Consider the following 72,089-nt stretch of genomic DNA (forward strand, 5'->3'; position numbering starts at 1 on the left):
TGATCAAATAAATTTTCATATTTAAGATTAAAATTTTATATTACAACCTATAATAACATTATCTTACATATAATTATAATTTATATTATTATATATATTATATATAAAAAATTATATATAATATTAAAAAAATTAATTTAAAATATATAATATAGTGAATCGGTCTAGTCTTAAAAAGCAAAGAACCAGAATCGGACTAGTATCGGCCGGTTTTAGAATTAAGGGAACCAGTCCCGGATCAGACCAGTCCAAAACTGGACTAGTTCCACTGGTCCGGGCCAGTTTTTTGGTTTCCCAATTAATTTTTACACCCCTATTTTAAACATTCTTTTCTTTTCGCATGGAGAGCAATTTTTAAAAGCTTTTAGATTATTTTTCTTTACAGATTTGCGACCATTTTGAACAGTATTTTGAAATTTTTACTATGTTTTAAACCATTTAAAACATTTTTCCGTTTACTTTTTCAATCTTTTTAAGAAATAAGAACAATAGATAAAAGTATTGTACCCATCTCTCAAAGTCAGAAGGGTCTAAAGAAGCGTATAAAACTATGAATATAATCCAAATAAAACATACACTAATAGTAGACATTTTTCACTTCAATTTTATAGATAAAAAATAAAAAAATAATAAAAAAAAAGAAATTGTGTACCTATTGAAAAGATTTTGCCCTGAACGAACATCTGAGAACCTTCGGATGTGGTGAGATTGTTAAACTGATTAAGAACACCGTCGTTATTGGAAAGTGAACAAAAAACAGGATTGAAAATTAAATGAGTGAGTATAAAGAGTAAGTGTTTTAAACACTAATTCAAATGGTGTTTAGGAATCCGTTTTTATATACTTTCTTTTCCACTGCTTGACGTTTGGTTCCTCAATTTCATTTTGCACTGCTTGACATTTTGTACTTTTTCCTAATCTTGTTGTCCTTTTTTTCTTCAGTACTATCTCAATTGCAAATGAAAATAAACAGCTTGTTGATTTCTAACGTGTTCTTGATCTTGTTGCCCTTTTGCGGTGCTTTCTCAACTGCAAATAAAAATAAATGGCTTGCTAATCCTGAATGTGTTACGGTAGTTTTTTAGAAAGCATTATTTTTTCGCTATTTACTTGCAGCCCAACTGTGCCACTGCACCCACCCCCTCGTCGATGGAAGCTTCTCTCCCAGACACCAGAGCCTTTCTCTCTCTCCCTTCTCCTCGAGCAGTGCCTCCCTCTCTTAGTAACCTCCTTCTCGGCACTCCATGCCAGTGATGCCGCTTAGACAGCCGACGTCTTCTGCCCACCATGAGGTGATCCTCGACCATCATTGTTGATGCTGGGAAAGGGCAGGGGCGGGAACGAGGGGAGGGGAAGAAAGGAAAAGAAAAAAAAAATAGGGGGGAGACGTAACACACTGGTAGTAGTGTGTCACATCAATTTGTGAGATTCATTTGTGGGATCCCTTTGTGTCTATAGTGTTTTTCATATATCAAAACTCATATTAGGTGGGCTCTATAAAACTTACTTTACCATCTCAACTCAACTCAATATCCAAATAGGGCTTAAAAAGTTTGATTTAAAAAAAAAAATTCATTTGTTTGTGCATTTATTTCAGAAAGCATGTCGGTTATTTTTAAATCAATAGCCGACATGGCAAGTGGCTATTTTTTCGGTATCATTCAAGTGCAAATAGAAGGTGTCATTTAAAATGCGTTATATTGTATTGTGATTTCAATTTTTGCGGTAGGAACAATGTTTTTTATATCATACCGTACCGGCCCCAAATTCTGGGTGTACCGGCCGGTACGAAATTCTACAGCCTGTTTGCTGTTTGAAACTTTGGATGGCAGTTTCAAATTTCAGTAAACACTTAGGAGCTATTTCAGAATTCGGACTTTCACATAACTTAGGGTTTGGAGTCTTTTGACTTTTTTTTTTTTTTTGCCCAAATCAATTTCTCATTTCAGCCTTCAGGGTCATCTAACTCTAGTCTCTCAAGTTCTCAGCTCTTCTCTCAAGCCCTTCGATTTCCAATTCATATCGATTTCAAGCAGCTTCTCTAAAACTATATTCGTCGCACAAAGGTACGCTCTTTTGCCTCCACAATTATTATATTTTAACTGGTTTTAACTTTTCTATTTTCCAATCTTCAGTTCAATTGTCACTTTCATGCTTCTTGTGCATATATGATTATTGTTAAAATTTAAGTTTTTTTCCTTGTTGTTCATGGTTTTCTGATGTGATCGATTGCTAGTTCTTGTATTGATTTATGAAGATTTTTGTTTGAAACAGCTATATTATATGATTTTAAAGTTGAAAATTTTGGGTAAAAGATCCCACGTTATTATAATCGCGGTATTGGTCTTCTTCGATGTGATTAGGCGTTCATTTCTTATTCAAGTTTGTTCTTGACACCTGCTGGGATCCGTAATTTGTGGGGCTTTGGAGCTTGATAATTTTTTCCCTCAACTTTGGAGCTTGATAAAGTTTTTTATTTTCTTAAAATTATTTCGTAAGATAAATATTTTTATCTTTTATTTTCTTTGGTGGAATTAGACTTTTCTTGACCCTTAAATTTACGTGTTTTGATCGAGTTTTCATAAGCCCAATATCTTTATTTCAAGTTTGGTGTATGGAAGAATGCTCTTGTGACCTCGTCAGTTTGCTTCCTTGTACTCCTAATTTTCTATTGAAGCAGTCTTAATCGGTAGGTTCTTTCTCATTCTGACTCTTAAGTTTCTTAGTTTTTTTTACTTTTTTTTTAAAAAATTTTTGCTTACTTATAAGTGTTAATTTTTTATATTTTAATAGTTAAAAATGTCTAATTGTGAATCAACCAGTGGTATGGCTTCAACTCCAACACTTGCTCTTGTAAGATCAGAAGATCCAGCATGGGCCCATGCACGTTCAGTACCAGAGGCAAGAAATAATACTGAATGTTTATATTGTAATAAAATAATTAAAGGTGGCGGGATCATTCGGTTAAAACATCATCTAGCTTGGATTTCAGGAGATGTAGAAGCATGTAAAAATGTCTCTGAAGATGTAAAATGACAAATGAATGAGTTGTTTGATGAAATGAAAAAAAACAAAGAGAAGAAAAGAAAAATAAGGTCAGAGATTGAAGGCGATGTAGATTTAACATCTGATGATATTGATGATAGTAATAGTATGGAGGGACAGTCTCAGCTTTCAAAAGGCAAGAGAAAGTCGAAAAAATTTGGACCTGGAAAGTCAATAGGGGGATTGAGTAGATTTTTTGCTCTAAGAATAACTCATGTGGCCCAACCTTCAATTACGAGTTCTATGTGTTCAAAGGATATGATTATAAAAGTAAAGATGGTTGTAGCATGCTGGTGGTATGATACTAATATGCCTTTCAATGCGGCTCAATCTAAGTTTTATCAACCAGCTATTAGTGCCATGACAGCCATCGGACTAGGATTCAAGGGCTCTTCTTTATATGAGTTGAGAGGAAATTTGTTAAATATGGTTGTGGATGAAGTTCAAGATTATTTGCAACAAATTAAGAAGGTTTGGAATGAGACCGGTTGTTCACTAATGGCAGATGGTTTGACAAACCAGAAGTAACAATCATTAATCAACTTTCTAGTTTATTGTCTGAAAGGTACAATATTCTTAAAGTCTGTTAATACAGTTAGCCTTAGAAAAGATGTTGAAACATTGTTTAATATCTTTGATGAGGTTGTTCAAGAAATTGGAGTTGAGAATTTTGTGTAGTTCATAGCGGACAATGATGTAAGCTATAAAACTGGTCTCCATGTGCAGTTCATTGTATAGACTTAATGTTGGAGAATTTTTCTGATCCAAGATATTTTTTCTTTATTGATGATATTATAAAAAATACAAAAAAGATAACAAATTTCATCTATAACTATGGTTAGGTTTTGGTATTGATGAGAAAAGACTTTACCAAATGTTATGATTTGTGTCGTCCTGTAATTACAAGATTTGCAACAAATTTTTTAAGTATCCAATGTTTGCTCTTATTTAAGAAAGAACTCATACAAATGTTTACTTGTGATAAATGGATTGTATCAAGTCATTCTAAGAGCAACATAGGGAATAAGATAGCTGTGATCGTTTTAGAAGATAAAGAGTTTTGGACTCAATGTCAATTTATTGTTAAAGTTAGTGAGCCTTTGGTTCTTGTTCTATGACTTGTTGACGGTGATGAAAAGCTTGCAATGAGATATTTGTAGGGGTGCTACCCGCATGGTGCGGGGCGGGGGCACCCCCTCCCCGCCCCCCGCCCCGCACCATGCGGGTGATGGGGGTTTTTCCCCCGCACCCCGCCCCCGGGAGGCGGGGGCGAGGTCCCCCGCCCCGGTGCCGGGGTCCCCCGCCCCGGTGCCGGGGGGCGGGGGAAAAACCCCCATCCGCCCCGCCCCCCGCCATTATATTAAAAAAAAAATTTTTTTGGTCTAAAAAAATATTTAAATAATAAATTAAAATTTATAAATATAAAAAAAATTTAAACTCATTAGAGTTAGATTTTTGATTGATTTGGCCTCCTAGGCCAATCTTTATATAGGAGGCCAAGGCAATACAATAGTCATCTTTAAGCAATGTGAGACTTACTACTAAATCTCACATTGCTTAAAGATGACTATTGTATTACCTTGGCCTCCTATATAAAGATTGGCCTAGGAGGCCAAAGCAATCCAATGATTTGAATATAATTTTAAGTCTTTTATAAATTGTGTGTATCTATATACAATATATTTATTTAATATATATAAATAAATAAAAAATTTTAATGTGGGGCGGGGGCGGGGGCGGAGCGCCCTGCTGGGGTCATCCCATGCCCCGCTGCCCTCTCTATGCGGGGATACAAGAGGGCCGCCCATTAGCTGAAGGGGAAGCCGAGGCGCAGGCGGCCCCCTAGATATTTGTATGATACAATAAAAAGAGCCAAAGAGAACATAAAAACAATATGCAATAACAAAGTTAGTGTATTCAGTCCATTCACCAGGATAATTGATTCTAGATGAGATAAGCAGCTTTACAGTCTATTACATGCGGCGGGTTGTTTTCTTAACTCTGAAATTTACTATAGCCCCAACTTTATAAATAAAAATGATGTTGTAAGAGACTTCAACATCTGTGTTATGAAGATGGAACTTGATCCCGATAATCATGATAAGATCATTGCAGAACTTGACTTGTATAAGAATGCAATATGTGAATTTGGACATTCTTTAGCAATCCGTCAGCGTAATAAAATTAATCCAAGTATTATCATTTATCAATATCATTTGTTAAATAGTGTGATTTTGTACTTTAAATTTTATCTTATTTTATTTTTATTTGCATTTAATTAATAATTTATAATTGCATTATTGATATGGTTGTATGGTGGACCCAATTTGGTTGCGAGGTGCCAACGCTTCAAAGGTTTGTTGTTTGAGTATTAAGTTAATGTTATAGTACAACTGGATGTGAAAGAAATTGGAGCACATTTGATTTTATTCATTCGAATAAGAGAAATAGATTAATGCATAAACGTTTGAATAATTTAGTATTTGTTCGTTATAACTTGAAACTGCGAGAAAGGTAAATTTTTTTAATACTAATGTTTTTCACTGTTGAAAAATATATAACATTTTCACTTATGTTTGATTTTATTTTGACAGGAACATAAAAAATGGAAGAGATGCTTTAGATCCAATCAATCTTGAAAACATTGATTTGATGGAAAAATGAGTGGGTGAAGAATCTGAGCTTCTTAATGAAGAAGATTTGGATTGGGCAAGTATTGAAGAGCTATTAGCCTCACTAAATGAGGAAGACGATGATAATGTTGATGTTGAAGTTAATGACAGTAATGACGTTGATGAAAATATTTTGATTAACATGTCAAATCCTGATCCTTATTATCTTTTTGACGAGGATGAGTGATGTTTTATGACGGTGGTGACGTTAATGATTTTATCAAGATAATGTTGGTGTTTATGTTAGTTGTAACTTAAAACTTAAGACTTGTATTGAGAAGTATTGAGTTTATGACGTATTTTGTTGTTATTTTAGAATACAGTTAATGCTTGTATATATATAATTTATCTAGGTATAAACTATTTCAAAATGGTACACAAAAGGTACAATGATATCAGTACCGAAATATTATTCCGAAACGGTACATGAAGCAGTACCAGTACCGAAATATTTCGTTCCAGTACTTTAACCGGTACGGCCTCTAGTACGATATTCAAAACTTTGGATATGAATGCCATGCAAGCAATTTAGAACTCCGCTTTTATAATATAGATAATTTTTTCAAACTTCATTATAATTTTTTTAAATTTTAAATAAAAAATAAAAAATAATGAGTAATACTACATACAATCGTAGAGTATACAAGCATCATGCAGTCGTTTTAAAAAAGAGTGGGGTCTACTATTAGAAAATTAAGTTTTTTCATATAGATCCCGTATTTATTCCTTTTTTTCCAAAATCATTATGCGGTGCTTACATACTCACAACTGCAACTATCATTTCTCTATTTATAAACCGTCTTACTATTATTTATAAAATTCTCATATCATCTTATTACCAAAGATCCCCTCATTATTTCTTCTTAATCATGAATTTTAGTTTTATATGAAAGTAATACACTAATTAAGAATTTTGGCGGGACGAGATCTTCCATTTATTTATTGATTTATTTTTCAAAACCCTAGAACCATCGGGCAATGGAAATTATGGGTCTAGCCGTCTAGGAGATTTGGGAACCAAGGTGCAATCGAAATCTCTGACCCAGAACCAGAATGCTCAACGGAAGAGAGAGCTTGATCCGATTGGTGGGCAAAAGGCGTCACTTCCTTCGCAATCGTCAATCTCTCCTCTCCGATCCCTTCGCTACCCACAATGACTCGATAGAGGATACAGAGGCTGAAAAATTGGTGGATTCCAAAGAAGCGACGGAGTTCGGGAGTGAGAGTGGTTCTTCCGAAAAATTGGTAACGTGCCCTGTTTGTGGGCACAAAGTCAGTGGGGACCACAATGACATCAACTCTCATCTGGGTATGCCATGCATTTCTCTTTTGAGCCTTTTAATTTCCCTGCTTGCACAGTAAGGTTGGGAATACAAATACGGAGTATACAAGGGGGAAAAAAAAAGACTTCTCCATTTATAAATCGGAGAAGAAGATTTCTAAGGAGGTTGATTGATGTTATGTTCACTTTGAGGAGAACGTAAGCCCTCGCCGCTTAATATTGTTACCTATAGCAGCTCTTGAAAAGTTAATAGGTCGTTGCTTATGCAGAGTTGGATATAGGGCTTATTTTGTTTAACATTTGAGTGCATTGGATTGGCACTTTTCCAGTGTAGTCAATACTATGAATAAAATTTATTGATTACCTATCAAAAAAAAAAAAGTGTAGTCAATATCTGTGGCATTGTTGAAGTGGGTGAATACTATATCCTCCTCCATCCAATTTTATGCTCGTCTGTTGGATGGAAAATGTGGTGGAACTTTAAATCACCACTCACTAGAAACCAACATCGAGACTATCCTTAATGCTCCACGTCGTTTGAGACACTTGGGTTAATGGGATTTATGAACTCTAATAATAGTAAGCTGCACTTGCATAGATATTTCTTATAATCACTTTTGGGTGGTGTGGAATAGCGGAAGTTTAAGGGATGAAGCAATCAAGTGGCAATATTGAGGCAACCTATTTTGCTTTTTTTGATAAGTTTAATAATTTTATCTGATTACTTGATCTAGTTTGTCTAATATTATTTCCTTTTCTAGACCATGCATTTTGGTATGAGGAGCTCCTTCCATGTATATTTCTAGTGCACTTTGGTGGATCCCCCGCTCGTGTTCATTTTGTTGATAATGTTTACTTCACAGAAAAGATAAAAAGAATCCGTTTCTTTGAGTTTAAATTAGCTAATGTTGATTTATCTTTAATTGTTGAATGCCCTTATTGGATGCTTAGTGGTTTTGATTAATGGCTTTCAGATGCCTGTTTGTCTCGGGGAACAAAGCGAAAGTTGACTCAGCAAACCCTTCTTCAGTCAAACTTCTGGTCACAACCTAAGATTAGCTCCTCTGAGTTGGAACCATCAGGAAAAAATGTTTCTGGTAGAGGTTCTGATAAAAGTCTTGTACATAATGCTGTTCCTGGATTGCCTGACTTTGGTGCTGCTGAAGAAAATGTAATTAGTATGTGTCAATCGTCGCGAAAGTTAGAGTCTGACATGCAAACTCACATAGATGACTCATCTGAAAACCCAGTCAATGAGTACTGGATCAACTACAGTACTGACACCACCCAACAATTATCCCCAAAGAATGAGGTGCCTAAAGGTGACATGGATGTAACCATGGATGAAATATGTGGGGTTACTCTTGAAACTTATATAGTTGGCCGTAGGTTCAGTGATGAGAAGAAGTTACTCCTTGGGGCAAGCATTTCTCTTTTGCGAGACCCTAATAATGATAAGGATCCCAATGCTATCAAGGTCAGTTCTTTTTCCTGTGCTTTCGCCTTAAGTTTTAATTTCTGAACTATTAATTTGGAAGGCATTGCCTGGTCCTTTTGACTCAGGTTGTTTCTGCAGATTCTGGATGTAGTAAAAGCCTAGGTTTTATCCCACGTGAATTAGCTCAATGTTTGTCACCTTTAATTGAGAAGTGCTGCCTAAACTTTGAGGTAATATATTTGTTAAACAGGAAAGAATCTTGTTACCTGAATCTATATGCATATTTATTCGATTTATTCGAGTGTTTGTAGGTGCGTTCTATGTACATTTGTTCCCTTTTCGCATCAAACTAAAGGCCACAGGTTATGTGCCTACTCAAGAGTAGTACGATATTGTTTTAAACGTTAATTGTGTTCATATCAGATTTTGGAGAATAGTGAAACTACTTATTTTAGTTCTCATCATGGTACACTGGGATCTTTCAGGGACATGTGTGTTCTATTCCAAAGCATCCTTTTGATTGTGTTCCCATTCAGATTGCGTGTCGCAAGAGCGTATTCCATGGTGAAAAAGAATCTGAAGTTTTAGAGGATTTTAATTGCTTGTGGAAAGTTGCTAAGCTTGTAGTTGAATCTGCAAAGAATTATCCACTGAGCATGACAAAATATCAGCAGAACTTTTGTGTATTAATACGCGAGGTTTTAAGAAGTAACCCTCACCTATTCTCAGAGGATGAAAAGATTTTCATGGGTATCAAATCTCATTATTTGTGTCTTTGTTTCTTACACCTTTTTTTAGTATTTTCCCCTCGTAACAGGCTATGACTACCATAGATGTGTTTTCTGTTGACAGAATCATTTACTTCACTCTCAAATGATAGTCAGAGGATTTTCATTCGGCTTTATACACGAAAAGGTTTATTATTTTCCAGATGATTGTCCCTCTTTTATTAGTTTTGGTTGTGCATGTCTAGTTGTCTTGGCATTCTCACTGCAATTGTATTCATACATGTACCATAAAAAGAAGTTTCTTAAGAAAAAAGTTGTTTCTCTCATGTATAAGTGTTGTGCATTTCAAGATGCTTGCAAGTTTGTCCTTAACCCTTTTTATAGCAAAAAGCTAAAAAGCTTAAAGTTTGATTGACTGCTGTTCACTTTAATATGATATTACTCATGTAGGTTATCTGATTATATGTAGATTAAATAATTGATGTCAGGAAAAAAATCACAGTGAAGCTTTCATTTCGTCAAACCATATATGATAATCTATCTGATTTCATGAAAAATCAACACATTCAGAAGCAAAATTCTAAATTGCAGTGTAAATTTTAGGGCCATGGTTCCGGATGTCTAATATATCCTATGCAGAAGTATTGGATCCTCAAGAAGCAGTCAAGGGTCTCTCGGGTATTACTAGTGTTATTTCTTGTATCCTTTGGTTTCGGCAAATTTCAAAATTGAGGTCCTTATTGACTTTGCTTGTCATACTGCAGCAGCGGGCTATGTATGTTTGTTTGAAGATGCCGATGAATCGGATTACAATGAAATTAAGGAGATGTTGAATTTGCTTACTGTTTGTGAGCTACGTGATATTTCATGCAAGCTTAAGAAGGTTTGCATTTATTGATATTACCATTGGGAAATTTATTCCTATTCTGACTGACAGTCCTCTCTTTTAGTGCATTTTTAGTATGGTATTAATATGGTAGGAATGTATTGTGTGGTGCGTATATGTCTCATTATGCATTGTATTCTTGAGATATCATTTTGGATAGAATTATTATACGTCAAAAAATTCTGCATATTTCCAATAATCATTTTTCTTCTTAACACACTATAAGTGCTTGTATGGAGGCATGCACTGAAATTTCAAGAGGATTTGGTTGACTCTGAAGGTTTAATTTGTCTTCTGGATTTTTGTCATGTCAGGGAACCAAAAGTTACTTTCAATCCAAACATCTTCACACAAATAATTTCTATCATCAAAGCTTCTTACCTTAGTCTCCGTAAATGAAAACAACCTTCACAAAACTATAAAAAGAAAAAAAAAAAAAACTCACAAGAATTTTCTTCCCTTCAGATTTTCAATTGGCCCTTCCACTTTTTCAAACCCCAATAAAAAATCTCTCAAGAAATTCTCAAATTAACATAATTGTAGTTCTGATTGTTTTTATCTGATGCATAGCTAGTCTCAAGTACTAATAAAGGATGTTAGCGTCAGCTGTAGCCAGCATATTACCATCAGCCAGATTCTATCCCTTTTGACTTTTTTTGTCAGTAAGAACTTTATTAATAAGAAAAGTAGGCATAGCCAAGTATACGGGACATATACAAGAGCAACACGCCTATGCATGATTGTCTAAAGACACAAGGAAATCATGAATGTTCACGCCATTAAAATCTATTACAATTGACCAATGGAATAAGGTATTAATAAAAAACGTTCCAAGTCTTACGCTTGCTTGAATTAGTCTGAGTCTTGTTTTTCACTTTTTTCTTTTAAATTTAATCCCATCATACTCCATATTCTTTGGTTTAATTTTTGTTAGTTACATTTCTAAACTTCTGGGTTTTGACATATTTGGTATAGTAACCATGAAACATACCTTTGTGGTTCTGTAGTACATAAACCAGCTGCATGATTGTTTCACAAGTATATTTCATATATCAAGTAAAACAGGTGGAGCGTTATGGATGGGTCCTTCTAAATTTGGCTGTATCCATAGTTTGTGCTCCAAAATTGATGAATTGGCTTTCGATGACTACACAGTAAGAGAGCTACTGTGTGGACAGATACGGGTCAAACATTTTGTTTTTATTTCATATACTATATAGATGTATGGGTGTGTCTATCTCTATATGCATGTAGATGCTTTTCTACACGAACACATTATGAATATATAGTTGTTCATGAACTCTTATCATCAGTTCTTTAATTTCTAAAACTAGAAAATGGTCAGTCTCATTAATTAGTAGTTGGAGATATCGGCTGGGGACTGCCCTAAGAGCTATGCTGTTGCTGCCATTTGCTGCCTTGAATGGCATTTTAATTGCACAGGTCCTAGCAATTCAAGGTTTTAGCTATTGTGCTTTTCAGTTTCAAATTAATTGAGCAAGACAGAGTATTCCCTTGGTGACTCAGATTTTGAAACCATTATCGTATGATAAAACTTGTGTTCTTTCTGGTTTTAAACTCAACGGGCAAGAGAGTATTCCATTTAAAATAATCTATGGGTTGATTCAGGTTTCAAAGTCATTATCTTATTATAAAACAGTAAAACTACTTGTGTTCTACTGACACAGCTGAAATAAATCTTAGAAACGGACTCTTAACTGTAACTTCTCTTTGGTCTGAAATGTGCTTTAATGCATTTTCAGTTATCTGATGGGTCTAATGTTCAAGTTTTGTGCTTGTTTTGAGGTTTCAGAACTGTAATTCTGGTACAAGAAAGAAAGATCTTATTGAAGCTCTTCTCTCTTTGCATAAAAATGGGTTATGGTATGAATATTATCCATACGACATGTTGAGGTTTTCATTTTGGCATGTGTATATTAACTTGTCTTTTCTCCTTAATGTGCAGCCCAAAATTACCAAGTGTGGTTTTAGAGAAAACTGGTGTGTGTGTACAAATATCTTCACAAGCTGAATCCCTTATCTGGCGCGCTGAGGTGCTTTGATGTATTCTAGTGTGTCACTTATATGTGGCAATGGTTTCGTGAAGTTTTGATTTCATCTAAAATGGCCTTTATGATTTCACTTCTCCTGTAGAGGCTTTTCTTCCTGAATGGCGAGCAAGACCTATCAACATTTCTACTAGTTGATTTAGGAATTGTCAAGTATCCGACTTACAACTGCATAATTTCGGAACAAATCTTCTCAGGTCGAGATGACCTGCTTGCTTATGAAGAGGTGCTACCATTTTTCTGTTTAGAAAATAATTTTGACATTCTACTGTCTTTACCATATGTGATGATCATGGATTACAGGCCATCGAAGTGGCACAACTAATGGATCAAGCTCTTGACGGAAACAATGCTGAAGTACTATTGAGATTAATAAAGATAGCTGACTCTCGTATATCCAGTTCTTCTATGAAAGCAATCAATTCCTCAACCTCTGAATCAGCACCTAAATTTCTTTTGTACTTTTCAGCATTATGGGTCTACTCAAAAGTGGTCTCATTAGGAGTTTCCTTTCTTGAGCGGGAGCACAGGTAGTAATGTGGTTACAAATTATTGCCTCTTTTTGTATGTTTATACTGCAACAAACAATGTTAACCTCTGCAGCTGACTTCTTTAATTAGTATGTATCTAGTTGTATTGGCTTTGAGTTATTGTTGTTAACTTGTGTTTATGATGTTGTTTTTAGTTTTTCGGTTTTTAACCTATAAGATATATGGATAGTGCATACACAAATCAAGAGGAAACACTACTAAATGTCAAAGACCGCAATGTATTAAAACATAGTCAAATTGATTTTCTTCTTCACTGTCAAATAATAAACATTCTGTGCCAAAGCAACTGCTTTTGAGAAGAAGTTTTTTAGAAATTAGCTATGAACTAGTCATTCTTTCCGTGATGCTCAAAATGTCATGATATATTAAGCCCCTTTTGTATTAAAAAAAAATTGATTTTGGATTATTCGCCGCCCTCTCCCTCCTCTATCTCACATATTTGGAAATTATGCTCCCACTACTTGCTAAGCTTGTATGATGGGATTATTAATGGTTGCTAAACTTGCTAATGCATTTAAGGGTATTAATAGTAATGCAAAAATGTTGGTCTCTGCATTCCAGCATCTTGTTGTGTACACATCTCGTTGTCCTTGGATTGTGCCTTAATGCGTTATCATTTTTTTTATAAGTAAAAAAGAAAGAATTTAGTCATTCTAATTAGGAGTTTGAAGGAACACTTTTCTTCTGCTCAGGTATAATGACGCAATTAATTTACTGAAACGGTTGCTAAGCTGTTTTACTTTTGATGGAAGAAGAGGATATTGGACGCTAAGGTTGTCAATTAATTTGGAGCACATTGGTTATCTTAATGAGAGCCTTGCAGTTGCTGAAGATGGCTTACAAGATCCCTGGGTGCGTGCTGGTTCAAGGATGGCACTGCAAAAGCGAATCCTTCGCTTAGGAAAACCACCAAGGCGCTGGAAAACTCCTAGTTTTTCAGCATCCATAAAGAGGAAGATCACGGAGGTGCTTAGTTGATTCTTTTAAGAATGTTTTTTCCCTTGTTTGACTTTCAAGTCAAAAGTCATTGTGTCCATCTAAATGTGAAAATAGTCTGTAACCTAACGGTTGCTGCTTTTCAAATCGTGATTCATATGGGTGGAAAACATGCTAGGTTCATGTTCAAGGCAGACCTTTGAACTGTGAAATTGGCATGAAGAACAGGTTTTATGGAGAAGATGGGGAGCAATGTGGAGTTGAGCAGCTTGCCTTACAGTACTATGCTGGGGAAGGAGGTGGATGGCAAGGTGTTCATACAGAGAGTGGCATTTGGTTGACTATTTTCGGGCTGCTGATGTGGGACATCATATTTTCTGATGCACCAAATGTCTTCCGTACCAGATTTCAGGCATGTTTTCAGTTTATTTTCATTTATTACTTTCATCAACCATGAAGGAATGGGTCTTCTACGATATGGCACTGGAGAAGATAGGAGAGATGCTTATTTCCTGTAAGTTAATGTCAAAGTGTTCCTCTGGTGGAAGTATTGTTGATAGTAGCAAACTATAGCTAATAAGGCATAGGACGGGTTTGCCGTCTATGTAATTCTATCCTCTAGAGAGAGAAGCAATTGTTTTTTAGTTCTTTATAAAAAACTCTTCTATGAAACATCTTTGGTTATTCCTGGGGAAAGTATTTGTTACAAATAAATAGGGAAACTAAATAGGTCTTAGGGGAAACCCAATTCAATCCATAAACGGCACGCTGCTCCTATAAGAGGTCTCCCAGTTTAGATGTCTGAGGGATTTTGTTTTAGCATACAACAACTGTCACAACATTCCTGTATCTGTGGAAAAAAATCCTGTCCTTTAATCACTTTTCACCTTATTTTAGAGTAAGTTGATATGTCTGTTAACCTGAATCACAATCTGCCTATGATCCTTGGTCCGTTTGCCTGCCAGTATGTTTGAGAAAGAAATAATCCATTTTGCAGACTGCACCCTTAGATTTGGAGACTGATAGCTTTTATCTGATGAGAAAGAGCTGTATAGAATCTCAGCTACAAAAAATTCATGATGGCATGGCTGAGGAGATCCTCATTATGTCATGGGAATGCCATGTGGGAACAGCTTGTAGGGGAGTTAATTGGAACAGGCATTCCCTCACTGAGCTTCGGGCAGCTGTTTCATGCATTGGTGGCCCTTGTTTGGCCTCACTCTGCCGACATCTTGCTCAAGACTACCGAAGTTGGTCCAGTGGAATGCCAGATTTGTTACTCTGGCGCTTTAATCAGGAGTACAGAGGTGAAGCAAAGCTTGTTGAAGTGAAAGGCCCTAGGGATCGGCTCTCCGAACAGCAGCGAGCATGGCTACTTTTTCTAATGGACTGTGGGTTTAATACAGAGGTTTGTAAGGTGAGCCCTGTGCAAATGTCTGTATGAGAAGTCATTGATTTTCTGTAAGGGGGGAAGAATAACATGACAAGAATGAATGAGCATGGAAATTCGCAGTCGCCATCAAATAATTACAGTAAGAGATCTCCATGAAGAATTCTCTTCAATCCTTATGTATGTCTTTTGTGACACAACAATGAATTATTCTGCCTCTGTTCAGAAAACAATATTCGAGTGAAACCCTACACTATCGAAATTCAAGAACACCAGTTTCTGTGGTGGGCCAAGCAGAGGGTCCAAGTCTGGCGACAATAAGAAAAAAGAATATAATAATTTCAGTTCAGCTGTAACTCTTAAGGTCAGAGTTCTAGAAAGAAAGCCGGCAGTGGATATTATTAATTTATTGGGCTGGATTTGTTTCTTGGCTTGGTGCTTAAGTGGTAGTAGAAGACCATGTCTTCGTTTGCTTGATGACATGGAACACGTATATGCCTTATTTTACCCGAGGTAAGGCCGTATCTTCTGGTTTTACTCATTTGTTTCTATAGGAGTCGGGTGTTCATTTTTCGATAACAGTGACCCCACTCCCTTTCTTTTTAGATGGTAGAAAGATAGATCATTGATTCCTGGTGGATATCTATTTGTTGACTTTATTGAATCCCAAAAGTGCAATGTCTACTGTTTCATACATATTCTGAGCTGTTATATAATTGTTTTTCTATTGGTTTCTGTGACCCTGAAGACATTTATGTAATACGTTTATGTTGGCTATATGATGAAGCCAAGTCACTCGTGAGTCGTGACCCACATGAATCATTGACTCGGCTGTCAATCTTAATTGTCAAACGAAAAATGTTACCATGACAGGGTCACGGTGTTGATCGTGTTCAGCCCAAAATTTAAAGAAATTTGAAAGGTTTGGTAACAAAACTGCGTGCTGTTTGTAATTAGGTGTTTTTTTTTCTTATATACTTCTTGTGTATTTGGACTATGTTTAATTGTGTGGATTAATTAATTTTCTTACTTGTCAAAAACAAAACTGTGTCCCCTTCCCCAGAAGCTACAGTGGTCTTTAGATACCACGGATGAAATTCAATGGCAGTCTATCCAAATTTCTCCATCAAGGTATCATCTGTCATGGTGTGGTCCATTTTCCTAACTGCCAAAAACTACAACGCCTCCCCCCTCCCCCTCCTTGGGGATTGCATGCGAGGAAACATCCTGTATGGCCCAGATCAAGGGGGTACAAGTTTATTACACTTACATTTAATTGAAATCCCCATTCAAGAACCAAGGATTCATGCCATCAAAAGATTAAAGGACAGCAGGGTTTGCCATGAGGATCACCTTTCCAATTCCCTAGTATAGCCATACTCAAACACTCAAACAACCAGAAACAATATCAATCTCGGCTTACCTTGATCAAAGACTGCCTCATTACTTTAGGAGCTTGCTCATGTTGTTGATGGATAAGATACTTTCAAAGCCTATGAGTTCCAGCAAATCCAAGTTCTACCCAGATTTCTTAGTAGCATTACCTATTTCCATATATAGTTTTGGAAGCATGAAACTTCTCCTATGAAACCATATTATTCCCTCCAAATCCAATTTGAAAGCTTAAAGGGTCTTCACAGTTGTTTTTTGAAGTAATTGTCTAAAAATCCTTGAAAAAAATAGTTGTCCTAAACACATTTGAGACCATAGCTGATCAGTTGTCCTTTTCATATGATCGTGACCATGTTTCTACCTAACAATGTTTTTCTTCCTTCAATATAGTTCTTTGCATCCAATAGATTTCTTTATATTTACTTACCAGATATATAGGAAAATATACAGAAATAAGTTTATATTGATATTTTTATCGCATTAGTCATGAACCTCAGCTCACAATTTTCGGAAGCTTAAAGGTCTGGATCCAACTTCTTTGTATCAGTCACTTCTTTTTTGGTAGGGGAAAACTTTTCATCCATACAGCATCTCCTACTTTCATTTTTCACCATAAAGTACCAAAGATTTCAATTTGCATCATAAACTACCAACATTTCTCAATTTGCACCCTCAGTTTTAAATCTGACCATTGTAATTATATTACATGGCCCATTTTTTGTTTACCTTAATGATCGGTCTAAACAAAGGGCGAACATTGAAAAATATAGGTAGTTTAGGCTGCAAGTTGAAGTGTATTTTTCCTTTTTTTCATACCATCATCACCAATTTTGGTAATGAGGAGAACATGAAACTTTCGAGTTGTGAAATCTAGTGAATGTTTAGGGGCTGTTTGGACAGTACCATTCCTCTCTTTTAATAATATGATATAAAAAATATATCAATTATTTTCATTAAATAACTGTTATTATTCGTTTAACCTTTTTCTTTCTTGGCCAAGATACTCATGCTAGCAGTACCTTCACTCAAGGCAGCCTGAAGTATCTGAGGAAGCTGAATTTTCAAAGGAGTAAATTGTAGACATGAATCGTTTTCTGAACCTTTGTTGTCCTCTCCATCACCATTACCTTGAATTTTTTATTTGACAACACAGCAGAGGGATTGGACCAAGAACTTGCTTTGTTTCCCTCTGCCAGCAATATATTTTCCCCTCAAGGCTTTTTCATAATCTTATCCAAACTCGTAGAGGTATGGGCACTATGATATAGTAATCTTTCTCAAAATTTGCATAATGTTACACTTGTTTTCTCTGGTTTCCATATTTAGCTCTCGTTTGTTTTCGTAGATGAGATGAAGATGAAATGAGATAAGATGAGATGAGTTGAGATGAAAGTTTAAAATTGAATAAAATATTGTTAGAATATATTTTTTTAATATTATTTTTATTTTAAGATTTAAAAAATTTGAATTGTTTATTTTATTTTGTGCGGGAATTTGAAAAAGTTGTAATGATTAGATGAGATGAGTTGAGAAGTTTTGTATAGGCCTCATTTGTTTTTACAGATGAGATGAGTTCAGATTAAAGTTAAAAATTGAATAAAATATTGTTAGAATATATTTTTTTAATATTATTTTTATTTTGAGATTTGAAAAAGTTGTAATAATTAGATAAAATAATATGAGATGAGTTGAGAAGAATTGTGAAAATAAACGAGACCTAAGAACGTTTGTGTTTCTAACAGGAAAAAGAAATCATACACTCAAAATATGGTATCTTATAAACACTATGATTGTAATCTGGAATTGCCAGTTGAGACCGTTATCTGTTATTGGCTTTGTAGCATATAGATAAGATGGTGCATGCGTTTTGCCATGTTGACACTAGTATTCATTGTGCATGACAACCCATGCTATGGATTTCAGGCTTTCTTCCAATTAAGTCCACAAAATACTCGATATAAGATCTTATCTTTCCTTTTTAGTCACTTATTGCATGACGCGCATGGTTGTTCAAAATTAAAGAAAACACTTCTCCTAAACGGATTTGAGATAACATGACAAACCCATTAGGTATCAAACAAATTGGTTTTTGTTTGGAATCTACATGATATGTTATGTATTTTAATAAACTACATAATCTTCCCATTTTTGTTTGATGAGTTAAGAAATTAAGGTGGGCTTAATTTTTCTCATGTATTGTAATTTATTTTCAATTTTCTTTAAAAAAAAAATGGACCAATTTAAAAAAATATATATATATATACACATTTATAGGAAATTTTATCGATAAAAGTGTTTTCATTTTGCAAGCTTTTCAGCAAACCACCCTGACCCAAATTTTTTTAAAATTTTTTTTATTTACTAATATTATGATGATGAGTTATCTATATATTGTTAGGCCAAAAATTTAAATTTGGTGAAGTCTCTAAAATCTAACACAAATTCATTTACTTTATAAATCACAATTCACAGCCCATTTTAACAACTGAAAGTAATTATAAGAACCTTTAAGAAAGCTCAGCCCCTGAGAAGAAACTTTAATATGGAATTTTATTCATGATTTGGCCTAAAACAAAAGTAAATGAATCTTGGGTCCATCCTACCTCAGCTTTTCCAAAGGCGGGTCAGCTCTTTTCGCTCAAGAGCTTCCATGATATACATATACATATATGCATATATCCCTTATATCTTAAAAGTCGCTATAACGTATGAACAATAATGAATAGTACTTTTTGTTTGACACTTTTGTTTCATTTATGCCATGTGTGGTTGGCTGTTGTTACGGTTCTATCTCTCACTCTTGTATTTTACTTTTCGAATGTGCCCTTCTGTGAGGCAGCTGTTGTTTGTTTGGTCCCTGCCGTGTAATGACTGATCCACTTTTCCCATCTCTTACGTTTATGTTTTTACCCCTATATTTTTTCCAAGTTTGCCCTTCTTTTTTAGTTATTTTCCCTTTTTATCCCTACTTTTTTATATTTTGTTCGTGCATTTATGGTTTTATCTTCATATTTTGTTTGTTTACCCTTTTTCTCCCTCGGTTTGTTTTTGTTTTATTCGTAGTTTTACATTTTTGCCCCTCAGTTCCATGAACACTAAATTCACACCAACACATTGTGTTTGAATTTCTTCAATTTCAGTAAAAAACTCATATCCACAAAGATGAAAGCAAAGTAGATCCAAAAAAAAAAATTCAAATTTCTACAAATTTATAGTCGAATTTGTACAAAAAAATTCAAAATATGTTCAAATTTGTAAGAATTCATAATCGAATTCATACCCATATGACATAATCGAAACAAATCTGCTCAAATTTGTAACCATTCATAAAGGAAATTTCTAACAAAGAAGTAGAGAGAGAGGGAGGAAACCAATGTAGATCCAAAGAAAATCCCTTCAAATTTGTATAAATTCACTAAATCAATCATATCTATTTAGACTAAAAGAAATAAAATGTAAAAACAAGATGTAAACAATGGACTAAAATTTCTTAGATCTAAAGTAAAACGTATAGCCGTGTTCTTCATGGTTAAATTCGAAACGAATTTCTACAAAATAAAACCTTGGTTTGCAAAAACAAAAACAAAAATGTGTAGATCTAAAAAAATAGAGTAAAACTACTCATATATAAAGTAACACGTCTAAATCTATTGAAGTTTGTAAAGATTAAAAAAAAAATTACCCATATACATCGACACCCAATGAATGTCGTCTTCCTTGTCTTTGTTTGAGAAAAAATAACATGGAGAGAGAGAGAGAGAGAGAGAGATGAAAGAGATGAGGAAGTGAGGCGAGGCAAAACGACGAGATGTTGATGTTGATGCAGCTGAGAGAATAAGCAGATGGCTGTCTGTAGTGTGGTTGTGAGGGTAGGAGATAGAGAGAAAACGAAAAAGAGAGAGAAGAGGAAGAAGACTCTCGAATATGGATGTTTGGAGAGAGAGAGAGAGTTTTGAGAGAATAATGGGGTGTCGACGTCAAGAAGGAAAGAAATAGACGAGAAAAAAATGAAAAATGCTACTTGCAACCGTCCTGAGAAATCCCCGCGGCATCGCGTCTAATGTGGCAAATGCAACAACATCGTTTCTGTTCCCTCGAAGACAGAAGGGGCTCTGGTGGCCTCCTTTACCATTTCGTCCCCATCCTCACGAAAACTACTCTTTTCATTGTCTTCGTCTTCTACATCCCCACGAAGCCCCATCGTCTTCTCCCTGAAGTCACCGTCTCACAAAGCCACAGCCCAGTCTTTGTCTTCTACACATTGGATTTTGATTCTAATGGGTATTTTTTGCAAATTTTTTGCTTGCATTATATGGCTGACTGAAGTGGGTTTTTCTAAAAATACATGATATACTTACTCTGTTCTATAACAACCATTTTGGGTTTGGGAGCACTCACAACCGGCCATCATCAACGAACAGTGATTTATCTGGAAAGATAAAAAAACAAAAAACAAAAAACAATAGAAATACATTGAAAATGAGTTCAGGAAAAACCTAGGAAATTGGTTTGGCAAAAATCTGGATATGGGTTTGGAAAAAACAAATTAGGAAATGGGTTTGAAAAATATATGTTAATGATGAAATCTAAGAGATGGAATTTTTTTTCGTGGTGGAGAAATGCTTCAACGTACCAAGTTCATTTGTTTTGATAAACAGCTCTCTCAACCATTCTCTTGTTCTATCTTGAACCAAGTCCGCCCAAAGGCCTCACTTTATACTATTGTTAAAATATGGAAGAAATAGGAGGAATAGTCCAATGACCAGCTATCAAAGAAGAAAAAGAAGGCTCATTTTTATCCACTCTCACTTAGGCCTTTCGAAGAAGCTGCTTGAGAATCAACTATGGGGGAATGCCCTCTTGCTCTGGTTTGCTAGCACTCAAAGAAGAAAAACTCAATTTTTTGCCTTCCCACTTTTTTCTTTCTTTATTTTTTAAGTTCATTTTTACTTTTTATTTTTTTCACTTCTACGTAGGCTAGCCGGTTACCCCACGTTTGTACATGGTGGTTGTACCTAGCAGTTTTGGAAAAAAAATTTACTTCTTTAAACGGCATCGTATTGGAGGGGAGGTGGAAGGGGTTGGGCTTTAGATGTGAGAATTTGGACTTCAAGTTTTGTTTTTTTAGACTTTAAATGTGAGAAATAGATAGTGTTAAAAATAATTTTGGACCTAACTATTACCCTATAGTGTGATAATTTTTTTTCTAAATTAATATACCAATTGCCCATAAAATTGTAATAAGAAAATAAAATCTTCAAAAAATAAATTTTATTTCTTTTTTATAGAAGGGGAACATATGAGAAGAGAATAAAGAAAAATATAGGGTTTTCATTCCCTACGGCCAAAACGCTGCCGTTTAGGTAGCTGAGGCTTGGGTTTCTTTTTTGGACTGGGCTGTTACATGGATTGGGCTTCGATTTTTAGGTCCCAAACTTTAGATATGAAAAATATATTATTTCAAAAAATAGCCCATTTACAAATTATATCACAAATGATCTATACTATTTTTTTTCATCTTATTTGATACTATTTGTTTATAAAATTTTTATGAAGATAAATTATTTCCTAATACGTTAGATTATAATTTATATTATAAAATTCATAAATAAATAAAATATAATATCTTCATGTTTTCAATATATATTATGTCATTATCAATATTTATAACCATAAATAAATTCTAAATTATATATTATCGATCATCATACGAGACTTTTACAAGTCAATTATACGTAGATAAATATATAATTAAATAGCAAGATGGTTTTAGGAATTTTTTGGGTGATAGTTTAAATGTTTCTAATATTGGATTGTTTTGGGAATGATGCTAGACAAGATGTCATATTTTTTATGAATCTTTGACTATTAAATGTAATGACTATTAATTTTGGCATATTTTTTTGGATTTGTTAGAATAGATTATTTTCATGCATAGCATTCTAGGATTTTAAATGATAGAATTTACTTTTTATTTTAGAAGATAAAATTATTATTCCTTCTTCTACGTTCCACAGGTAAATATAATTAGTTTGTTACATTTGGATGTCACAATTTCGTTCTTTTGAATGCTAATAATTGTTTTTCAATTAAAGACTATGGCTAAGAAAGAAAAAACATATTTCTGAATGCTACTGAAATAAACCAATTTCAGATTTTTATACTAAATTTTTATGGTACTCTACGTTATCCTATTTTTAACACATTTTATTTACTATTTATAGATGTTATTTTCAAGATTTTTCACACAACTGGGCAAACGTGTCTTGCATGTTGCACCATTAACTACTATATATATATATATATATATATATAGAGAGAGAGAGAGAGAGAGAGAGAGAGAGGAGCATTCTTGACAAATTACAATTACCATTTGTTAGCAATAGAAAATATACATGATGTCGATATGTTTTCTTTTTAAGCACGCAAATATATCATTAAGATAAGGAAAATGAGATACATGAGGGGGTGGAGTTCCCCAACAAATACTCAATTACAACAACCACAAAATTGATTAATAAAAAAACTGGGTTTTGGTACCACATCCATACCCTGCCAAGAGGGTTCTATAGTCAATCCATCTTAATAGTCAAAATTCGAAGAGGGTTCTAATTGTTAAGATTTGATAGTTGAAGGGTGTAAGATGTCAGTTTTGTTTTTTGTGTATAATGCAAAGTATCTATTAGTTGAAGGCTGGAAATTTTTTTTTTTTTTCCAAAAATTAATATAATTAGCAGTATATATATATATATATACAAAATGAAAGGAAATGAATCTAATTTGGAATCCATAAAACCCAAGTCAAGACCAAGCTCGCAATACCCATTCAAGTCCATAATGAGCTTTTTATGAAAGCTTGCATACATATCGAGGAAATTGTGGATAAACAAAACTTGGAGGTTGGATCATATAGATTTCTTCATCTAACCAACATATACTGCTAAAGAAAGAATTGTTCAGATAACAATGATTTTGTTCATATGTACTCTTCATAGAAAAACCTCATTCGCAACCCACCATCACTACAAGAAAAATGAGCTTTTGTGGACATTTAATTGCGGCGAAAATGTTATTTGTGACCAAAACAGACTCATTTTGATTGTAAATAATCATTTTGCTGGAATTAAATAGTCACAAATAAGTAATTTTCTTGTAGTGCATACTCATGTTAGGATGAGAAGATTCTCTTCGATATATGTTCTACGGGCTTTGCTGTATTCACCTTGCAACCCTTCCTCGAATTGAGTTGTTTGTTAAGTAAATTTTTGAGCGGGTGAAAGAAAAATGGAAGCCATATACAGTTAGGTCATTTGTTTGTCGAATGAGTTTGTCTAGCTCTCAAAGTATCAATGGAGTAAAGTGGGAGGAGGAATGGTCGATTCGATATGGTGGCGATGGATGTGCTTTGGAGGTAAGGGGGAAGGCGGAAGAAGGGGTTTTGGTTGTCTTGGGCTTTGTTTAGAGGCAAAATAGGGATCATCAAGATTGTGTTGGGGTGGCCAAAGGAAAGTGGATAGTTTGTGAGACTTTATCTTCATAATAATTAGTCATTACTACCAACTGTTAGATGCCCACAAAGAGAATCAATCTTAATTTTTCTCATCATGTACCTTAGAACAATATTGATTTAGGAATCTATTTTTCTATTCATGTTGATGTAATGTTTCAAGATCAAATATGATACTAAAAGGCAGTAGATGTTACATAATCTTTTTTATGTGATATATATTCACATAATAATATAATCTTAGAGTGTGTAAATTTTATGCACTTTTTTTAAAAAAGTGGGGCTTACCGTGAAAAAGTTAGATTTTTTCATATGGATCTCAATTTTTCCTTAATGTTTTTCAAAAGAAGTGTACATGACTTCTACATTCTAGAACTGTATAAATAATTTCCCTATGCCACAACTCTTTCGTAAAACTCATAATCAATCTTGAGATTGTAACAAATAAATAGGAGTGGGTTTGGTCCGGTGTGGCACCGGTCTTAAGAACCAAAACCGGTCCAAAATCGGTGCTGTATCAGTTTTCATATTTTGAAAACCATTTTAAACCGAACCGGACCGGTATATATATTTTTAATTTTTTATATTATGTTATATATATTATATACTAAATTGCTAATTAATATAACATGAGATTCTAACTTTATTATTCAAGTTTATTAATCTTATAACATAATATTAATATAACACTTGATGAAAGTTAGACACTACTTATACTATACTAGTATAATTGAACATTAATGAATATTAATTGTTAATAATAAATATTAAATTCTAAAAATTAAGTTTAGTATTGAAAAAATTATAATATTAAACTTATATAGTACCACACGTATAAATTGAAAATGGGATCGGACTAGACTGAAACCAGAAAAATCAAAAGTTTCAGTTTCAGTGATAAATCGGTTCGTATCAATTCTTAAATTTTTAAAACCAGTATATACCGATTCGATTCTAAAATTGGACCGAACCAAACCGATTACATCTCTACGGATAAAAGAATAACTTTCTCACTCCACAATTTTCATAAAATATAATGATAATTATAAACAATTAAAAGAATATCTAGGGGTGTAATTGGTCCAGTTCTGTCCGATTTTTAACAAATTTTGGACCAGAGTCGATATACATCGGTTTGAAAATTTAATAATCGATACGGATAAGTTCATCACTGAAATCGAAACTTTTTATTTTTTCAGTTTCGATCCAGTTTGATCCGATTTTTTCGATTTAACGTTTACACGTGTGGCACTATATAAATTTAGTATTATAATTTTTTTAACACTAAATTTAATTGTTAGAATTTAGTGTTAATTATTAACAATTATTAATTCATTAGTTTCTAATTATACTAATATAGTATAAGTAGTGTTTAACTTATTAGTTATAAGATAAATATACATGAATAATAAGATTAAAATTTCACGTTATATTAAGTAGCAATTTAACATATATTATATATAATCTAATCTAAAAAAATTATATATAATATATAAATTATATAAAAAAAACATTTTATATATAATATAAAAAACTAATATATATATATATAAGTATACTGGTTTGGTTCGGTTGAAACCGATTTTCAAAATATGAAAACTAATACCGAACCGATTTAGAACCGGTTTCGATTCTTAAGAACTGATACCGGATTGAATTGGTTATGAACCGGTTGATTCAATAGGTATTTCGGATTTTTTTTACACACTTAAGGATATCCATGGATTGCCATATATAGACTTATTAAAATCCCAAACAATATAAAATAATAAGAAAACTCTTAAGTCAAGCGAGATTGCGTACCAAAGTGCAACCAGGTGCTAACATGGATTAATTAAATGAAACAAACCGTTTTTACTTGTAATTGAATGAGCTGAAGGTTTTGGACATGATTTGAGTTCTGAAGTGAAATGAAAATAGAGACAAAATGCACAGTGTTGACAATCTTCTCTCCGTGCCCTCTATCTGGTTTGCCCCTCTACGTGCGTGCCTTCTCTGCATTATTCCGCCATCTTCTCAAGCGTGCCTTCTCTACTTCTCTTCTATGCTTGGGTTCACATGCTGGCCATCGATTCTCTTCTTTCTTCCACCTAAAAGCTCCTATTTTTCGTTTAACCCCCACTTTTTGGTCAGAGCCCTAATCAAGCTCTGTGTGCCTTCGTTGCACCTCTTCCCCGCGAACACAGCTGCTCTCTCTCTCTCTCTCTCTCTCTCTCTCTGTGTAGCAAATAATTATGCAGATAACTAATTGAAACAACTTTGGTCTTCTATACTGAAAATGAGTTTTGAAAACATGTTTTATTAGGATTAATTATTCTTGGAATCTAAAGGAAAAACCCTGCAGTAACCTTAGATTTTAAACAAAATTATCATTAGGAGTACAAAATAGGAGTTTAGGGACTGATTTGAAAACTAAGTTCTGAAGTTTAATTGGAGAGGGAGAAGAAAAAGGGAACTGGTGGATTTTACCAAATAGTTTGTCATTGAATGTGATGCTTGTGGTGTGGGGGTGGGTGCAGTCTTGATGTAGGACCAGAAGCCAATTGCTTTTTTGAATCAGGCTTTGAAAGGAAAATATTTGTTGCTGTCAACTTGTGAAAAAGAATTATCGGCTTTAGTGATAGCTGTTAAGAAATGGAGGCCATACTTGCATGTTAATGCTTTTATTATTAAAACAGATCATCATAGTTTGAAATATCTAGAACAATAGCCCAGCAGAGGTGGATTTCAAAATTATTGGGATATGAGTTTTTGATTGAGTATAAAAAAGGGGTTGAGAATAAGGTGGATGATGCATTGTCTAGAGTGTAGTCTTCAGATGATTCTAATATGTTTGCTGATATTCCATACTCCAACCTGGTTGGGGGAATTAAACGTGGATTACCTTCCACTTCTTCTTTCTCTTTGAAACATGGTCTTCTTTTTAAAAAATGAAGAATCTATGTGCCATATTTAGGGGTGTAACCGGTCCGGTCTGGTCCGATTTTGGACAAAATCTAGGACCAAACCGGTATGTACCTGTTTTGTATTTTTCAAGACCGATTACGCACCGGTTACCCTCCTAAACCGGTACTTCCGGTTTTACCGGTCCGGTCCGGTTTTCCGGGTTTTTTAAAATGTAAGTTTCACAATTTATCATTATAAATTTGTTTATAAAAAAAAAAACTAATTTAAAAAATATTATTTTATACTTTTATTATAAGTTATATATTAGTATTAGTTATAAACTATATATTTAATATTAGTATTAGTTATAAAATTTTAGTGATTTAGTATTAACATTTTATGTAATAATTTATAAATTATAATAAGAAATTATTTCATATATAATTATATATAAAACTTTCACATAAAAAATTATAATTATACATAATATATAAAACTTATATATATTAATATATATAATATTTTGTATAAAATTTATATATACAATAATATAAATATTTTTTTAATATATTTTTTTATCAACCGGTCCGGTCCGAAAAATCCTAAAACCGGAACCGGACCGGAACCGGCCAGTTTCCGGTTTCAACTTGCACCCCTAGCCATATTGTCCTGATTTGAAACTTAAGATTTTGCATTTTGTTCATGCTAGTCCCACTGCAGGTCACTTGGGCTTTCAGAAGTCACTTCAGAGTGCCAGGGGTGATTTTTACTGGCCATGCTTAAAGAAAGAAGTGAAGCAATATATCAAGGAATGCAATACTTGTCAGAGAAACAAGGAGGAGAATGTACACCCTGCATGATTGTTACAACCTTTGCCTGTGCCTTAGCAAATTGGACTGACTTGTCCATGGACTTTATAGAAGGGTTGCCGATTTCAAGGGAGTATTATTGCATTATGGTAGTTGTAGATAGGCTATCAAAATAGTCCCATTTTTATAGCATTGAAGCATCCATTTACAATTGCAAAGGTAGTTTCTCTATTCTTTGACAATGTATTCAAGTTACATGAAATGCCTCAAACCATAATTACGGATAGGGGCTCCACTTTCACAAGTTCTTTTTGGAATGAGCTCTTTAAGTTGCAAGGGGTTTTCCTCTCTTATTCATCTGCTTATCATCCCCAAAGTGATGGGCAGATTGAAGTCGTTAACAAATGTGTGGAGCATGTTTTGAGTAGTTTTACAAGTGATAAACCAAGGGAGTGGTATGATTGGTTAACATTGGCTGAGTGGTGGTATAATACCACATTTCATGCCTCAACCAAGTTGACTCCATATGAGGCAGTGTATGGCAGACCTCCAATAAAGTTACAACAGTATATTCCAGGTTTGACAGCTAATCAAGCAGTGGATGACTTGTTAAAGTCAAGGGATCAGATTTTGGCTATCCTCAAACAAAATATGGTAGCTGCTAAGGAAAGAATGAAGCTTCAGTTTGACAAAGGCAGAACTGAGAGGGAATTTGTAGTGGGTGATTGGATATATTTAAGGCTTCAGCCTTATAGACAACATTCCTTGATAACTAGGCGTAATCTCAAACTCTCTCCCAAATTTTTTGGGCCATTTTACATTACTCAAAATGTTGGCCAGGTTACTTATAGGCTTGTTTTGCCTCAGCACACTTCAATCCATCATGTATGTCATGTGTCCTATTTAAAGAGGAAGTTGGGGTAGAATATTTCTCCTCTCCCTACATTACCTCCAGTTGATTTGTAGGGAGAGTTGTCACCTGAACCTATAGCCATTTTACAGCGCAAAAGTAAGAGGGTTAATAATAGAGTAGTAGTTGAAGTTCTGGTGCAGTGGCAAAGAGCTAAAATGGAAGATGCTACTTGGGAATTATATTGGCAGTTAAGGGAGAAATTTCCTCACTTTGTGAGCAAGGTGCTCTAAAGGGGAGGAGTATGTCATGATCACGTAGGAGCTGAAATGAAATGGAAAGAACAAAGAAAAATGGAAAGATGAAGGAAGATGCAGCAGTTTTGTTAGTTAAGGTTTGTCTAATACGAGTTGTTTTGGGTTTCTGTTGTATTTATGGGTGGCAATGTGGCAATTGGAATTGAAGGTCGGATTAACCTCCAATAAAATCGGACTCAGAGTCAAATGTAGGTCATATCAACTAGGGGTGCTACCTGCATGATGCAGGAATGGATGCGGGGGACCCTTTCCCGTACCCCACCCCGCTCTCCACTTTCGGTAGGTAAGTCTCACACTACTTAAGTATGACTATTTTATTGTTTTGGCCTTTTATATAGAGGTCGGTTTATAAAGATGGACTTAGGAGGCTAGGATAATTCAATAACTTGAATATAATTTCAAGTTTTTAATAAATTGTATATATAAATAATATATTTATTTATATATATAAATTTAAAAAAAAAATATTTTTTTATAGAGAAATGCTAGGTATCAGTCGGAAGCCGCAGCACACCCTTAAGAAATTTTTTTTTTTTTTCAACTCAACATGATGTGTTGAAGATATAGGCTGATATTTTTCATTTCTCTTTTTTATATATGTGGAATAGAGCTAGGGAGTAGGGGTGAGTTCGGTCCGGTCTGGTCCGGTCTTGGGCCATTTTATGGACTGGACCGGACCTATTCGGTCTAAGAATTGTCTACCCTAGACCGGACCGAGTCACATATAGGACCGGTCCGGTCCGATCCATTTCGGTCCGGTCTGGTCTAGGGTCGGTCCAGTCGGTCTGGACATGTCTAAAATGGGCCATTTAGCCCAATCTAAATCTGATTTTTTTTTGGCCCAATTTCAATTTTTTTCGGCCCACTTCAAATTTTGTACATTTTTTTTAGCTAAAACTACTAAAAAAAGCTTGATCTTGAAAAATACAATGATTAAAAAAAAATATTCTATATAAAAAACTAAAAGAACCCAAATATTATGCTATTAGCCTAGTAGGTATATATAGTTATAACTTACAACTTTTAGTGATATTAATACTATACTATTATACAAATATTATGCTATAATACTATAACTTTTATAATATGCTATTAAATTATTAATACTATTATACTATAACTCTTATATGAGTAAAGTTATTATAACTTATAATAGTTATATAGTTGGTACTTACTACTTAGTATAATATATTATATTATACTAAATAACTATTGACTATATCAATACTAAATTACTAATAGTAATAGTAATATATATTATAATGATATAGTGATACTAATACTATATATTAGATAATAATACATTAATACTATAGACTTATAGTGATTAGTTATTATGAATCATGAATTCATGATTACTTGATTAGTATAAGTTATAACTGTATAATATTATTAGTATTAGACTATTAGTAAATAGTAATATACTAATATTAGTTATAGTGATTTAGTAATTAGTACAAGTTATAACTATATTATAATATTTATATTATAATGATATAGTAATACTAATACTAGATATTATATAATAATACATTAATACTATAGGCTTATAGTGATTAGTTATTATGAATCATGAATCCATGATTAGTATAAGTTATAACTATATTATAATATTAGTATAACTATAACTATAGTCATAGACTCTTACTCCATATTAGACTATTAGTATTTTTTTTTATATACCATATTAGAGTATAGAAGACTAGAAGTAAAGTCTAGACTATTAGTATAAATATTAATATTAGTATAAAATTATAAATATTAGTATTAGACTATTAGTTAATAATTATTTAATGGTGAGTTAGTGATATGTTAAATGAGAATTATATAATTAATATATATATTTTTTTTTCAATTTTAATTCGGTCTGGTCCAGTCCGGTCCGGTCCGGTCCGAAAAACCCAGAGACCTTGGACTGGACCGAATTAAGTCGGTCCTATCAAATTCGGATCGAGACCGACCGGTACCATTCTAGGTCCGATCCGGTCCGGACCGAATTGGTCGGTCCGGTCGGTTTTTTCGATCCGGACGGACCGAATATCACCCCTACTAGGGAGGCAGGGTCTTACTGGGGTCATCCTGCCCCCGCCCTGGCCCTCGTTAATCCTTCTACCTACGGGATGGGGCGGATGGGGGCAGGATAGCTGGATATGAGCCGCACGCGAGACACATCATTTACTTATCAAAACTCAAAAGATAGACACGAAACTACTTCCTTCGTTCCCTTCCCCGACTCGCTACAGCAAAAGTTGCCTGATTTCTTCGCCCATTCTCCTCACTCACTGCCCACTCTTCCCCCCCCGGTCCCTCCTCCTCCTTTCTCTCTTTCGCTTTGACGGAGACGCTTCTCAGTTTATCACGTATCGGTTCTTCTCTCTCTCTCTCTCATCTTCTGTTTTAGCTTTTTCTTTAGGGTTTTCCGGATTTTTCTTTTGTTTTTGAGTGTTCTGTGAAGCAAGCATATACGATTAGTTATTTCCCCCAAATTGATTCCATCCCGCGACGACTTGGTTTCTTCAATTTATTATTTTGAGGCGTTGGAGAGTTCCTTTCTTCAGTTATATTTTCGTACTATCTATTTACACACAAAGGCTTCGTTTTTACTCAATCTTCCTTCATTTTGTTTTATTTTTTAGCTTTAATTGTAGTTTATGGGCGTATATCTACCTGAATCGTATATAGATATAACATTGAATGTCATTCTACAGATGGAAATAAAAGCTACAACAAGATCCAGCTCCATGTTCATGGAGAATACCTGCTGTAGAAGAAGTCTTATTGGGAAAGAATTTTAAAGTTGTTATCAAATAGAAAGAGTGAGACTGATGGTGTCATATTATCCAATCGCGTGGTAGTTTTACTTTTACCCTCCTTCCACAAGGTGTCGGCTTTATTTAAAGCTTGTCACTACGACAAGTTTGAAAAATGGCATTGTCCCTGCCATTCTCATCCCAAAGGGATTGGCCAATCTCTTTCCTCAATTCTAGTTTACTCCCTAGGAATCCTCCTTCATTTCATGCTAACAGTAACCAATATTTCAGGAATAATAAGAACTTCAGAAATCTATCCATTTCGATTTCCTGTTCATCACTCAAAATTGTTCGAAGTCCTTCACTAGACCGGCATGTTGTGAAGCAAAATAAGATTCGGTTTATCCAAAAGCTGAAAACACTGCTCCTTTCTAAACCAAAACACTTTTTGCCAATCCGCATTGTTTCAAAATGCCGATCATACCTTTGCCTTCCAAAGCCTCGCTCCATCCTCTCAATGATTCATCGTTATCCTTTAATTTTTGAAATCTTCCCGGTCCCAAGAGCACCCGTACCAATGAATGCAACAAAATCATATTCTCAACTATGTGTTCGTCTAACCCCAGCTGCAGCAGCTCTTGCCACCCAGGAATTAAATCTCAAATCAGCCATCTCAATGACCTTGGCAGCCAAACTCCAGAAACTTCTCATGCTCTCTTCTCACCGTCGGCTTCTTCTGTCTAAGTTGGTTCACCTGGCTCCAGATCTTGGCCTCCCCCCTAATTTCCGTTCCCGTCTATGCAATGACCACCCTGACAAATTTAAAATTGTGGATACCTCCTACGGTTGTGCGCTTCAACTTGTCACTTGGGATCAAGACTTGGCAAAGCCTTTACCCTCTCCTGAAGTTCATGCGCGTGGGCTGATAGTAGATAGGCCTTTGAAATTTAAACAGCTTAGACTTCGAAGGGGACTGAACTTGAAGAGACGGCACCAGGATTTTTTGATCAAGTTCAGGGAAATGCCCGATGTGTGCCCTTATAATACTTCTGTGGGGGCATTTGTGAAAGAGTCCATCGAAGCAGAGAAAAGAGGTTGTGCAGTGGTGAGAGAAGTGTTAGGGATGACAATTGAGAAGAGGACTTTAATTGACCACTTGACTCATTTCAGGAAGGATTTTGGGCTGTCTAACAAGTTGAGGGGAATGATTGTGAGGCACCCAGAGATATTCTATGTGAGTTTGAAAGGGCAGAGGGACTCTGTGTTTTTGGTGGAGGGCTTTGATGAGAAAGGAGCCCTGTTGGAGAAGGATGAGACTTTGGCCATTAAAGACCAATTGATGGCACTGGTTAGGGAGGGAAAGAGGATGAGACGAGAGAAGAGAAAGGCTAGGATCTATAGCTATCCCACTGGTGATGGTGATGATGGTGATGGTGATGCTTATGAGGTTGACAACAGCGATGATGACCATGATGATTGCTTGGATGACTTGTTCGAGTATGAAGATCCATATTTGGATTATGATGTTACTGATGGTGACGAGACCAACGAATCATTTGGCCACATGGAGAATGGGGTGTTTTGGACAGCAGATTCTACTTCTCTTCTTAATGATATGGATGTAGCAAATTTCGAACCTTGGTAACTATGAATGTCAAAACAACGTACACATCTTGCAGAAAAATGGTAAAAGTTAGGCATAGTGGTTTCCTAGTGTTCAATATTGTGACATACATAAATTTGGATTGTTGCATATATCTTTAGACGTAAGTCTGGACTTTGTAGGTCATTTGATGTATATCGTGCCAACAGAGTATTTGTAAAGAGAGAATATGGACCATAATCTATCTGTACTTCCAGTCATTAACCAGTGGTGCCTCGAGTCTTTCGACCCACGATTTCAAACTTTTGTGTGAAAGGTAGAATGCGAATGGCACACAAATACACGAGTCCATTGGTGCTTTGGATTCTTCTGTCTTTTGTTAGTATCAAGTGTACAATGTTAATCCGTGAAGTGGCATTTGGTTGACTATTTTCGGGCTGCTGATGTGGGACATCATATTTTCTGATGCACCAAATGTCTTCCGTACCAGATTTCAGGCATGTTTTCAGTTTATTGTCATTTATTACTTTCATCAACAATGAAGGAATAGGTCTTCTGGGATACGACACTGTAGAAGATAGGAGAGATGCTTATTTTCTGTAAGTTAATGTCAAAATGTTCCTTTGGTGAAAGTATTGTTGATAGTAGCAAACTATAGCTAATAAGGCTAGGAAGGGTTTTTGCTTTCGATGGAATTCTATCCTCTAGAGAGGGAAGCAATTCTTTTCTAGTTCTTTATCAAAAACTCTTCCATGAAACATCTTTGGTTATTCTTGGGGAAAGTATTTGTTACAAATATATTAGCAAATAGGGAAACTAAATGGGTCTTAGGGGAAACCTGATTCAATCCATAAGCGGCACGCGTGCCCCTATAAGAGATCTCCCAGTTTAGATGTCTGAGGGATTTTGTTTTAGTATACAACAACTGTCTTAACATTCTTGTATCCGTGGAAAAGAATCCTGTCCTTTAATCACTTTTCACCTTATTTTAGAGTAAGTTGATATGTGTGTTAACCTGAATCACAATCTGCCTATGATCCTTGGTCCTTTTGCCTGCCAGTATGTTTGAGAAAGAAATAATCCATTTTGCAGACTGCACCCTTAGATTTGGAGACTGATAGCTTTTATCTGATGAGAAAGAGCTGCATAGAATCTCAGCTACAAAAAATTCATGACGGCATGGCTGAGGAGATCCTCATCATGTCATGGGAATGCCATGTGGGAACAGCTTGTAGGGGAGTTAATTGGAACAGGCATTCCCTCACCGAGCTTCAGGCAGCTGTTTCATGCATTGGTGGCCCTTGTTTGGCCTCACTCTGCCGACATATTGCTCAAGACTACCGAAGTTGGTCCAGTGGAATGCCAGATTTGTTGCTCTGGCGCTTTAATCTGGAGTACAGAGGTGATGCATAGCTTGTTGAAGTGAAAGGCCCTAGGGATCAGCGTGGCTACTTTTTCTAATGGACTGTGGGTTTAATACAGAGGTTTGTAAGGTGAGCCCCTTGCAAATGTCTATATGAGAAGTCATTGATTTTCTGTAAGGGGGGAAGAAAAACATGACAAGAATGAACATATGAGCGAATAATTACATTAAGAGATCACCATGAAGAATTCTCTTCAATCCTTATGTATGTCTTTTGTGACACAACAATGAATTATTCTGTCTCTGTTCAGAAAACAATATTCGAGTGAAATCCTACACTACCGAAATTCAAGAACATCAGGTTCTGTGGGCCAAGCAGGTCCAAGTCTGGCGACAATAAGAAAAAAGAATATAATAATATCAGCTCAGCTTTAACTCTTAGTATGTGAAATGAGATGGTTTTAGATGAGTTTAATAAGATATTGTAATAATTAGATGAGATAAGATGAGATGGATTAAAAGTAGTTTTGTATCCAAACGGACCATGGTCTTCGTTTGCTTGATAAGATGGAACACATATATGCCTTATTTTAGCCGAGGCAAGGCCGTATCTTCCGTTTTTACTCATTTGTTTCTATAAGATTTGGGTGTTCAATTTTCGATAACATCGACCCCACTCCCTTTCATTTTAGATGGTAGAAAGATAGATCATTGATTCCTGGGGGATATATATTTGTTTGACTTTATTGAATCCCAAAAGTGCAATGTCTACTGTTTCATACATATTCTGAGCTGTTATCTAATTATTAGTTTTTTCTATTGGTTTCTGTGACCCTGAAGACATATTTATGTAATTCGTTGATGTTAGCTATATGATGAAGCCAAGACACTCGTGAGTCGTGACCCGCATGAATCAGATACTTTCAAAGCCTATGAGTTCCAGCAAATCCAAGTTCTACCAAGATTTCTTAGTACCATTACCTCTTTCCCATATATAGTTTTGGAAGCATGAAACTTTTCTCCTATGAAACCATATTATCCCCTCTCAATCCACAAAATTTGAAAACTTTAAGGGTCTTCACACTTAATTTTTGAAATAATTGTCTAAAAATTCTTGAATACAGAAATTTCGTTTTTGAACCTCAGCTCCAAATTTCGGAAGCTTAGGGCTGGTTTGAATACAGAAATCATTTCATCTCATCATTATAACTGTATCAAATTTTAACATAAAATATAATAAACTATTCAACTTTTTTAAATCTCAAAATAATAATAATATTAAAAAATAATATTCTAACAATATTTTATTCAACTCATCTAAAATTATCTCATATTTAACTCATCTAAAATTATCTCATATCATCTCACTGTCCAAATGAGCCCTAAAGATCTTGATCCAACTTCTTTGTATCGGTCACTTCTTCTATGGTAGGGGAAAGCTTTTCACCCATACAGCATCTCCCATTTTCATTTTTCACCATAAAATACCAAAAATTTCAATTTGCATCATAAGCTGCCAACATTTCTCAATTCGCACCCTCAGTTTTAATGACCATTGTAATTATATTACGTGACCCTTTTTTTGTTTACCTTAATGATCAGATCTAAACAAGGGGTGAGCATTGAAAAATGTAGGTAATTTAGGCTGCAAGTTGAAGTGTATTTTCTACTTATAAAAAAAAAAAGTTGAAGTGTATTTTTTCCTATTTTCATGCCATCATCGCCAACTTTGGTAATGAGGAGAACATAAAACTTTCGTGTTGTGAAATCTTGTGAATGTTTAGGGGTTGTTTTGATAGTACTATTCCTCTCTCCTTTCATAATATGGAATAACAAATATATCAATTATTTTCATTAAATAATTGTTGTTATTCGTTTAACCTTTTATTTTTTTATCTTTCTTGGCCAAGTTACTCATGCTAGCAGTTTGTTGACCTGAGATGTGTCTTAAAGAGATTCGTATTTCTTTTTTTAAGATTATTGGTTAGGAAAAGATGAAACATAATAGAAATATTGGCATCGAATGACTTGGATTGTGGCTGACCAAGTTTCTAGGGCGGCGCGTGGAGACCACGCACCAATGGTTGTGGGATGGAGTTGGTCAAATTTGAAAGATCTTGAGATGACGAATCTACTAGTACGACGCATATAGCCGTTGGACGCATTTTAGCGCAACGACGCGTGACAGCCATGCGCGGAACAAACGACGCATGAGTATCACAAGCTGAGATTTTCGCCACAATTCCACTTCATCCCAATAGATCAGCAGCTAGGAGGTTGCGTGGTGGGGCGCTTGTAGGCTGTCGGTCGTTGAAGTGCAATAGATCTGACCAAAATCGAGCCAGTGGAAAAGAGGGATTAAAAACACTAACAAAGAAACTTATACACAGATATGTACTAAAAAAGGAACGGAGATGAGGATAACTCCTCGATGAAAAAAGCAATCTTTTCGATTAGAAAATTTTCTACAGAGAAGCGGGAGTTTCTCTTTTTAAAAAGAGAGAAGTGGGGAATTATTGAGAATCATCCTTTTATTAGGATTTGGATCATCCATAATTATTGAGAGTTTAAAGTGAGATAAATATGCACATAAAATGGACAATGGTGATCACATCATTTATAATTGTCCAAGTGAATTTCTCAAGCAGTATTAAATGGCCAACAAATGTTCCATAGCATACTTCATGTATTTAACAAATGTTCCAGATCATACTTCATGTATTTATCTATCTCACTCTAAGCCGAGAGTCAAAAACTTTGAGAGATCTCTATCATTATTATTATCCTCTAATGTGACATTAAATAATTGACAGATAAGTAAAAAATAATTGGTATATATGTAAAGTGTGTTTCTCTCTCTCTAATGTGCACTCTCCATTAAATCCAATAATCATGATTTCATCCATTTTCAATCCATCTTAATAGTCAAAATTTGATGAGGATTTTATAGTTGAAGGGTGTAATATTTCAGTTTTGTTTGTGGTGTATAATGCAAAGCATCTATTAGTTGAAGGCTGGAAAGTTTTTTTTTTTTTTCCAAAAATTAATGTAATTAGCAGTATATATATATATATATATATATATATATATATATATATATATAAAATGAAAGGTAATGAATCTAATTTGGAATCCATAAAACCCAAGTCAAGACCAAGCTTGCAATACCCATTTTAGTCCATAATGAGCTTTTTATGAAAGCTTGCATGCATATCGAGGAAATTGTGGATAAACAAAACTTGGAGGTTGGATCATATAGATTTCTAGCTCTCAAAGTATCAATGGAGTAAAGAGGGAGGAGGAATGGTCGATTCGATATGGTGGCGATGGATGTGCTTTGGAGGTAAGGGTGTGTAAGTTTTTGCATTTCCTTTGAGAAAAAAATGGGGTTTATTATGAAAAAGTTGGGTTTTTAATGTGGGTTTCAGCTTTTCTTTGATTATTTTAAAAAGAAGTGTGCATGACTTCCACATTTTATAACTTTATAAATCATTTTCCTATCCAACAACTCTTTCGTAAAACTCAGAATCAATCTTGAGATTGTAACAAATAAATAGGCGGGTTTGGTCTGATATGGTACTGGTTCTTAAAAGCCAAAATTGGCCCTAAACCGGTGCGGTACTAGTTTTTAAATTTTAAAAATTGGTTTAAATCAAACCAGACCGGTATATATATTTTTAATTTTTTATATTATATTATATTATATGTTAAATTGCTAATTAATCTAGCATGAAATTCTAATCTTATTATTCAAATCTATTAATCTTATAACATAAATTTAATATAACATTTGATGAAAGTTAGACACTACTTATTATATACTAGTATAATTTAACATAAATATATTAGTAATTGTTAATAATAAATACTAAATTCTAACAATTAATTCTAGTATTGAAAAAATTATAATACTAAACTTATATAGTGCCACATATATAAATGAAAAATCGGACCGGACTGGATCGAAATCAGAAAAATCGAAAGTTTCAGTTTCGGTGATGAATCAATTCGTATCAGTTCTTAAATTTTCAAAACCAATATATACCGATTCAGTTTCAAAATTTGTCCAAAACTAAATCGAACCGGACCAGTTACACCCCTAAGGATAAAAGAAAATTTTCTCACTCCATAATTTTCATAAAAAAAATAATGATAATTATCAACAATTAAAAAAATATCTTGAGGTATAATCGGTCCAATTATGTCCGGTTTTCGACAAATTTTAGAACTGAGTTGGTATTCATCAGTGATGAATCAATTCGTATCAGTTCTTAAATTTTCAAAACCAATGTATACCGATTCAGTTTCAAAATTTGTCCAAAACTAAATTAAACCGGACCAGTCACACCCCTAAGGATAAAAGAAAAATTTCTCACTCCATAATTTTCATAAAAAAAATAATGATAATTATCAACAATTAAAAAAATATCTTGAGGTATAATCGGTCCAATTATGTCCGGTTTTCGACAAATTTTAGAACTGAGTTGGTATTCATCAGTGATGAATCAATTCGTATCAGTTCTTAAATTTTCAAAACCAATGTATACCGATTCAGTTTCAAAATTTGTCCAAAACTAAATTAAACCGGACCAGTCACACCCCTAAGGATAAAAGAAAAATTTCTCACTCCATAATTTTCATAAAAAAAATAATGATAATTATCAACAATTAAAAAAATATCTTGAGGTATAATCGGTCCAATTATGTCCGGTTTTCGACAAATTTTAGAACTGAGTTGATATTCATCGGTTTGAAAATTTAAAAACTTAAACAGACCAAGTCATCACCCAAATTGAAACTTTCTCAATTTTTTAATTTCAATCTGGTCCGGTCTAATTTTTCAGGTTTACTGTTTATACATGTGACACTATATAATTTTAGTATTATAATTTTTTTCATAGTTTAATATTTATTATTAACAATTACTAATTCATTAGTATCTAATTATACTAGTATAGTATAAGTAGTGTTTAACTTATTAGTGAGATTAACTTATTAGTTATAAGATAAATATACATGAATAATAAGATTAAAATTTTATGTTAGATTAATTAGCAATTTAGCATATATTATATATAATATAAAAATTATATAAAAAAATATTTTATATATAATATAAAAAAATAAAATATATATAAATATACCGGTCTTGTTTAGTTCAAACCAATTCTTGAAATATAAAAATCAATACCGAACCGGTTTAGGACTGGTTTCTATTCTTAAAAATGGGTATCGGACCGGATTGATTATGAACCGATCGATTCAATCGGTTTTTCAAATTTTTTTTACACCCTTAGCACCAAACATTAATATAAAATTATCAAAACAATAGCTTATTAATATCCACGGATTGCCATATATAGACTTTTAAAATCCCAAACAAAATAAAATAATAAATCCCAACCAAAATTTATGAAGCCATACTACCAAAGAACAAAAGACTATAATATAAAATTACCAATGACACTCTAATAAGACAACAATAATAGATGTTTGGATGCTATACAAGTTGAGGAATATGATGCCAAATAAAATAGTATTCTTTAATATATATATCACCTAAAATTAAACCTAAGAATGCAAGCCTTGTTTTAGTAACACATTTTATAATAATATTTAAATGCTTTCCTCCATATTTTTCCATTCTCGTGAACCGTCCATCACAATTCTTCCTACCGTTCACATCAAACCCATCATGAGACTGGCAGCTATCAGTCTCTTTAAATTGTTAGACATAAACTTTTCACTTAGAATTTTAAGACTATCTTGGGATCCTAATTTGGATTTGATTCCATCTTTTATGACCTACGTCACACGGCATTATTCAAGCAAAGAGGACACGTATTTGATTTTGAACTAACTCTTCTTCTAATAATAATAATAATAATAATAATAATAATAATAATAATAATAACAACGAAGACGACGACATAATATAGGAAAATTAATTCTACTTACCACACTTCTATCTTACTTTTATTTGTTTATGATGCGGAGACATTTATATTTAGGACTGTACATTTAAACCGTCCACCCGAACCAACCCGAAATTTCCGAATTAGCCGACCCGAATAGAAACGGGCAAGAAGTGGAAGAATGCCGATTGAATTCCGAAATAATTCGGTTGAATCGGGTAATACCCATTAACCAAACCTGATACCAAAACGACACCGTACATGAATTTTTCTTCCCCACTCAACTCAAAGTCCAAACACTCTCTCGTCGCACCCTCACAATCGCAAGCACTCTCACTCTCCTGAGTCTCCTCTCCCTCACTCACTCACTCTCACTCTCATCTCAGGCACTCTCCTGAGTCTCCTCTCCCTCACTCACTCACTCTTAGGGGTGTAACCGGTCCGGTCCGGTCCGGTTTTGGATAAAATCTAGGACCGAACCGGTATGTACCGGTTTTATATTTTTCAAAACCGATTACGCACCGGTTACCCTCCTAAACCGGTACTTCCGGTTTTACCGGTTTCCGGTCAGGTCCGGTTTTCCAGTTTTTTTTAAAATATAAATTTCACAATTTGTCATTAAAAATTTGTTTATAAAAAAAAATTGATTTAAAAAAAACTGTTTTATACTTTTATTAATATATTAGACTATATAATAGTATTAATATTAGACTATTGGTATAGTTATAAGTTATATATTAGTATTAGTTATAAACTTTTAGTGATTTAGTATTAATATTTTATGTAATAATTTATAAATTATAATAAGAAATTATTTCATATATGAATATATATGTTATATATAAAATTTCACATAAAAATTTATAATTATACATTATATATAAAAATTATATATATTAATATTTAATATATATAAAATATTTTGTATAAAACTTATATATAAAAATATTATTTTTTATTTTTTTTAATCAACCGGTCCGGTCCGGTTCGGTCCGGTCCAAAAAATTCCGGAACCGGAACCGGACCGGAACCGGCCGGTTTTTACGTTTTAAAAACCGGTTCCGGACCGGACCGGTTCAAAACCGGTAAAACCGGTCCGGTTCGGTCCGGTCCGGTCCGGTTTTCCGGTTTTCCGGTTTTCCGGTTTTCCGGTTTGAGTTTACACCCCTACTCACTCTCACTCTCATCGCAGGCACTCTCATCGCAGGCACTCTCCTGAGTCTCCTCTCCCTCACTCACTCACTCTCACTCTCATCGCAGGCACTCTCCTCTCCCTCACTTGCTCTCACTCTCACTCTCACTCTCATCCCAGATTCTCAAGCACTCTCTTCTCCCTTGCAGCCACAGCTCGCTTGCCCTATGGAAGGATTTCTCTGTACTATCTTACAAGCTCGCAACTCTCTCTCTCTCTGTAAGACTGTATCTCTATCTCTATTTTGATTTTTTATAGTTAGTGTTTGTATGCTAGTTTTGGATTTGGGATTTTATTAGTTCTTTTCATTTTTTGATTTTGTGTTTTGGTTGAGATTTTTGGTTTATCAGTTGTGGGTATTTTCGTTGTATGGTAGTTGTTTTTATTTTGATTTTGATTTTCTGTAAGCTGCTACTCTTCATTTTGGGTTTCCTGGAGACGATATTGGTCATGCTAGTTAGCTAGGTGGTACTGCTGGAAACTGAGATTCAATTTCTTTTACAAAAAATCAACTCCTTTGCATTAAAACAATCTCATGACATTGACAAAAAGTAGAGCAAATACACTGACCATCATTATCAGCAGTATAGTGGGTAATCTCCTCTGAGTAAATTCCAGACCATTTCCAAATACCCATTTTTTTTTATTTAATTCTGCTGGACCTATAATTCACAAGCATTAATAGTTGGAACCAGGCAAATGAATGGCATGAGATGCACAAGCATTAATAGCATGTGGTGGCGAAGTCAAATAGCAAAAGAAATACAGTTCTGTACATGTTTTTTTCTTTCCTAATAGATAAGAGTAGCAGAATGTTTTTTTCCCCTATCAAATAACATGCTCTATACATGTTCTGTACATATGGTTTTCTCATTTTCATTATTGCAACTGTTTCACTTTCATATTGGCGTTCATGTGATTAATAATTTAATGATGATTTATTTATCTCAAATTGCAGTTATGGAGCCTAGTTCTACTATGCCTTCGTCAGGATCTGAAACAATCCGTGATGTAATTCATTTGGATAGCTCTCTCCCTACAACTACTTCTTCTCATGTTCATCCTCCTATCAAAATATATCGGGGTAGATCGGATGTATGGTTTCATTTTTCTAAGATTGAGAATGAACATCCCAATGACCAGAGAGGTGACTAGAGAGCTGCATGCAACTATTGTGGTAAGACTTTATTTTATCATTCTAAAAAACAAGGTACTTCATTTTTGAGATACCATATTGAGACATGTAAGGCCTTTATTGAGACTAGGATTGGAAGTGATAACCCCCAATAAAAAACGACCGGGCCTAGGAGGGATGGGGTGGATGGTACAACTAGCAGTCCTAGTTTTGGATTTGCTAAATATAATGAGTAGAAAATAAGGTTGGCGGTAGCTAAAATGATAATTGTGGATGAGCTATCATTTAGATTTGTAGAAAAATAGGGATTTAAAGACTTTATGACTGCAGTTGAGTCTAGATTTCCAATCCCCTCTCGCATTACTATTATACGAGATTGTATGAAAATGAACTTGTCAAAAAAAGACAAGTTAAAGGACATATTCATGGCATCCAATTATAAGATTTGCATCACTACTGACATGTGGACATCAGTGTAAAATTTTAACTATATGTGCATAACATCCCATTTTATTGATGATGATTGGGTTTTGCATAAAAGAATTATAGGTTTTATGAAAGTTCCTAATCATAAAGGGACAACAATAGGAAGAGAGATCAAGTCATCTATACTTAGATGGGGCATAAAGAAGATATTTACAATCACAGTAGACAATGCATCCTCTAATACTATTGCCATTGATTATTTGAGGAAAATTACCAAAATTAGAGATTGTTTGGAACTAGACAATGACCTTATGCACATAAGATGTTGTGCACATATTTTGAATCTTATTGTCTATGATGGCTTGAAAGAAATTGATAGATAAATTGTGAAGATTCGAAATGCGGTGAAATATGTGAATTCTTCCCCTGCAAGACTTGAAAATTTCAAGTCATGCGCGGAGAGACAAAATATCTTGGGTGGTGCGCTTCTTTCTCTTGATGTTCCAACCAGGTGGAACTCAATATATCTGATGTTGAGTTCGACTCTCAATTATTATGCGACTTTTGAGGTGATGCAAGATGAAAACAATCAGTTTGGTCCGCATTTACGTGAGGTTGGAGAATGACCACCAACTTTAGATGATTGGAAAATCGTCAAGATTGTTGTACAGTTTTTGCAGATTTTTTATGATATCACTTTGCAGATTTCAGGCTCAACTTATGCAACTTCACATTTGTTCATTAGAGAAATAGCTTCAATCTATAACCATTTGATCAAATTTTCTATGGGTGATGATGATATGTTGAAAATTATGTCGAAGAGGATGCTGTTGAAATATGACAAGAATTGGAGAGATTTTGAGAAAGTAAACAAAATCTTATTTATTGCGGTTGTGCTTGATCCGCACGCCAAGTTGGAAGTTTTGGAGTTTTGGTTTACAGATTTTCTTAGTCATGAGCGAGCATCCGAACTTCTTACAAGATTAAGAAGGATGATTGAGCGGATGTATAAACAATATTCAAAATCCAATGTAGGTTCAAGTGTTGATGAGAGTTAAAGCAACACAATATCTTATAATGCGGAGGATATTTATAGTAGGTATCGGCACTATCAAGCATCAAGGGGTGTCGTAGAGTCCAAATCAGAATTAGATCAATATTTTATGGGGAGCCTTGAATGATTGACACCCAACTTTGATATTTTAATGTGGTGGAAGATGAATTCAATCAATTTTCCGATCTTTACTAATATAGCTCGAGATGTGTTAGCTATTCTCATATCTACTATTGCTTCCGAGTCTGTATTTAGTGTTGGAGGTCGTGTCTTAGATTCATTCCGTAGCTTATTGGCCCCTGCAACAATTGAAGCTCTTATCTGTACACAAAATTGGTTGATGGCACCCTCTGTTAATTATGACTCCCAAGATGTAATGGAAGATGTGGAAAGCTACAAGTTAGATACTAGTAAGTTTCATATTTGAAGAATATTTTCATATAGTCCTTTCAATTAATTATATTTTTAACATAATTTTTTTTCATGTAGAGATGATGAAGAATATTTTGAATGAGGCCGATTGTAGATTACTAGAATTTATTTTATGCTTTTCTGACTAGTCCACATAGGTAACATGAGAATTTTTGTTGTTTTTGGTCTTGTAAACTGGGATTATGCCCATGTAGGACCAAATACATAAGTTTGGAAATGATATTCAGGACGAATACCATTATGATCATTTTATACCATACTGGTTCTGTATGATACACATATTATTTATGAGTATTTGTTGGGCGACTGTTTTTTGCTCATCTCAAGTATTCAGTTCTGATAATTACTCATTTAACTTGTAGAACCAAAAGTAGGAAAATATTTCACCAAAAGATTAACCAAAACTATTCATATTCATATGTTATCATGATTAATTTGGGAGCGAGCTACATTGCAACTATCATAGATCAACACATGAAATCAATTGAGGAGCCCACCATGAGCTATAAATAATTAATTACACTCTGTGGGCAATCCTCAACAATATTATATTTACTTATTTAACTTGTGAAATTAGCTTACACTAGGTGGGCAATCCTCAACAAATATCAATATCAACATTTTAAAAAAAAAAATCGTTTAATCTGGTAATTGGGTATTTCTAAAATTTTCTGGGCCAGTTAATCGAGTAATATAGCCGGTTTGGTTAAGCGGGTAATAGGTCGGGTCGGGTCGAAATAGTATTTTTTCGGGCCGGGTCGGTTGAACTAACCTATTTATATTTTTTTAATGTTTCCTTAAAATAAATAAATGCCGATCCAAGAGTGATAAAAAATGTCATAAAAATGAGATTAAAGTGCGGGATGTAGTCGTATGTATATTAAAATAAAATTATTAATAAAGTGATATTATTAAAATGGAGTAAAACTAATATAAGAGCATTTTACATTTTACTGGAGTAAAAATGTAAGCTATTGTTTTGATAATTTTATATTAATGTTTAGTGCTATGATTTTTATTGAAGTTATATAGTCAATTTTTCAAATGTTTTGATTAAGAAAATATAATAATATCATATATCAATATAACTATTTACGTTTAATTCTAGTGAAAAGTGGCGTAAACTGGTGATTTACACTTAGCTGGACGACATGTCACGATCACGAATCTAGAATGGAACTGGTCATAGGCAATCCACATCAGTCCCTTGTCTCTCTTTCTCCCCCACCCCCTCTCTCTCTCAAGCCGAACTTTCTATACTCTCTCTCAATCTACTTAATTTTTTTGGAACTTTTTTCGCGACCAATCAATCTAAACAGTCCAAAATTTTTTTCTTTCTCAAAATTTTAAGAACAAGTAGGAAAAAATGCAAAAAAAGCAAAAAACGAGATAGATTTCCAAATAAGATCTGCCAAATTCCAAATTTTCAAATATTCCAGCAAGTGATGGTATGAGCAACATCTGGGAAAAGATAGATTCAGTAGAGAGAGTTTAAGAGGTGCAGCTTGAAAGAAGGAGGAAGAAGAAGAGAAGAAGAAGAAGAAGAAGAAGCACGTTCGACTTAAGAGAGAAGGGAGAAAGAGAGATAGGAGAATGATGTGGATTACTTATACCTAGTTTCATTTTAATTTTCTTGAGATGATGAAGTGTTGTCAAGCTATTGGAGGGTGTAAGTAGGGCGATAAGCCGTTCAGTCCAGTCGGTCGGTTAGTCGGTTAGGATCAAAAAAATCGACCGGACCGAACGGTCGGTTTCTAGCGTCTCCCAAATAATATCCATACATCAATATAACTATTTAAGTTTAATTCTGGAGAATTTTGATAAGTAGTTCTCGAGTTTATATCACTTGTGAACAACATTGCCACTTGTTAGAAACTTCAAATTTACTCTCATTTCGTTGATTACTTTTCCAAAATTCCAATATAAAGTGCCACGTCCGTAAAATGATTAATATGATACGGTACCGTAAAAAGAAAATAACAATAATTTTTAAAAAATGAAAAGAAACTTAAAACTAGAAAGCTAAAGGCAACCTAAAACTAGAAAAAAAAAAAAAGAAAAAAAAAAGGAACCTACAAATTTCAAATTTTCAGAGTCGGAATCTAAATATACAAAAGTAAAAACAAGAAATAAACATAATAATAAAAAAAACAAGAAAGGAAAAATTAATATAAATATTAAGCTTTAAACTAAAATAAAAGGGAAAGAGAAAGGAAAACCTTAAAATGGAATAATATTAAAAATGTAAAAAAATAGAAAATCCTAAAAAGAAAAACAGAACATCATTAAAACTAAAAAAACATATATTCTCAACTTAACTGAAAAACAAAAAAAATTATGATTAATTTCATTTTTCACTCCACCTTTTCAAATTGTACCTCAAATTGCCGAAAAGGAGGAAAAAAAAAACAATTTAGTTGCTCAAAATACCATTTTTTTCCCCCAAATTTCACCCTTCATCCTTCGCTAAAATGTAACCGTAAAATTTTTTAAGTCAATTGTCTATCAGCATTCTCAATCGCTTATGTCCAATGGATTATGTATCCCATATGTATTTCCATTTATCTACTATAGACTCGTTATATATAGTGAGTAATGTTAGATACAGTTCTAAGATGTGTAAGTCTCGTGTACTCATTTAAAAAAAAAGTAGGATCTATCATTAAAAAAATTATATTTTTATATAGATCTCATATTTATACATTTTTTTCAATGGGAATGCACGAGGCTTACACACCCTATGAATGCAAATATCATTTTTTTTTTCTCTTTATTCTCTCATATTTTCACTTCATACCCTAGTTTCTCATTATATACCGAAGAATCTATTAAGAATATACTCATAATATAATCCTATTTTTTCATCTTTTGATTTTATTTATAGTTTTTGCTTGGCTTATATATTTGTATTTTGTGTGTATAAGATAAAATTATATCACATTGTATATAAAGAGATATTGTAATATCAAAATATATAAAGATATTGCAAACTTATTGATAGTTAGAGAAAATATTTGAAATTAATAAAATCATTTTAAAAAAATATTTAAATGATATATAGAAAATATAGATAAAATGATATATAATATATTGTAAAAGTCAGTTTATAAAATAGAAAAAGTGAGTTTGGTGACGTAATTTAAAAGACATGATAAAAGAAATCATTGGGAGTGCTCTAAATACATCACCAAAACTCTTTTTTTTTTTTTTTTTTTTTTTTTTTCTATTTTACTTAATAAATCTTATAATATACTATACATTAGTTTATGTAACACTCGGGCCCAATTAAGCCCGTTTTCCAAAATTTTTGAGTTTATAGATAAGAAAAGCGCACTTTGGGTTAACAAGTATTTTTTTTTTTATAAGGGCCTCGAGCCAGGATTTTTTTTTATGGGCTGGGAAAATTTATAAGAAAAGTTGTAGTATTTTTTTTTTTTTTTCTGAGTTTGAGTCGGGGCCTATAATTCACGGAAGAAGCCCAAGCCCGTGTTACCTTATTTTTCCATGTACTATCCAGTTTCACGTCCGTTTTTTTTTCCTCTTCATGCACGCATCTTTCTCTCATCTCTAGGATTTTATTTTTTGGTCTTTCAACCACCTATATATTCACATCCTTTATACATGATGAAAACCTAAAATAGTGTTGCCGTCTCCTTTTTCCCATTAGCCTCGTGCGCAGCACAACCACACACGAAGTCTTTTTTTTTTGCACCCCCATTTGCCGTCCAACCCCACAGCCATCCTGCACCACCTATGATAGCCACTGCTCAGCCATCGCAGTTGCCTTCCCAACGAACCTGGTTTGCACCTCCATAAGCCTCCTTGACCCATTGAGCCGTTAGCCACTGCACTTTGACATACGGACCGAGAGGAAGCCACGTCCAACGTGTGTACCGTAACATTCTCACTTAGCACTGCCCACACCCCTTCCATAAACCGCAACAACCCACTTACACGGCCGTGCCACCACAAGCTGCCAGTCCCATCCGTCAACCCATATCCCTCAGCCGTTCAACATAGAGCCTTACCAACACCGAAGGACCTTTGTTTTTGCTTCCTGAAACAGAGCCACCACTTACAGCCATCCCCAGCTCTTTCTCGCTGCCATCAACCATAGCAAGTGTATACAGAAACTGCCGGTGAAGACTTCCCGTCACCCCAGTTCGCCGCACGCTGCCTCAGTCCCCGGTAAGCTCATACCGTTTCTTTTTATTTTTTTTCTCTTTTCTCTTAGTTTCTCTCCGTCTCTCCCGCACTCTCTCACCGTGTGCTTCTCCCGTTCATCTCTCTCCCTCCCTCTCTATCATTTTCAACTGCCCAGGTGCCACCCTCACCGTCGTCGACCTTAGCCAGCTCCCTGCGCTGTCACACGCTCCCTTCTTGGTGAGTATCTCACGCCCCTGCCTCGCCGACTGTTGCACCACATAAACGCATGAAAGCATTTTCTTAAGAGGCTACGTAAATTTAGTTTTACATATTATATGGATATAAAATTACAATATTGCCCTTATCATTGGATGGTTTCAATTTGGAATTATGTTTATATTAAATCTATTTTTACGTGGTCTTTGTGAGAAGTATAAGAAATTGTACAGAAAATAAATAGGATTTTTAAATTGTACTATTGGTAGCAAATTGTTTTTATAATAAGTGTGTAATTTTATTTTGAACATTTTAAATATGATTAAAGCTAAATTTTTATTATTTAATGAAATTTTTTACTAGTACTTATCTTAAATGTTGATTGATATCAAGGAAATTTAGAGAATGATGATATTTTAAGATTATGAGAATTTTTAGGTATTGAAGAATTAAAATAGATATAGTAGAAGCTTAGGGTTAAGAGAATTGCTACGGCTACCGAAAAAGTAGCCTGAAAATGTGTCCCGAACGTGCATTTTACTTTTCTTTTTTTTTCATGTATTTTTTTTAATCATCATAAATATTTTTTTAAAAAAATAAAAAATTCACAACATCATTAAAAAACACTTCCTTAATTACTAAGTAAAAAAAAAAAAAAGGATTTGGGTCACAGCTTCGGGACCCAAGGCATTTCTCTAGGGTTAAATGGTATAAATTTGTGACTGATTGAAAATTTACGGAATTACGTGATTATTTTATAGGTGACGATTTATAGTTGACTCGAAATTTTTTTTAAAAAAATTCTGAAAAGCTAAGAAATTCAGGTAAGCGGAATTCATATACTAAACTCTGCATAAAATAAAAATGAACTGAGGTTGATTTATAAAAATGTGCATTATGTGTTTTGAAAAGAAATGTAAAAATAACCTCAGTTATTTGTTCGCCATTACTCATTGAACTCTGATTAAAGAGAAAGTATTTTTGCCATGATTGGTGTAGACATAAGCTTATTTTTGACATTCTATTTCTGACCTATACAAAAAGAGTGAATATGAAAAATTATACATAATTATGTAAATATGCTTTGGATCTGCTTTGATTATGAAGATTATATGATTTTGTTCAGTACTCTGTTTGGATAAGATGTGATTTCTGAAAACCTTTGGCATGACTCTCTGATTTTGAATTTGATTATGTTTCCAGTTTGTTTAGTTATGGACCTACCACGGGTGATAATAATGGCATACGACCCAACCACGTGTTACAATAGTGGATACAGCCCAACCACGGGTAATAATAGTGGATACGGCCCAACCATGGGGAATAATAGTGGATACGGCCCAACCAGAGGTTATAATAGTGGATACAGTCCTGCCACATGTTATAGTAGTGGTCTCTGTTTTGAGTGCACACCTTGGTGACAGAGTGATTTATGTTCTGCTTGGCTATTCGTAGATGCATAACCCTATCACGGGGGTTATACATGGTCTCTGTTTTGATATGATGTTTTGATGATGATGATCATTTATGCTATGCCAAATGATATTTTTGAATGAATTTATTTCTGAATCTTCGCTCTGATATCTTGATAACATGTTCTGCTTCCACACTCTGAAAATGTAAATGTTTTATTCTGCATTTTAATCTTTGTAAATGTTCATGTTTACACACTAGTATATGTTCTCTGCTTACTGAGTTGTTGATAACTCACCCTTTATCTTCATAATATTTTCAGATAATTTTGATACATCAGCTGGAAGTCAAGAGTAAGGTTTGATGATAATAGAGGAATAAGTGCCAGAAGGTACAAGTTTACTGGAGAGTTTTATTTAATAGGTTTATGATTTTATGTTATTTGATATTTGGAGTCCTAGATATTTCTAAATATTTATAGAGTTTTTTTTTAATTATAACATTGAGGTATTTTTTGGTGTCCAGGTAGAAGAACATATATTTTGGTTTGAATAAATGGATTTGTACTTTTTGGGAATATTAGAGTATTTTAAATATGTTATGTAAGTTGGATTTAGGTTACAAGAGCTAACTCTCCGGATCTCCGGGAATGAGACGTTACAATTTATCTATTTTTTTTATATCATTTAAGAATAAAAGAAAAAAAATACTATATTAAATTTATCAAAAATACCATACCTTGCATAAATTTACCTAAAAATATCATTCCTTGCTTAAATTTATTTACCAAAAATAAAAATAAAAGAGAAAAAAGTTTGCATGTAATATCAAATTGTTGATTTTGAATATTTTATTTTGATAATTTGAAGTGAAATTTGAAAAAAAAGGGAAGAAAAGATAATCATTTTTTGGGATGGAAAACAAAATTTATAAAAAAAAAAAAAAAAAGAAAAAATCTAAAAATATAGTTTAATTGGGAAGTTTGTTGCGTGCATATTGTCATGAACTCGGTTTCATTTCCCCACACAGCGTATAAAGTCGGTTTTGCCGACACTATCATCGAAACACCCTCCCACTCCCTACTCCCCACCCCCCAATTATTACTATTTTTTTTTAAAAATTAATTTATTATTATTATTATTATTATTATTTTTACCTCTTTTCTTTCTTTCTCCTCCCCGCGATACAACATCATTCACCTCTAAAAAGATAGACACGAGACTTCTTCCTTCGTTCCCTTCCCCGACTAGCTACAGCAAAAGTTGCCTGATTTCTTCAACCATTCTCCTCACTCACTGCCCACTCTTGCACCCTCGGTCCCTCCTCCTCCTCTCTCTCTCTTTCGCTTTGACGGAGACGCTTCTCTGCTTATCACGTATCGGTTCTACTCTCTCTCTCTCTCTCTCATCTTCTGTTTTAGCTTTTTCTTTAGGGTTTTCTGGATTTTTCTTTTGTTTTTGAGTGTTTTGCGAAGCAAGCATATACGATTAGTTATTTCCCCCAAATTTATTTCTCAACCCTTGACGACTTGGTTTCTTCATTTTTGTATTTTGAGGCGTTGGGGAGTTCCTTTCTTCAATTATATTTTCGTACTATCTATTTACACAATCTTTACTCAATATTTCTTCATTTTTACTCAATCTTCCTTCATTTTGTTTTAGGTTTTAGCTTTAATTGTGGTTTCTGGGCATATATCCCCGCCCCCCCTTCAATTTTTCATGTATGACGAGAAGTTGTTTTTGTGTGTGTGTGTGGATGTGGGGTGGGGGGGTGGGGGGGTGTTTCTTGATATATATTGTGAAGTTTCTTCAGTAGTTATTTACAATTGCTTCCCATATATGTTGGTCTCTGCTTTTTTCTGATTGCAATTATTTATGCATTCTATGTTTCTCGTTTTAAAATCCTTTCGATTTCTTCAAATTCGAATGTTGTACGCAATGGCCCTATCAACAAATTCATCATTACTTTTTCTATATTACTATTCTCGTTCCCAAGTTCATTTTTACCATCTGGGTATCTGTTTATATGTTTGTTTGTCTATTCGTTTATGTATTTTTGTTTTATTTCTGCTCGTATAGGGATAATCTAGTGGTTAGGGTTGTTACTTATTTTCAATAGGGTTCCTGATTATTTTTTCCGATTGATTCTTTTCTGTTTTCCTTTTCTTTATGGTTAATTTTCAGAGTTTTGTACGTGAATGCAGAAAGAGCATGTCCTACCAGGCAGTGGACGGAGCCGATTACATGGTGGATGAGCAGGAAATGGAAGATTTCGGTCATGAATTCGAGGAAGAAGTCTATGGTGGAGATGGTGGAGAGTTGGGTCTTGACGAGTATAACATGGTGCTCCCCCTTTTAGCTTTGAATATGTATAAATGCCTATGTTGTTTTGGTTTGGATACCATAGACAATTTTTGAGTTATTTACACTCTTCCATAATTTGCAGCTGACCAGAGTGACAGATACCTCGGCTGCCCAAGCCAGGAAGGGAAAGGATATTCAAGGTATACCATGGGATAGACTTAATATAACGAGGGAGAGCTATAGGTTGACGAGGCTCGAACAGTACAGGAATTATGAGAATGTTCCAAATTCTGGGGAATCAATAGACAAGGTATGTTACCTGTCCTAAAGTTCGGTCTCTCTCTGATTCTCTGTTTGTCTGCCTTTCTCTAAGGGGTTGTGGGTATTTGGAGTTGTTGTGAAATATAATGACGATTGTTTTCCTTGTGTTAGGAGTGCAAGCCAATGGAGAAGGGTGGTTACTACTTTGAGTTTTTTCACAACACGAGATCAGTTAAGCCAACAATCCTTCATTTCCAGGTTTGTGGACTTTCCAAGGCCCCTATTGTGATCTTCTGATTTGTTTGCTTTTGCTTTGAGCTTCTTTCTTTCCCATTTTTTTTTTTTTAAAAAAAATATTTTTAGTTAATGTGTTAATTAGGATTTTTATGTCATTAGTATTATATATTCCCTCCTTGCCTTAAATGGTTGTGTACACCAAATAAAGCACCCACAGATATATGAAGTTTTTTACTGCTCAGAATTGCCCTTTAAAGTTGGTATTTTCTTTCCTGGTGATTTGTAAGATCTTTTTCCTGTATTTAATCCCGCAACCCCCTTCCATGTTCACTGCTGTCATATCTGAGTTTCATTCTCTTTTTTATGCAATTTTATGGTCCAGTTGACACTTTTTTGCAATTGGGATGCAGCTAAGAAACCTGATTTGGGCTACTTCGAAACACGATGTCTATCTATTGTCGAACTATTCAGTAATGCACTGGTCATCATTAACCGGAAATTTGTCTGAGATCCTCAATTTCTCAGGACACATAGCACCTGCCGAGGTATTATTTTTATCCTATCAAAAGCATTTTTACAAAATTAACATTTTTATCCTATCAAAAGCATTTTTACAAAATTGTATTGCTTTACATAAGTACATGTGGATATATCTTTTGTTCTCATGTTGTTTGCTATTCCACTACTATATGCTTATAGTTTTTTTTAATCTTATATATATATATATATATATATATTTCATGCAAAATTATGTTATTTTGTTGTGTAGAAACACGCAGGAAGTTTATTGGAAGGTTTTATGCAGACACAAATCAGCACACTGGCGGTCAAGGAGAATTTCCTGGTTGCAGGTGGCTTCCAAGGAGAGCTTACTTGTAAGGTAAGTCATGTTGGTTGCATTTCATGCATTTAGTGGTTATTGGTAGACTTATTGGCAACAATTGAAAATAAATGTTTGTTTATATGCCTTGAAAATAGAAATGAATTCATTTGACTTTCCCATCATTTGTGCAATTTCACCCTTGATCTATGTGGACAGATATCCAATTATTCAGCTCTCTTTCTATTTTTCTGAAAAAAACATTCTATATAAGAAAGAAGAAAGGGAGAGGAAGATAATCCTTCACTAAATGAAGCAACTAGTGGTATAACTTTCTCACTGCTAGTTTTTTCATAAGTGGAAAAAAGTACTCTTTGCGAATTTTTCATTTATGGAGGACATACCAGCTTCTGCATTCAGCAATCTAGAATTCAGAGTGTACCTGATCAGTGGAAAAGGTACTCTCTAAAAAAGCACAATTCTGAGGTGGCCCTGTGCAAAATTTTCTTGACTCTGCTGTAAGGCCTGGTTCCTTGAGACACCAGAGGAGAGCACCGTTTCCTCTTTGTTCTTTCTCAAAGGGCTTTGAGACATAATATGTTGCCAATCATTGTCCTCTGCAGAGACATTCTTTTGATGATAGTGTAGTAGACTACAATCAACTCAAAAATAGTGGTTCTCCACTATTTTAGCAAGGATCGCATAGAGTTTTGGCATAGATATTGCTCATATCTTCTTTTACAAGTGTACTGTAAGTGGGTGTCAAGTGTTTGGGTTGGCAATGAGGGTGTGGACTGTGTGTGTGATCCGAGTGAGAGTCAAGCAAGATCTGTTATTTTTGTCTATGTTGAAGTTCTCCAATTTTGGTTTTGAACAGGACGTTGTAGGAGGAAAGTCTACATGTTCAAACGACAGTGATTATTCTGCATGGTCTAGAATTGATAGATTCATTCTCTCTCCTGACTGGGAAGCCCCGTTCCATTATAATCTCAGAGGGGGCTTCTTCGTTACTATCAGACCGTTTCCCCTTGCTGCTTGTTTGTGATGATAAGGTGTGGAGTAAATGCTACTTTTAAGTTTAAGGGGACATGACTGGTCACTGTTGACCAAGGGTTTTGAGGAGGCTTGAATTTTGATGATCTATCTATTACCAAGATTTACTTATAAAAAACAAAATCTATTACAAAGATTTGGCTGGAACCAAGTGATGGGGTGAAAATGAAAGTATTGCCTTGTCAGTCTGGAATTTTTTTTTAAGTAAGAATAAAATTTTATTGATAGAACAATAGGCATAGCCCAAATACACAGGAAGTATACATGGAAAATGCCTAGCAACCACCAGGAACTAGATAAAGATACAAGAAAATTATGAAAACTAGTCCCATTACAAATAGATAACAGAAGCCCAAGAAAATAAGGTGTCAAAGAAGAATCTCTTCAACTTGGCCAAGGAACGTCCCGATCTTCGAAACGCCTACCATTTCTCTACATCCAAAGACACCTCATAATATAATGATGAATCATTCTACACTGCAGCAATATGAACGTTACCCCGAATACCACTCCAATGCCTGAAAAAAATTGAATTGTTTTTTGTATTTTGTTTGGGAGTTTGGTAAAGTTGTAATGAATAGATGATATGAGATGATTTATGAAAACAAACCAGGCCTAATTCTCTGTGGCACTAAGAAATTCCCGTAATCCATTGATATCCAGTTTTTGTCTCCTTCAGTTCTTATGCTTTCAGTTCTTACCGATAAAAAAAAAAAGTTCTTATGCTTTCAGTTCTGCACTTTAATGCCTGAGTTAACCATCCCTGTGTTCTGCGATTGTAGTAGAAGTTCTTCCCAGTTGTCTACTTGCACTTAAAAGGTCTTCTAGAATTGTCCCCAATACATATACAAGTATCTTTCCTTTGTTTGTCTCAATCCGATACATCAAAATTATGTATGATAAAATTAATTAACAATCTGAAAATATTGCTAGCAGATTAACAATACGAGGTATGGTGATCATGGAGTGGTGCTACATGTGTAAAAAAAGTGGAGAATTGGTAGATCACTTGCTCTTACATTGTGAGGTGGCTGGGGAGCTTTGGGCTGGTATTCTTAGTAGAGCTGGGCTAAGTTGGGCTATGCCCAAGAGTGTGGTGGACCTATTAGCATGCTGGAATAGGTCTCATAGTAGTGCCCAATTAGCAGCCGTGTGGCGGATGATTCCTTTGTGCTTAATGTGGTGTTTATGGTTGGAAAGGAATGACAAATGTTTTAATAACAAGGAGTGTGCAATGGGGGAAATCTGGAACTTTTTTGTATTCTCTATTTTCCAGTGGTTTTCTGCTATTGTATTGAAGGAAGGGAATGTTCATGAGTTTTTATCTTCTTTCTAGTCTACTAGAATGTAATTAGGTGCCTCTCTTAGTATATTTTCTGTGTACTTGGGCATTGTCTAATTTCATTCACATCAATAAAGATTATTACTAATAAAAGAAAAAGATTAACAATACTGCACAAGGATTAGGAGTAACATTTGTAAAATTATACCCTGATTAAGGCAAACCTCAGCATATAGTTACAATATGGGGATGAAACCCTGAGAAATGCATCTTGTATTGGTTCAATAGGTAGCTGAATGGTCAGAATAAGATCAAAATACCCGTTCAGTTCTTTCTAGGTTCCTTTATTTCCGGTATACCCTTCATAACAAAATGACACCTTCAAATAACAATCTATATTGTTTTTAAATAGAATCTCTGATTACTCATAAAAATAATTCCAATCTATGTAAATTCTAGCAAATCAATTGAAGGTTAGAAAGTGTTTTCCACCACCTACTGTCCAACAGTTACATCACTGTATCGGATTTCTGTTTCTAGAATACCTTTGTAAGCATTATGGTTCTTAAGCTACTTATCAAAAAAGCATTGTAGTTCTTAAGCTTAAAAGGAAACAAACAAAATCTTCAGAAATCTTTCTGAATGATTTGGATATATAATCAGATTCAGTTAATTTTTCCTTGGCTACTTCTATTACATGTACATTTTTGTTTGTGAAGATTTTATATTGACCATTGCTGCAGCGTTTGGATAAGCAAGGAGTTAGTTTTTGTACCCGGACCACATATGATGATAATGCCATCACAAATGCCATCGAAATATATGACAGCCTGAGGTATCATAACATTTTTTTTTCAAATAGAACAGTTGAGCTGCTCTTATGTTCTTCATGGTACACAATTTGGTAATGAAACTCTTCTGCAGTGGTGGAATCAATTTCATGGCATCCAATAATGATTGTGGTGTAAGAGAATATGACATGGAGAAATTTCAACTTTTGAATCACTTCCGATTCCCCTGGCCAGTGAATGTGAGTCTCTTGAGTACTTAGAATAAATGAGTCTCTCAAATATTTAGAATAAAATGATTGATATTCTTGATTGTAATTTTCCTGATAAATGTTAGTGATTATCATTGCAATTCTGATTTCCAAATATTTGAAATGAGGATAATAATCTGGAAGGTTAACTGCAATGGTCACAAAGGTTGAGGCTAACGTAAAGACACCTAACAAAGCTTGTGAAGAGGGTATTGTCTGCTGGTGCTGTGTGATGCTTTTTTGGAAATGTTGAGTTATCTATGGCTGGTTTGAGACCTGTACAACTGTTTTTTCTTTTTAATCTAGTCCATAGCTAGCATGATCCTATAATTATTTTCTTATGAATCATCTGGTTCACTCTCACTAATAAAAAAAAAAAAAAAAATGAATCATCTGGTTCACTCTAATGCAGCATACATCAATGAATCCAGATCGTAGGCTTATTACTGTTGTTGGAGATCACAGAGATGGATTGCTTGTTGATTCACAGAGCGGAAAGGTAAAGAAAGTTTTATGATGTTATACTGTATTGTGTTTCGTCTTTCCATTCCTAGGTATGGACATTTTTTTTTTTTGATTCGCACTGGGTGTCCAGGAACAGCATCCTGACTAATACTGGGGGTGCACGTGCCCTCGGCAAAGAGTTTTCTGCAAGTGCACCTCGGATAATTCAAGGGGAAAATCTCCCAATCCGATGGTCCCTAGAGATTGTTTGCACCCAATGAGATTTGAACCTTAGACTTGGGGGGAGCATACCCCCAAGCCCAAGACCTTTACCACTTGAGCCAGGCCCTAAGGGTTACTTAGGTATAGACATTTATACCGAGGAGACTAGTGAAATGGATGTTTCAATTGTAACGGTCCCAAAATTTTCTACATTTCTCTTTGTTGTCAAATAGCACATTACACTTTGTCAAAAGGAAGGGTTTTTATATTTTTCAAGAAGACCATTGATGTAATCCAGTTTTAAATTGTTTTCTTTCAGTGTCATATTTTAGGCAACCATTTTCACCTTGTGCTAGGGTTGGCATATGTTCCAAGTGTATTATAAATCACTATACTTGTTTGCTATCTCTTGGTTGCATCTTCTCTGCTATGTGAACATCATAGTTATTTCCATTTAAAATGGATTTAAAAGAAGCAACTAGTTGGTGCTTAGAGTAAGAAATGAAAATTTTCACTGACGAGATGGAATTGTTCTTTTAACATATTTTCAGACTGTTGCTACGGTGGTTGGTCATCTAGATTACTCTTTTGCTTCTGCTTGGCACCCTGATGGACGCACCTTTGCCACTGGAAATCAGGATAAGACTTGCCGAGTTTGGGATATTAGAAAGCTATCATCTCCAGTTGCAATTCTCAAGGGTAACTTGGGTGCTGTCCGATCAATTCGATTTTCCTCGGATGGTCAGTTCATGGTGGTGGCTGAACCTGCAGATTTTGTTCATGTGTATAGCACAAAGTCAGATTACAAAAAGCGCCAAGAGATTGATTTCTTTGGAGAGATCTCAGGCGTATCGCTGAGTCCGGATGATGAATCTCTGTATATAGGAATCTGGGATCGGACATATGCAAGCTTGTTACAGTATAACAGAAGGCATACATATGGTTATCTTGATTCGCTCTTGTGAGTTGTGAAGGATTTGTCAAGAGAGTGGTTGCCTACAATGGGACCGCGGGATTGTTGGAGGAGGATGAAAAGTGGGGAAGAAAAAAAGCAAGATACTGAAGATTTTACTCTTCGTTTGATGTTAGGTCAGTTTCATATCAAGATGGACAGAAGAATAAGTTATTTCTGGTTAGAACCTTAGTATGTGTATAGTGATACTTGTTTATTTACATGAAAGCAAATGATCTTCTCATTTCCTCTCTCTCTCTCTTGGCAATCAAGTTGATTGTGGAAATATCAAATGAGCCTAATTCATTCATTTGATAAAGCCAAATGAGAAATAGAGAGGTGACCACCTATATAACATCATGGAATTGTTGAGGTTCTGCTATATATAATCATTTTTACGTATTTTTTGAGTATTCTATTGATGTGATTGATTAAAATAATTATTTTATATTTTAAAAAAATGATGCAGTCAATCACAATAGTGGAGTGTATAAAAGTGATTACACATAGAATTTTTGATATATAAAAGTGGATTACGAAGATCAAGAGAAGGATATAACATCATTGATATGGACTCATGGGAATAAAATTTCTTGAACCTATAATCAAATTAAAAATTTATCTAAGAAAATAAAAATCAAGTCAATAAATGGGGAATCTAGACTCGTTGAGAACTTGTTTCAAGAATTTAGATTATATTAAAATCTAGACTCGTTGAAGAATCTGTTTCAATAACCCAGATTACAAGGAGGAATGTCACAAAGGTTGTGCTCTACTTTTGATAAATTTAAAAGTTCAATCAAGAACAAGAAAAATAAACTCAACTCACAATAAAAATTCAATATTGTCTAAGTCTTATGTTGGATGACTACAAGTATTTAAATACCTAAACCCAATTAACCTTAGGCCAAAACAAGGTCCCTTTTACCCAAAATGCCCCTAGATAAATAGTGTCGCTGCTACAGTAACGTAGCTACAGTAACTTCTTGAAACCATAGTTCTTAAAATGTAACTTTCCAAATAAGCATTTGGCCAAAATACAAGGCCTTTTAAAAAACCCTAGTTCATAAAAAATAAGATATGTGGGCTAATCATCCTCAAACCTACTTATTCTAAACTTATAAAATTAATCATTTAAATGAATTAAACAAGTTGAAATCCTTCAAGTGCCCAAAGTCTTTAAGTTATGTTGTTGTCATTTTTTATAGCTTGCATCAAATGAATCAAAACTAAATCTTTATCTTTTAAACCCATATTGAATGTTTGGCTGTTGCTAGACTCGTCCCAAGTGGATTACACCAATCCTTGCATTGCCTCCTTGATTTTCTTGGCTCTTGACTTTGTAATTGATCCATCTGAAAATTGCAAATGATCTTTAAGACTAGGTCCATTTTGGTGCCCATCATTCTCCCTCTCCTCAAAAGGATTCGACATCCAATTTCCACATGCATCAAAAGGAAAAAGGTTAGTAATATTGAAAATAGCATAAACATGATACTTATTTGGAAGATCCACTTTATATGCATTATCATTAATTTGTTCAATAATTTGGAAAACTCCATCCAAGCTACTCCTGTCATTAACAGGTAAAGACATTAGATCTAAATGAGTAAATTGATTAAGTCTATAAACAATTTCAAAAGGTGAAAATTTCGTAGTAGCATGGACACTCCAATTATATGTAAACTCAATGAATGACAAACAATATTCATATAAATGTTCATGAAACACATCTAAAGTCTTCCTTACACCAAAATGACCACTCCAATTATATGCAAACTCAATGAAAAGCAAATGATACTTCCGTAAACGTTCATACAACAAGTCAATGAATGACAAATGATACTCCTACAAACGTTCTTGCAACACATAGAAAATCTTCACTACATCAAAATGATCACTCCAATTATATTTAAAGTCAATGAAAGGAAAATGATACTCCCGCAAATGTTCATGTAAGAAGTCAATGAATGATAAATGATACTCCCACAAACGTTTATGTAACATGTCTAAAATCTTCTTTATACCAAAATGATCCATCAAACCAAATCCATACACAAACAACTCACGCATAAGAGTAGTAGGCTCACAAAGTCTATTCTTTTAAAACAAATATCAATCTAGTCTATAGAACTGACCAAATGATGCATTCTCACGTACTCCATACACACTAGCCAAACCATTATCATTAACATACAATTTCTTATTATATTCAAGTCTCAATAACTTTACATCTAAAATGATGACAATGACATACATTCTTGTTAAAGCATCAACCAAAACATTTTCCTTACCTTATGTGTACTTGATTACATGAGGAAAAGTCTCAATGAATTGCACTCAGTTGGCATGCATTCTATTTAACTTACCTTATCTTTTCAAGTGTATCAAAGACTCATGTTATTCAAAGAAAGGTTGGGTAGAGATTATCGCACCTGACACAAAATTAATGTAATGTTCTATATCTCTAATAGGTGTCAATCTACTAAACACACCACTAGAAATCATGACCACATATCCATGCAACAAAGAAATAACAACACTAGACAAAGATACAGCAAGATCGTTAGTATTAAGACTTGCCTTAATATAAAAACTCAATTTTCTTTTTGTTTTTCTCTGACTTTCTTCACTCTCTATTTTCTTTCCACTCTCTTTTTCTTTTTCACTCTTTTTCTTTTTCCTTTCATTCTCTTTTTTCTTTTCACTCTCTTTCTTTCTGTCACTCATTTTTTCTTCATCTTTTTTTGAACTCTCGATCTCATAATTATTTTTCAACTCATTCTTTTTTTTTTTCTTGAGGTCTCAGCCTCAGCCTCATCTTTTTTCTCTCTTTCTTCTTTTCGACCTCACTATTTCTTTTTTTTCTCAATCTCACATTTACTCTTGTTTTTTAGCTCAATTTTTTTTAATTTTTATTTTATCACTCTCACGCTCACTCTTTATTTTTTGATCACTGTCATTTTCACTTTTTCCTTTTTGAGCAACCTCACTTTTCAGTTTTGGTTAGTCTCCATGGAACTGTGTTAGAGTTAAATGAGGAAGTTTAATTATTTTTCCATCTTTTTCAAAAATATACATGTTTCTTAGCCCATCATGAAACACCTTCCTATCATAGTGCCATGACTTCTCCAACAAAATACAGCAAGCATGCATAGGCACTATATCACAATGCACCACATCTTAGTATTTTCCAATTGAAAAAGAAACTAGCACTTGCTTATTTATTCTAACCTCCTCACAATTACTTAACTACTGCAACTTGTATGGTCTACGATGTTTCAAGGTAGGTAAATTCAATTTCTCAACTAAAATAGTGCTAGCTAAATTAATACAACTCATCCCATTAATGATCATACTACATATCTTGTTGTTGATGTGGCATCTAGTATGAAAAATGTTCTCACTCTGCTGTTTTGTATCATCCATCTTAATTTGTATATTAAGAGCACGTTTGGTAACAAGAGACTCACTATACTCTTCATTCTTACACCTATTTTCAATACTAGGCTCATGCCTCCTCCTATCTCTCTCTTACGTGTTTACACTCGAATAATGACACTCTACTCGTGTTTCACTCTTAATTGACTTTTTCTCGATAATAGTCTCACACTCTCTTACATTTTACCTCAATAGTTTTTCCGCTCAAGTTCTTTAAGAACTAGCTGAACTAAATCAAGATAATATAATCTTGTATTATTCCAACCAACAATAGGTTCAAGAAACAAGGAAGAAATAACATGACACGAGACTCAAAAAATTTATACGAGGGAAAGAGTAATTATAAAACAAGATACCAACTAGAAAGATGTATTCAGCCCCTTTGAGGATAAAACTCAATCAACAAATGTCTTTCTTTCTCTTTGTTGTAACTATGTAGCAACCTTTGAATATGTTACATTTTTTTTTTTTTTTTATGTAATTCAATCACAAACAGTAATATTCAATTGTGAAAATAAAGCAATTGAATTCAAACACACAAGAATTGACAATGAAGTATAAGAGAATTAATGAAACGACACTTCAAGCAATTGACAAACTTAGAGATGCAAGAAAACCTAGAATTTTGAAACCTTAGGTGATGCAAATTTTAGCAAAACGAAAAACCCTAAGAATTTCGGCAGCCTATTTTTTGTTTGCAACTCTAGAACAATGAAGCCATAGAATTAAATTTAAAGATGCAAGAATTAAAAGATAGAATCAGACCTGATTAGAAACTTGGCTCTGATACCAAATGATATGAACCCGCAGGAATAGAATCCCTTGAACCCACAATCAATTTGAAAACTCACCCAAGAAAGCCAAAATCAAGTCAATGGATGAAGAATTTAGACTCGTTGAGAACTCGTTTCAAGAACCTAGATTATATTAAAATTTAGACCCGTTGAAGAACCTATCTCAAGAACCCATTACAAGGAGGAATGCCACAAAGGTTGTGATTTATCTTTGATAAGTTCAAAAGTTCAATAAAAAACAAGAGGAGTAAACTCAAGTCACAATGAAAATTCAATCTTGTCTAAGCCTTGTGTTGGACAACTACAAGTATTTAAATACTTAAACCCAATTAACCCTAGGCCAAAACAAGGCCCCTGGATGAATAGTACCGCAGCTACAGTAACGCGGTTATAGTAACTTTTTGAAACCCTAGTTCCTAAAATGTAACTTTCCAAATAAGCCCTTAGCCAAAATACAAGGCCTTCCCAAAAATCCTAGTTCATAAGAAATAAGACATGTGGGCCAATCATCCTCAAACCCACTTATTCTAAACTAATAAAATAAATCATTTAAATGAATTAAACAAGTTGAAAGCCTTCAAGTGCCCAAAGCCTTTAAGTTATGTTGTTGCCCTCTTCCATAACTTGCATCAAATGAATCAAAACTGGATCTTCATCCTTCAAGCCCATTTTGAATGTCGAGCTCTTGCTAGATTTGACCCAAGTGGATTACATCAATCCTTGCATTGCTTCTTTGATTTTCTTGGCTCTTGACCTTGTAATTGGCATATCTAAAGCTTGCAAAGGATATTTAAGACTAGGTCCATCTTGTTGCCCATCAATCACACTGCTTGATCACCCAATCCATTAGTCCATATTGATATTATATATAGGTCATGATTGTATAAAAAATTATATATATTTTCTTTATCATCATCTTTATTTAGTTTTATCTTGTTGGGCTGAGTTTGAAATATTAATTAGAAATTAAAAATATCAATCACATGATCAAGTTTACTGCAATTAAAGTACTATATATAGTTTGAGGTATATATGATCAAAGATTAATTTCTTGGAGGGACAATATTATGCCAAAGCTGTAGATCATGCCTCATATATACTTTAATTGTGTTTTTGTGACCCCATGCATGCATATGCATGCCATGCAGAAACCTATTATTTATTTATTTATTTATTTAGTTACTAATAACTGGATAAAGGTTTATCAGATTGTTTATTAATTACCAACTGCATGCGCATGCAGCTTGAAGATATCTGTAGCACTCGGGCCATTTAAACCCAAGGCCGGTCCATTGGAGTCTCTTATTCTTTTTTTTTTCTTTTTCTTTCTCTTGTTTTCACGCAGCTGAGTAACCTCTCCTACCCCACGACGTCGTTTGCGGTGAGCATCATCTCATTTTATCTTCTCGACTGTTTTTTGTTTTTTCAATTTCAGTTTCTGCACTTCCGAAGATTCCTCCACCCAATCTCCATTATCTCCACGTCTAGGTAGTTTGAAGTTTGAACTCCCTTCCCCTTTTTGAGTTCTCTCGTTTATTTAGTTTCCGTCCAACTCTCGAGTCTATCTCTCTCTATTTATCTATCTTCTCCGCACCAAATCGCTAGACACCTGGAAACTCCACCATCCAACCACCACGAGTCTGCCCCCACGGCCCAGAACCTCTGTGTCCTCAACGGGAACCTGTCCCATGCACTCGTCAGCCTCCGCTGAACCAATCAAGATCACGCCAAAAAGGAATCAACGCTTTCGCACGTCTATCCCTCCTCCACGAACCAGTTGCTGCCGACGTGAACTCGAGATATCCACCAACCTTCTTGATGGAAGCCACCAGTACAACCACGAAGCCCATCAATGTTCAAGCACCATCAACCACTCACCACTGAACCACCCCACGCTGTGACACCGTGAGCCTTCTTCACGCCTCCTCCCTCTCTCGATTTTTGCCCCACAACCCAAGGGCCAGCAAGACCACCACAGAAGTTTTCGCTTAGCCTCGGTGCAACAAAGAACTCCACCACTGCACTGCCCCTACACCATCAAGCCACCATTCAAGCCACTGCTTGTCCCCTATTTTTGACCCTTGAAACAAAGCAATAAAACCACTTTCCCCCGCCTCGGTTCTGCAACCCATGACACGTCGGTGAAGCTTAATGACGCCGAAAACAACCCTTCCGCTACCCACGTGCTACTCCGTGATCTGTTGCCGCCCCAACTACCTGTCACCATCTTTGGTTGCCTCCGTAAGTATCTCACACGATATCCCTCTCACCGTGTTTCCTCTCGTTGATTTCTCTCTCTCTCTCTCTCTCCTCTCTATCTCAATGCCTTCCATGTTGCTGACTGCCATATCTTTGCCGCCGTGCTAACACCTTATATCCACTGTGCGCAACCTTCTTGTTGGTATGAAACAACTCTACTTTTTGCACACGGGTTGGCTGGAGGTAGTTTCACAAGGTTGTTTGCTTGTTTTATTTATTTATTTACAGTTTGTTTTTAGAGCTCATGCTTTGACAAATTTCTAGAAATGTCATTGATTTTACGTAGCGTAGTTTTCTTTATATATTAAATTGTTGTATGTGGGGGTGTAAATTCAAATCGGACCGGACCGAACATGACCGATTTTACCGGTTTTGAACCGGTCCGGTCCGGAACAGGTTTTTAAAACGTAAAAACCGGCCGGTTCTGGTTCCGGAATTTTTTGGACCAGACCGGACCGGTTGATTAAAAAAAATAAAAAATAATTTTTTATATATAAGTTTTATACAAAATATTTTATATATATTAAATATTAATATATATAAGTTTTATATATAATGTATAATTATAAATTTTTATGTGAAATTTTATATATAACATATATATTCATATATGAAATAATTTCTTATTATAATTTATAAATTATTACATAAAATGTTAATACTAAATCACTAAAAGTTTATAACTAATACTAATATATAACTTATAACTATACCAATAGTCTAATATTAATACTATTATATAGTCTAATATATTAATAAAAGTATAAAACAGTTTTTTTTAAATCAATTTTTTTTTATAAACAAATTTTTAATGACAAATTGTGAAATTTACATTTTAAAAAAATCGAAAAACCGGACCGGAAACCAGTAAAACCGGAAGTACCGGTTTAGGAGGGTAACCGATGCGTAATCAGTTTTGAAAAGTACAAAACCGGTACATACCGGTTCGGTCCTAGATTTTATCCAAAACCGGACCGGACCGGACCGGACCGGTTACACCCCTAGTTGTATGGACTTAATTTATAAATACATGTTTTCGTAAAGAAATTAAATGAAATTTTAAATTGAATTATTTAGTATTAAATTATTTTAAAGTTCAATTTCTAAAAATAAATAGTAAGTACACAATTTTACTTTTGAGTCCTTAAATTTGATTAAGTTGTATTTTTATTAAACGGGATTTTGTTGATTACTTTAATCGATTTTGCTATATTATTACATTAAGTGAATATCGAGGTATTTGAGAATTTTTGATATTTTAGGATTTTGAGAAATTTAGATTTTTAGGAAAATAGGTTACTTAGCGTCTCAGGTAAGTATTGAAAAAAGGTCCAAGTAAGCGGGGTTCCTTTACTAGGCTTTACACGAATTATTGAGACTGAGGTTGACTTTCTGAAAACTTTGCATATTTTGTGATGAAATGAGAACTTGAGAAAAACCAACCTTGGTCGCTTATTTGCACTACTCATGAAATCTGTATGAAAAAAGAAAATATTTTCTGACATGCATTGTGTAGACATGAGCTAAATTTTGTCATGTTGTCTTTAAAATCTGAAAAAAAGTGATATTGAGAATCTGAAAAGTTGTGCATTGATTTAGAAAGATGTTTTGAATTTTGTTTTTAGTATGTGAGAATGATCTGATTATGTTTTGGTACTCTATTTTATTTTGATATAGCATCTGAAAACCTTTGGCATGGTGTACTGATTTTGTATCTGACTCTGTCTCTGCTCTGTTTTGTTATGCTCTGCTCTGTTTGGGTTGGTACCAACTTCTGTCTTTGAGTGCACCCACTTTAGAAACAAAGTGGTCTCTGTTTTGATGTGATGATGATGCTCAGGTTATGTTATGCCAAAGTACTTTGGGTTTTATATGTCTTAAAACCATTGCTTTGTTACATTTGAAAACATGTTTTGTTCTGCATGATAACTCTGGAAAATATTTTGTTATGCATATTGTTATTTGTAAATGCTCATATTTGCACACTAGTATATGTTCTCTGCGTACTGAGTTGTTGATAACTCACCTCTTATCTCCACAATATTTTTAAGATATTTTGGATACTTCAACGGAGGTTCAAGAATAGGAAGCATGGGTAAGGCTTAGTAAGCATAGTATATTAAATACAAAGAGGGTACTTGTTATTGGAGAATTTTTATTGAATAGTTTTGTTTTGCTCTGTTGACTTAGTACTTTGGGGAAGTTGGCTTTTATTTTGAGATTTCATCGTAATCTTAGTAAATTATTTTGGAGAAGATGGTTTAAAGGAATGAGGTCTATGAGTAAATGAGGAACTGGAGTTTACATTTGTAAAATGAGATATGATTTTAAGTGTTTAGAGGTAGCTCTTCGACCCATCCAAGACCGGGGCATTACAATATCTATCTCATCAGTCTACTTGATGGCCTAAGGTCTTGTTTGCCATTGTCATGGAAAATAAAATTTTTTCTAGTAGGATTTTAAATGTTAAATAATTACTTACTGTTTGGTAATTAAATATGTATTTCATTTTTTTTAAAATTAGTTACAGTGTTTTTTTAAAATCTAGTATTATCTGCACCGACATTTTTTTAACAAAACCTTCAATTTAATACTTTTTTAAGTGAATCTTCGGCATTTCTTAAGTGTTTAAAGCACTTAATTTTATAAATTTACTAAACATAATGTTAAAAACATTTTTTAAACCTCGAACTCAAACAAAACCAATTGAGAAACACGTGCTCAGCCTCTCAAAGTTTATTGTCCTTTATATATATATATTGTACTTTATGCACTATAATCAATGTTTTTAATTTCGTACCGTACCGGCCGGTACGGCCGAAATTTTTCGTTTCGGCCGTCCGGCCGGTACAGGTACTAGATATATATCGTACCGGCCAAAATACCGGCCGTACCGGCCGGTACCGGCCGTTTCGGCTTAAATTTCGGCCTATACCGGCCTATATTTCGGCCGGTACCGGCCGATATTTCGGCCTGTGTGTTTTTTTTTTTTTTCGTTTTTTCAAACTATAAGTTTATTTTTTGACCCCCAATTTAAATTAGACTATTTATAATTTATATGTATGTATGTATTTATATATAATTTATTCATATATAAACTATTATTTTAGAATATAATTGATATATATATTTATATATATAATTTATTCATATATCGACTATCCCGAAACGGTACACGAAACGGTACCGGTACCGAAATATTTCGTTCCAGTGTCTTGACCGGTACGCCATCCGGTACGGTATTCAAAACATTGACTATAATACCATATTGACCATATTGTGATTTCTTTTTTTTTTTTGGAAAAATGGCATTCCAACCGATAGAGTAGACCGATGTTTTATTTATTTATTTTTTAATAGTTAATGAAGTGATTCTTAGTGAATGTGTATATTTAAAAAAAAAAGTTTAAAGATGTTTAAAAATTTGAAAGATGCTTAAAAAAAATTAATATTGATTCATATCCTATTTTTGTATATGATGTTTCCATATCCTATTTTTGTATTTCTAATTTATATTGATTCATATTTGATTAAAAACTAGAGAGTAGGCCTGCAACCCGAGCAATCTGACCTGGATTTGAGCCCGATCCGATCCGATCCGATCCGATCCGACCCGACCCAGTGTCCAGGCCAAGAAACAAAGAATCGACTCGACCTAAGTCAGGGCAACCCGTCTGCCAGTTGAGTTAAAAGTCGAAACTCTCCATGTCCAAAACCATTTGTTTTCCAAGACCTGAAGATTCGGATCAACCAGCTTGTGATGAATTTTTGGTTGCTTGGTGGACGAGGGCTACGACAGGTTGAATTGCGTGGCGTCGGGGAATGAATTTTTGGTTTCTTTTCCATATTTTCCCTTTGTTTGAAGTTGTGCTTGTTGGTTGTTGGAGTCGACGGGGAAGACGAACGGAGTTGACGAATGGAGGACCGTTTGAATCGGCCAGTCCATCTCGTCTCTAAAATCATCCGAACACTCAAACCGAGTGCTTTTCTTGCAGTCCACACTGAGAACAAATATGGGTACAACCTAAACTCTCTTATTCATTTATTCTCCAATTCCTGTGCGTTGATCAAATCCCTCGAAATTGACGAAGTCGATTCTTCTGTAGTTAGTGACGTCGTGATGAAGAAAGAACTCAAATATTGAGACAATTTCCTCTCGCAACATACCCCATAACGCCGATTATAGGGAGTTGGTTTATGAACCTGTATCCAAACCACAACTAGACAAATGAGATTTATAATATCGAGGCCGATAATAGGAGGAGGAGAGGGTGACTCTGTTTCCTCTTACGGCATAGCTGAGGAATGAGACTTGGGGAGGGATGGCGATTTGAGATTTGGGGAGGGATGATATACGGTTAGAGATTTGGAGAGTTTTAGTCGGATCGAACCCGACAGTTAGCGGGTTTGACCTGCAAGTTTGTTCAACCTGCTTTTATTAGTCAGGTCGAGTCGGGTCATACGGACGGTATGGGTTAGCCACTTTTCTACACAGCCCTACTAGAGAGAATACAAGAGAGTTGACAGACTTCGACAATATTCTCATTGAGAAGTTTTGCGGCTACAAGAGACCATTCCATAAAAGTAAATTTATAAACTGACATAATTTCATATGATATGTTAGATTTACTTTATAATAAAATTTTTTTTACAATCTAATATATCACATTAAACTACATGTGTTTGTAGATTTATTTATGTATGATCACTTTATTGATAAAGAATTTCTCAGTCTCATTATAGAAAACACATAATAGAAAAATAAAAGTAACAAAGGGAAATGGATCCAACTTAGGGTGTAACTGGTCCGGTTTAGAAAATTTTAGAATTGAACTGATATTATATACCGATTTTAAAAATTTAAGAATCGATACAAACTGGTTCATCATCAAAATCGAAACTTTCGGTTTTTTTGTTTTTGGTCTGGTTTGATTTTTCTAGTTTACCGTTTACACATGTGGCACTACATAAGTTAAGACTTGAGAGCCGGTTCTTCTAATGCTTGTTTTCCTCAAAGAAATTTCGCATGTTGTATTAATAAAATCAAAATTAGTAATTTAGCATATAATATATATAATATAATATAACAAATATTTTATAATATAAAAAATAAAAAAATATATATACCAATCTAGTTTAGTTTAAAGTAATTTTCAAAATATGAAAATTGATACCAAACTCGTTTTGGACCAATTACGAACTGGACGGACCGACCATCACTTCAATTGGTTTTCTGATTTTTTTCTTACACCCATAAATCCAACAATCTCCAAAACTATATATGAGCTAATAGGAAAATTTCTTTTCCAAGTGGTCAGCTTTTGCTAAAAATTTGACGTTTCAAGTCAGATTTTGCTAATTAAAAGTGTTGTTCGACACAACAAGAAGATATTGATAATCCACCAAACGGTACCAAATTTATTTATTTGATTCATTTTGATGTTCACATACGTACTTTGTCTTAATAAAACAATGATTTGACACAACAGAGACCAGAAGGTGCCAACAGTTAAGGCTGAGCACTGATTTAGTTGAATTCGAATTATCACGTCCGACTTCAACTCCGACTTTATTGAAATTGAAATTGAAATTTTTACTCCGACTTGTTGAAGCAGAATCAGAGTGGAGTTAAATTTAAACTTTTAACTTTGAACTTTTTTTTCAGCTTCATATTTAGCCTAGTTTAAAAAAAATAAAATTTGTGGGCTTTTTCAAATTTAATTTTTTCAAGAAATTAAAAATTAAAACTAGATCCAAGACTCATATTAATATCTAACTTATTTTTATACTAGACTTATACTATAGTGACTAATTATATCATGTTATCATACTATAGTATTATATATTAGAGTAATATTAGGTACAAATCTCAAATAGACAAGCTCAAGAACTTGTATGGGGTTTGTGCAAATCATTTCTTAACTTATTTATAACTTATTTTTACATTAAACTTATTTATAGTGTCTAATTACATATTATTATACTTTAACAAATTAGTATTGTGTTATTAACTTATTATACTAGATTTAATAGTTATTTTTATACTAGTGTCTAATTTATTTATATACAAGACTTATACTATTGTGTCTAATTACATGTTACTATACTAATATCTAACTTAATTATATACTAGACTTTCTAGTGTCTAATTGCATTTTATTATACTTTAATAAATTAGTATATGTTATTAACCTATTATACTAGACTTATTTAAATATTAGTGTCCAACTTACTTCTATAGTACTTGATTATGCATGGTACCTAGTAATACTATGATATTTACATATACTAAACTATCATTAATTTATTTATATTATGGTAGAAGTATATTATTTTATAGTAATAATTAGCTCATACTAATATATTATTGAATTTAACTATATAAATTCTAGTTATATAACTATAAAACTATACTAATATATATGTTAAATATATAAATAAATATATATTTTTATAACATATATACAATATCAGATTCGGATTTAGAGTTGGAGTTGGATGACAAAGTCGGAGTCAGATCATAAAGTTTGGAATCGGGAGTCGAGAGTCGAAGTCGGAGCGGATTGAAGTCAGAGTCAG

General features: G+C 34.1%; 3 protein-coding genes and 1 long non-coding RNA gene across 9 annotated transcripts; all 4 read left to right on the forward strand.

Moving 5' to 3' along the window:
• The first annotated feature begins 1,713 nt into the window (after nt 1-1,713).
• Nucleotides 1,714-6,016, forward strand: LOC108987308. Its single transcript, XR_001995517.2, has 2 exons — nt 1,714-2,066; nt 5,640-6,016. It is a non-coding gene; the product is annotated as an uncharacterized LOC108987308 (long non-coding RNA).
• Nucleotides 6,017-6,651: 635 nt separating this feature from the next.
• Nucleotides 6,652-35,254, forward strand: LOC108987322 (fanconi-associated nuclease 1 homolog). 4 transcript variants are annotated; one of them, XM_018960217.2, is made up of 15 exons: nt 6,654-7,026; nt 7,974-8,476; nt 8,563-8,667; nt 8,923-9,187; nt 9,290-9,352; nt 9,769-9,843; nt 9,930-10,048; nt 11,865-11,935; nt 12,018-12,105; nt 12,206-12,346; nt 12,424-12,650; nt 13,364-13,637; nt 13,786-13,943; nt 33,533-33,608; nt 34,204-35,254. In XM_018960217.2, exons 1-15 carry the CDS (start codon nt 6,771-6,773, stop codon nt 34,522-34,524), a joined length of 2,742 nt encoding a protein of 913 aa, XP_018815762.1. In that variant the 5' UTR covers nt 6,654-6,770; the 3' UTR covers nt 34,525-35,254. The 4 variants fall into 4 exon arrangements, with proteins under 4 accessions (XP_018815763.1, XP_018815762.1, XP_018815759.1 ...); XM_018960214.2 differs by lacking the exons at nt 33,533-33,608; nt 34,204-35,254 and adding an exon at nt 14,605-15,690 and having other exon boundaries at nt 6,658-7,026; nt 13,786-14,019; XM_018960218.2 differs by lacking the exons at nt 33,533-33,608; nt 34,204-35,254 and having other exon boundaries at nt 6,652-7,026; nt 13,836-13,973.
• LOC108987323 (protein WHAT'S THIS FACTOR 1, chloroplastic) lies at nt 30,938-33,481 on the forward strand. Its single transcript, XM_018960219.2, has 2 exons — nt 30,938-31,118; nt 31,467-33,481. The coding sequence occupies exon 2, from the start codon at nt 31,684-31,686 to the stop codon at nt 33,151-33,153; it is 1,470 nt and encodes a 489-aa protein (XP_018815764.1). The 5' UTR covers nt 30,938-31,118; nt 31,467-31,683; the 3' UTR covers nt 33,154-33,481.
• Nucleotides 35,255-51,568: 16,314 nt separating the features above from the next.
• On the forward strand, nt 51,569-59,418 carry LOC108987324 (uncharacterized WD repeat-containing protein C2A9.03-like). Of its 3 annotated transcripts, none has more exons than XM_018960220.2 (10): nt 51,569-51,778; nt 52,607-52,745; nt 52,849-53,016; nt 53,139-53,225; nt 53,615-53,749; nt 53,974-54,084; nt 57,103-57,194; nt 57,284-57,389; nt 57,811-57,897; nt 58,616-59,418. In XM_018960220.2, the coding sequence occupies exons 2-10, from the start codon at nt 52,614-52,616 to the stop codon at nt 59,027-59,029; spliced, it is 1,332 nt and encodes a 443-aa protein (XP_018815765.1). In that variant the 5' UTR covers nt 51,569-51,778; nt 52,607-52,613; the 3' UTR covers nt 59,030-59,418. The 3 variants fall into 3 exon arrangements, with proteins under 3 accessions (XP_018815765.1, XP_018815767.1, XP_018815768.1); XM_018960222.2 differs by having other exon boundaries at nt 51,569-51,784; nt 58,616-59,378; XM_018960223.2 differs by having other exon boundaries at nt 52,587-52,745; nt 58,616-59,378.
• Nucleotides 59,419-72,089: the final 12,671 nt, after the last annotated feature.

The sequence above is a fragment of the Juglans regia genome, chromosome 7 (assembly GCF_001411555.2).
Source record: "Juglans regia cultivar Chandler chromosome 7, Walnut 2.0, whole genome shotgun sequence".
In the NCBI taxonomy this organism is placed as follows: domain Eukaryota; kingdom Viridiplantae; phylum Streptophyta; class Magnoliopsida; order Fagales; family Juglandaceae; genus Juglans; species Juglans regia.

Excerpts from the sequence above, each read along its gene's own strand:
- LOC108987323 (XM_018960219.2), top strand. The coding sequence starts at position 31,684 with ATGGCATTGTCCCTGCCATTCTCATCCCAAAGGGATTGGCCAATCTCT.
- LOC108987322 (XM_018960214.2), top strand. The coding sequence starts at position 6,771 with ATGCTCAACGGAAGAGAGAGCTTGATCCGATTGGTGGGCAAAAGGCGT. Across the intron at positions 9,353-9,768 it reads TCGGCTTTATACACGAAAAG|GGCCATGGTTCCGGATGTCT; the intron begins GTTTATTATTTT and ends TGTAAATTTTAG. Across the intron at positions 12,106-12,205 it reads CCCTTATCTGGCGCGCTGAG|AGGCTTTTCTTCCTGAATGG; the intron begins GTGCTTTGATGT and ends CTTCTCCTGTAG.
- LOC108987324 (XM_018960220.2), top strand. The coding sequence starts at position 52,614 with ATGTCCTACCAGGCAGTGGACGGAGCCGATTACATGGTGGATGAGCAG. Across the intron at positions 57,390-57,810 it reads GATTCCCCTGGCCAGTGAAT|CATACATCAATGAATCCAGA; the intron begins GTGAGTCTCTTG and ends ACTCTAATGCAG. Across the intron at positions 57,898-58,615 it reads TTGATTCACAGAGCGGAAAG|ACTGTTGCTACGGTGGTTGG; the intron begins GTAAAGAAAGTT and ends ACATATTTTCAG.